Source organism: Eulemur rufifrons, chromosome 2 (genome assembly GCF_041146395.1).
Source record: "Eulemur rufifrons isolate Redbay chromosome 2, OSU_ERuf_1, whole genome shotgun sequence".
Taxonomy (NCBI): domain Eukaryota; kingdom Metazoa; phylum Chordata; class Mammalia; order Primates; family Lemuridae; genus Eulemur; species Eulemur rufifrons.
This window is the reverse complement of record NC_090984.1, coordinates 21910256-21979226: the sequence shown is the minus strand read 5'-3', so window position 1 is coordinate 21979226 and position 68971 is coordinate 21910256. Positions and strand designations below refer to the sequence as shown.

General features: G+C 46.3%; 2 pseudogenes; both read right to left on the bottom strand.

The window, feature by feature from the left end:
- Positions 1–26415: 26415 nt before the first annotated feature.
- Positions 26416–27623, bottom strand: LOC138374446 (ADP/ATP translocase 2 pseudogene; annotated as a pseudogene).
- Positions 27624–27713: 90 nt separating this feature from the next.
- On the bottom strand, positions 27714–33976 carry LOC138397703 (small ribosomal subunit protein eS24-like; annotated as a pseudogene).
- Between the last annotated feature and the right edge of the window lie 34995 nt (positions 33977–68971).

Below are 68971 nucleotides of genomic sequence, written 5' to 3'. Positions count from 1 at the left end.
ACAACTTAATACTGAGAGTTCAAACAGTCCAACAAAAACATGGGCAATATATATATATATATATTTTTTTTTTGAGATGAGCTCTTGCTCTGTCACCCAGGCTGTAGTGCGGTGGCATGATCACAGCTCACTGTAGCCTTGAATTCCTGGGCTTAAGAGATCCTCCTGCCTCAGTAGCTAGGACTACAGGCATGTCCCACCATGCCCCCAAATGGGTAAAAGATTTAAACAGACATTTCACTAAAGAAGATACGCAGATGGCAGAGAAGTATATTAAGAAATGCTCTGTCATAAGTCATTTTGGAAATGCAAATTAAAACCACAAAAAGATACCACTATGTCCCCCAATAGAATGGTTGACACGTTGAAAACTAATCATACCAAATGTTGGTGAGGGTGTGGAGAAGCTGAAACACTGCTGGGGGAAATGTAAAACAATGTAACCGCTTTGGGACAGAGTAGGGAAGTGTTTGTGTGCCTTTCTTTAATAGTTAATCAGCACCTACCATATGACCTAACCATTCCACTGCTAGGTATTTACCCAAGAGAAAGGAAAGCGTTCGTCCACACAAAGACATGCACATCAGTGTTCATAGCAGCTTTATTTATAATGGCCCCAAACTGGATACAACCAAGTGGTCCATCAACAAGTGGGTGGACACACACTCGGTGGTATGTCCACACAATGGAATACCACTCAGCAATAAAAAGGAATGAACTACTGTATCACTATAGTTATACACACAGTGTAGACGAATCTCAAAAGCAATTATGCTAAGTAAAAGAAGCCAGACAAAAAAGAATATCCCATAGGATTCCATTTACATAAAATTCTAGAACATGCAAACTCATCTGCGGTGATAGAAAGTAGACCAGTGGTTGCCTGGGAGCAGGGTCAGGGGAGAGTTAATAAATGAACAGAGGAGCACAAGGGCAGTTTTGAGAGTGGTGGGTATGATCACCAGCTCGAGTGTGGTGATATTACACATAGATGTCAGACTTAAGAAAGTGTACACTTCAAATATATTCAGTTTATTGTATGTTAATTATGCCTCAGTCGGTCAATTTTAAGAAGGATGCGTATCTTTGATTGGATCGTGGTCATAACGACGCAACTCTAACTCAAATTTTGGAGAGATTTGACTTGAGGCTGAGTATTTCATGATGTTAAGAAATTATTGCTAATTTTGCTAGTTGTGAAAATGTAAGAAAATGTATCTTATTTACTTAAAAAAAAAATGTGAGGAGGGGTTGAGAGGGCTCCAAAGCAGGCTCCATAAACAGCCCTGGAGGTGGCTCCCACCGCACGCCAGCCAGGGTGGCCGAGGTTGTCTAGGTCGTTTCCATCCACCCCCCTCTTTCTTGCCTCCTGGCAGAGCCTCCATTTGTTTGCATGTCCCACCCCCTCCAAGGGCTCAGGAAAACCACTCCATCCTATAATACTAGCTCAAAGGGTAAATCCTGGTTGGTCTAGGCTAATCCTCTTTGCAGAGATTGGTTTAAGAGTTGACGTGTGAGCCAATGAGATTTGACAAAAGGATGGAGAGGGAGACTGTCTTGGTGCTTTCCTGCCACTGTAACTAAATACCTTTCAACTGGGTAATTTATAAACAGCACAAATTTATAGCTCACAGTTTTGAAGACTGGAAGTCCAAGATCAAGGCACAAGCAGATTTGGTGTCTGATGAGAGTCTGGCTCTGCTTCCAAGATGGGACCTTGTTGCTGTGTCCGCTGGAGGGGACCAACGTTGTGTCCTCACGTGGCAGAAAGCGGAAGGGCAAGAGACAGAAAGGCCAGCTGGTTCCCTCCGGCCGTTTTGTGAGGCACTGATCCCATCTGTGAGGGCAGAGCCCTCACGGCCCAATGGCCTCCTAAAGACCCCAACTCTCAAAACTTGCATTGGGAGTTAAGTTTCAACATGAACTTTGGAGGTAACACAACACTTGAACCACAGCAGATACTTTTGGGGAAAAGTTTTGGTCAAATATATTTTTTGGTCAAATACGTTATTTGCACATGTTTTCTGCCAGTCTTTAGCTTGCTTTTTCAGTTTTTTCATGGTACCTTTTAATGAGCAGCTTAAGACTCTTTTGAAGCCTCTACCGTGTGTCTCGTACCTTTTGTGTCTGACTTAAGAAAACTTTGCCTTCTTCAGTGTCTGGAAGTGTTATCCTATAGCTTTTTCCTAGAGGCTTTTTAAATGCTTGAATAGTTTTTCTGTGATCTAGTGAATGAATTTTGTTCCTTTGGAGACTGACATTCCTATTTTGTCTTTCATTTTATTTTTCTTTAGTTTTAAAGGGTTCAACGATAGGGAAAGTTTATGAACTCACACAGCAGGAAGCAGGAGGCGAGGGCAGCTCCAGAACCAGCTGTGTCTGAGCGGCAGCGCCAGGGGCTCACGCTCCCTGCCTTTCCTGTCTGCCACGCTTAGCAGCGTGGCCTGTCCTCAGAGCTCTGCTTATTGTCTCCGGACAGTTGCCACAGCTTCAGGCTTCGTATCCAGAAACAACAAAGTCCAGTATGAGCGGGTATATAAGGAATGCCTACAAATCAATAATAAGACCGATAATGTGATTTTTAGAAATAGGCAAAAGTCTTGAACAGAACTTTATAAAAGAAGCTACTTAAATGGACAATAAATACATTAAAAGATGCTCAATATCATGAGTCACCAGGAAAATGCAAATGAAAACCACGAGGAGATGCCCCTATGTGCCTACCAGAATGATTAAAATGAATGACTATTAGGGCTGTCCGGAAAGGACCCAGCCGTTGTATCTATGTATCCATTATAGCCACAAAATGGCAAGGCGCCATTTTGGCAAGGCTACAGAACAACTGGAACACTCATACACTGCTGCTTTGAGTGTAAAATTGCACAACCACTCTGGAGGCCTGTTTAGTAGCTTTGAATAAAGTTAAACATACACCTACCTTATGACCCAGCAATTCTGCTCCTATAGCAGGGCTCCGGAAAGTATCCAGCCACGGATATAATGGATACATAGAAACAATGGCTGGATACTTTCCGGACAGCCCTAATATATCTGAGAGCAATGAGGGCATATATGTCCACAAAAAGACTTACACAAGAATGTTCACAGCAACTTTATTCATAATAGCCAAAAATGAAAAGCAATCAGAATGTCCATCATCAGAAGAATAAACAAAGTGTGCTCTGTTCACATAATGGCATGCTACTTAGCCAGTAACAAGAACAAACTCCTATTGATACACACGATAACATGGATGAATCTCAGACATGTTATGTTTAGTAAAGGAAGCCAGACGCAGAGTTCATACTATATAATATCATTTTTATGAAGTTAAGACCAGGCAAAACACATTGATTTAGAATAATGGTTAGCTCTGGTTTGAACGAATATTGACTGAACAAAAGCAGAAAGGAACTTTCTTCGGGTGTGATGGAAATGTTCTATACCTTGATCTGAGTGTCAGTTACATGGGTGTACACAAATGATAAAAGGTATGAAGCTATACACTCAAGATCTGTGATTTTTCTCTGTGTAAATCATGCCTCAGTAAAGTACTACAGTCACACATCACTTACAGATGGAGATACAGTCTGAGAAATGCGTAGTTAAGTGATTTCGTTGCTGTGCAAACATCAGCGTGTACTTACACAACCCTAGATGGTACACCTGCTACATACCTAGGTTATATGGTGGCCTTTGCTCCTAGGCTGCAAACCTGTACAGCGTGTTACCGTACTGAACGGTATAAAGGCACAGTAACACAACAGTAAGTATTTGTGCAATAGCCATTTTTACTCTCCAGTGTAATCTTACGAGACCACCGTCAAATATGCAGTCATGGACTCACACGTCGTTGTGGGGTGTGTGACTGTATATGATTTTTTTAAAAAGACCATTCAACAGAGAAGCCAATTTATTAGAATTTTAGAAATAGTTTAGCAAAGTTTCCAGGTATAAGTTCAATATCCAATATATAAAAGTCTAATGAATTAATAAAAATCATCAACAATTAGAAAAGGCAGTTTAAAAATTTTACAATAGCAATGAAAAATTTAAGGTAGTTGAGAATAAATCTAACAAAAGATGTGCAAAAGTTTTATGTACAAAATTATAACATCTTATTGAAAGACAATAAGAAAACCAAGCAGAGAGCAACACCATGATTATGGATGGAAAGACTCAATACTATAAAGCTATTTTTTTCTCTCCAAATTGATCTATAGCTTTATTGCTGTTTCCATCAAATTATAACAGAATTTTTTACACATTTTACCAAAAAACAATTAGTACCCAGTTTCTATAGATCAATGAAGACAAATAATCCAATAGGAAAATGTTTACAAACATGAACAAGGCCAGGCGTGGTGGCTCACACCTGTAATCCTTGTACTCTGGGAGGGCGAGGTGGGAGGATCTCTTGAGCTCAGGAGTTCGAGACCAGCCTGAGCAAGAGCAAAACCCCGTATCTACTAAAAATAGAAAAATTAGCTAAATGTGGTGGCATATGCCTGTAGTCCCAGCTACTCGGGAGGCTGAGGCAGGAGGATCGCTTGAGCCCAGGAGTTTGAGGTTGCTGTGAGCTAGGCTGACGCCACGGCACTCACTCTAGCCCGGGCAACAGAGTGAGACTCTGTCTCAAAAAAAAAAAAAAAAAAGAAAGGACAGGCATTTCACAGAAGAGAAAACACAAGTGACCCATTAAATATATGAAAATATACTCAACCTCATTAGTAAAAAAGGAAATGTAAATAAAACCACAAGTTACTATTTCATGCTCACTAGTGTGGAAAAAATTAGAGGATTGACAAAATGCTGGTGAAATGGAACTCTTAAGCTTCAGTGGACTGGAGATTAGCACACTTACATTGGGGAAGAATTTTGCATTATTTGGTAAAAGTGAACACTGATGTACCCTGCGACCCAGCACTTCTACTCCTGGAGACGTGGACAGAATTTTGACAGAGCACTGTTTATAAGAGCAAAAAAGGGAAACAGCTCAAATGTCCACTGCAGGAGAGTAAATAAATGACCTGTGGTTCAGTCACACAATAGGATACTATAATGTAGTGAAATAGAAAACTATAGCTCCAAACTGTATTTTCCAAAGATGGCACCTCAATACTTCCTATCCTTTATGCTCTTCTCACCTTTTGAGACACAATGACATGAATGACATGAATATCAGATCTTCTGTTACAGTCCCATAGGACCCTGAGGCTCTGTTCTTTGTTGGGTTTTTTTTTTTTTTTTTTTTGGCCTATTTTTTCTATGTTCAGTTTCAGTCTATTTTTTCCTCTGTTGTTCAGACTGAGTAATTTCTATTCTATGTTTCAGTTCACGGATTCTTTCTTCTGCCCTCTTCCATTCTGCTGTTGGGCATATCCACTGATTTTTAAAATTTTACTCGTACTTTTCAGTTCTAAAATTTCCAACTGGTAGTGTACATGTTAATTAGCTTGATTTAGACCTTCCACAATATCTATATACATCTCAAAACATCATATTGTGCACCATAAACATACAATTTTTGTCAATAAACAATAATAAAATTTCCATTTGGTTCTTCCTGTCTTCTATTTCTTTGCTGAGACTTTCTATTTTTTAATTTGTTCCAAGTGTGTTAGCAACTGCACATTGAAGCATTTTATGAAAGCCGCTTTAAAATCTTCATCAGAAGGCCGGGCATGGTGGCTCACGCCTGTAATCCTAGCACTCTGGGAGGCCGAGGCAGGAGGATAGCTCGAGGTCAGGAGTTCGAGACCAACCTGAGCAAGAGTGAGACCCCGTCTCTACTAAAAATAGAAAGAAATGATCTGGACAGCTAAAAATATATAGAAAAAATTAGCCGGGCATGGTGGCGCATGCCTCTAGTCCCAGCTACTCGGGAGGCTGAGGCAGGAGGATTGCTTGAGCCTAGGAGTTTGAGGTTGCTGTGAGCTAGGCTGACGCCACGGCACTCACTCTAGCCCGGGCAACAGAGCGAGACTCTGTGGCCAAAAATAAATAAATAAATAAATAAAATCTTCATCAGATGATTCTAACATCTCTGTCATCATGGTGTTGGCATTTATTCATTGTCTTTTTTCATTCGGTGTGAGGTCTTCCTGGTTCTCAGTATGACGAGCGATTTTCCATTGAAACCCAGACATTCTGGATATCATGAGACTCTGATCTTATTGAAACCTTCTATTTTAGCTGCTTCCTGTGACACTGTCCCAGCAGCGGCGGGGGGTGCTGCCTCGTTCCTGCGAGGTGCAGGTGGAACTCCAGTTCCCCACTGAGCGTCCTCACTTTGGGAGGGTGGGAGTTCTGGCTCCCCCCAGCGCCCACTGGCTGGGAGGGGTAGGAGTGTCTCCTTACTGCTGCCCACGTGGCCGCCACTTACGCCATTTCATTTAGGAAAGTAGTAACTTCTGGAGCAGAGAGAGGGGATATGATTTGGGGGGAGATACAGGAGGTTTCAAAGGAACTGGGAATGTTTTATTTTTTGGCTGAATAGTAGGTATAAAGGTGTTAATTTTGTTATTATTTAAACTGTACATATATGTATACAAAGCATACTCTTGTTTATGTGCTATATTACAGAGTTTTTATTTCTTTTTATAAATTTTTTTTTCCTTTGTGAGGAGGGGTGCTCAGTTGCCTTGTTTGTTTTTGTTGAGACAGAGTCTTGCTCTGTTGCCCTGGGTAGAGTGCCGTGGGGTCATTGTAGCTCACTGCAGCCTCACACTCCTGGGCGATCCTCCTGCCTCAGCCTCGCGGGTAGCTGGGACTACAGGCGTGAGCCACCGTGCCTGGCCTCAGAATCTTTAAAAAAATGGAAAAACCCAACCACAACAAAGTAGAAATATGGCCTCTGTACTTAGACTATAGCATAGCTGAGCGCGTGAGATGTAACAATATCTGCCATCTGTAGTATTAAGCATTATCTATGGAAGCTCAGGTTCAAAGAGTTTAAGTCACTTGCCCAGATTATAGAGTAGTATGTGGCGGAGATGAGACCGGAGCCCAGGCCCGTCTGCAGAGCCCGTATCCTTCAACCCCACAGCACCCTGAGCGAGGTTGAGACCACTGAACATCAGGCATCGTAATCATTTCATGCCACGCACCAGCCACAACTGATAAAGCCTGACAGAGGACACTGGACTCCAACAGGACAGGAAATGTCTCTTGGGAGAACTTTCTGGGCGAGGTGAACACAAGTGTTGGCTGTACCCAGGTTGTGACCTGGAGTGGGTCAGGATCCACCCAAGTGAGCAGGGCTCGGGACTAGCCGGTCAGGCAAGAGCTGCGGCTGAGGCCCAGCCGGCCATACAGTGGGGCTGGGAGGCAGAATGGGGGCAAGGGAAGCCAGAGATGGGGACCATGAGAGACATGTCGCCTCTTGTTTCAGAGTGAGGGGTCCCACTGCAGGGCAGGCGCAGCTGGACCTGGAGGGAGAAGAGTGTCTGAAGGAGGAGAATACCAGACATCAGTCCAGGCAGGGGCCAGAACCCAGGGCCACAGAGAGTGTGGCCTGCCCTGTCCCGTTGCTTTCTCTGTGCCATAGAAGAGGAAGGTCACAAGAAGCCAAGTGATCATGTGCTGAAGTGTATCAGCCACAAATTGTGGCCCTCTTGGGGAACCATAGGCCCTGCCCTACACAACAGGGTGGGTGGCAAAGACAGACCTGACTGTCCACAAGGACAAAGAAGGGGCAGAGCCACCCATCAGGAGCCCACGTGGTCACTGTCCATGAGAATGGTGGCTAAGGGCAACAAGATGGGGTTTTCCAGGGAGGACCGTCAACTCCTACTATAAGGCCACAGGCTGGGATGGGAATCCTTACTGGACCGCAGCTCAAAGTCAAGCTCGGAGTATTTGTGCACCCCAGACTCAGGCTGAGTCCCTCGCAGCTGAGAGCCTGCCCAGGATGAAGGGAGCACAGCCAGGCACATCTGGGTACCCGTTTGGACATCGAACATGGGAGGGCAGGAGCAAACCAGAAAAAGTGACCAGGACGGCCAGAGGCCCACACCTTCCCCTTCAGAGCTCTGAAAGGGCGGCTCCCCCAGCCCCAGTGCATCCTGGAGGTGGGCAGGGGCCCCTCCAGTTCGCAGCTGGTAGCCACCTGTAACCCGGTCTGGCTGTGCAAGTTGGGCCAAATACATCGTCCCTTCGGCACTTGAATAATTATGAAATATTCCTCTTTTTCTCTCATAATACTTCTTGTCTTAAAGTCTACGTTTCTAATATTAGTGTGTCCATATCAGCTTTCTTTGAATTAGTGCTTACATGATATATTGCTTTGTCATCTTTCACTTTCACCTTTTTATGTCCTCCTAAAGTGTGCTTTTGCAAATAGCAGGGTTGGATTTTGTCTTTTATCTAGTCTGACAATATTTGCCTTTTAACTGGCATAGTTATACTACGCACATTGGTTGTAATTACTGATAGGGATGTGTTACCTTGCTGTTTGTTTTCTACTTATCTTTTATTCCCTCACCCTTCCTTTTTTAATTTTTCTTTGGATGAATCAAGTGTTTTTAACAAATGATTTCATTTTGCTCTACTATTAGCTTTTTTTTTTTTTTTTTTTTTTGAGACAGAGTCTCGCTTTGTTGCCCGGGCTAGAGTGAGTGCCGTGGCGTCAGCCTAGCTCACAGCAACCTCAAACTCCTGGGCTCAAGCAATCCTTCTGCCTCAGCCTCCCGAGTAGCTGGGACTACAGGCATGCGCCACCATGCCCAGCTAATTTTTTCTATATATATATTTTAGTTGTCCAGATAATTTCTTTCTATTTTTAATAGAGACAGGGTCTCACTCTTGCTCAGGCTGGTCTCCCAGAGTGCTAGGATTACAGGCGTGAGCCACCGCGCCCGGCCTTTTTTTTTTTTTTTGAGACACAGTCTCACTCTGTCATGTCACCTGGGCTAGAGTGTAGTGGCGTCAGCCTAGCTCTCTGCGACCTCGAACTCCTGTGCTCAAGCAATCCTCCTGCCTCAGCCTCCCGAGTAGTGAGGACTACAGGCTCCTGCCACCACGCCCGGCTAATTTTTTCTATTTTTAGTAGAGACAGGGTCTCGTTCTCGCTCAGGCTGGTCTCGAACTCCTCAGCTCAAGAGATCCTCTGGCCTCGGCCTCCCAGAATGCTAGGATTACAGGCGTGAGCCACCTCGCCTGGCCTACTATTAGCTTTTTAATTGCATCTTCTTTTAAAATCATTTTAGTGGTCATCTTAGAGATTACAGTATGCATCCTTGATTTATTTCCATCTAAATTGGTACTTGAACAATGCAGTAATCTTGTAACAGTTAACTCCATTTAGTCCCCTCCCTTCTTTGGAGCTATTGTTGTTATATATTTACTTTTATGTGAAAAAGCTTATGAGATATCATTGTTGGCTTAAGCAGCCGATATCCGTTTACAATTGGGCGCGTTCTCTCTCTGCCTGTGCTCTTTGCTGCTTCCTGCCGCGCCATCAGTGATCACTTTCCTTCAGCCTAAGAACTCTCTCAAGTATTTCCTGTAGTGCAGATGTGCACTATTAACAAACCAGATTCTTTCCGCTTTTGTCCATCTGAAAACATGTTTCTTTTGATTTTTCTTTTGTTTTTTTTTTTTTTTTTTTTTTTTTGAGACAAGCTCTCATTCTGTTGCCCAGGGTAGAGTGCAGTGGCATCATCATAGCTCACTGCAACCTCAAACTCCTGGGCTCAAGCGATCCTCCTGCCTCAGCCTCCTGAGTAGCTGGGACTACAGGTGCACACAAGTAAGCCTAGCTAATTTTTCTATTTTTTTAGAGATAGGCTCTCCTTTTCGCTCAGGCTGGTCTTGAACTCCTGACCTCAAGCAATCCTGCCTCCACCTCCCACAGTGCGAGGATTACAGGCCTCAGCCACTGCCCCAGGCTGCCTTCACTTTTTGAAGTGGGCATAGAATTGTAGACTAGCAGGTTTTTTCTTTTAGAACTTTAAAGATGTCATTTCATTGTCTTCTGGCTTCCACAGTCAGCCATCAACTGTATTGTGGATTTTCTTTCTCTCTCTCTTTAATATGGTTGCATTTAAGGTTTTCTACTTTGTCTTTGATTCTCAGCCATTTAACTATGATGAGCCTAAGTGTAGTTTTCTTTATACTTATTATGCTTGGAGCTCATTGATATTCTTGAATCTGTGGCTTAATGCCTGTCATCATATTTGGAAAATTCTCAGCCATTATTCCTTCAAGTGTTGCTTCTGTCCTATTCTCATTCTTCTTACGCAATTCCAAACACATATGTTAGAACTTTTGAGCATGTCCCACACGTCTCTGATGCTCAGTTCTATTTTTTCCTCTACTATTTTTTCACTCTATGCTTCAATTTGAATAATTTCTATTGACCGGTCTTTAAATTCACCAATCCTGCTTTCTGCTATATATTATACATTCTACTGTTAAACCCAACCAGTGAGTTTTTAATTTCAAATATTGTATTTTGTAGTCTAAATGTCAGTGTTTTCATTTTTATACATTAAAATTTTCTGTTTAAATATTCAATCTTTCGCCTGTTTTGTGCATCTTTTGTTCTGTTCTCTTTAGCACAATAATCTTACTTATTTTTAAACCCTTGTTTACTAAATTCAATATCTGGATCATCTGTGGGTCTGTTTCTCTTATCTCATTTATCTTTCAATTATGTGTCACTTTGTTTTGCTTCTTCACATATCTAGCAATTCTTGATTGTGGTTGCTCCATTTTAGAATCTCTGAATCATATTATCTTCCCCTAAAGAGTGTTAGAGTGTTAGGTTTGGTTCTGGTAAGCATTTAGATCACCAGTGGGTCACCTGTGTCTGTAAGGCTTGGTTTTAGGCTTTTGTAGGGTGGGGCATTTAGTTTTGCCCTTTCTCCTGGAAGATAGCCTGCACTCCTGGGGTGTAGTTAGCCTTTCTGGAATCCTAACTGAAGGCCTGGGGTATTCACAAAGCTCTCTCCCTTCTGCCTGGGCCTGAATTCTAAGGTCCCCCAGCACTGTTTGGCCTCTGAAGTCTGTGCCCAGCTCTCCAGCTTCTCAAAGGCTCTTGTGTGCTGGACCTTTCCCCTGAATATGTATAGCCAAAGAACCAAGTAGAATTTTAATACAGCTTTTTGTATCCTATACTCCAAATCCAGTTGCAGATATCTATTTTCTTGGCCCAATGAGATTGTCCTCTCCTGCGAGGTCCACCTCCCTGCACCTCAGTTTGGAAAATGGCCTCATGGAGAAAGCAGGATAAATGTGGGGTTCACCTCATGTCCTTCTCCAGCGATCACAGCCCTGCATGGGGTGCTGTCCGACGACTGCAAGCTGTTGTTGGATATATTTCACCCAGCATTTATGGTTGCTCACCATGGAAGGTAAATCTAAAACCAATGACTCTGCCATGGCTGGACTGAGAAGTTTCTTCCTAAGGGGCCTGAGCGGCTAAGGCTAAGTTGAAAGGGTGTGTATCAGAGAGGCCGTGAAGCTGTCTGGACTCTGAGATCATGCCCAGCGAGTTCAAAGATAAGGAAATGGAAATAATGAGTTTGTGGGAGCTAGGAGGAAGAGAAAAGCTGAACAAATGGGGTGGGGTGGGGGTGGTGAGAGAGGGGAGTAGATGCTGAGGGAGCTCAGGAAGTACCATAGGACCATCCACCGTGCCCTATTGTCCTGACCCCACAGTGCCCTAGGACACCCAGCGCCACACGCCAGCTCCAGGGCCCATGCCTGGATAAGGGTGGGATCTTCCTCTTAGAGTGCTGGCAGGGTCTGTCTCCCTTACTGACCGTGGTCCTCCAGACTCAGGGGGCCTGAGTGAGCTGCTGATTTGACATCCAAAAGGACTCAACCTCCTACCTCACCAACGGGTGCAGAAACCAAGGCACAGGGAAATTAGGTCACCTTCGGAGGGCCACACAGTATTAAGTTGTAGAGCCAGAATGAGCACCAGAGCCTGGGCCCTTAACCACTGGGCTCTTCTACCTCCTTTAAACAAGTACAGCGCCAGTCCCTTCTCGTGGAAGAGCACCTCCTAGACTCCTCGCCCCCGGGGGCTTCCTCTGAGCTCAGGTGGCCTGTTCCCCCTTCATCCTAGAAAGGCATGAGCTAACGTGGGCCTGCACATGGAAGGGAAGGCCCTGAGCAGGCAGCAGAAGGTCTGGTTATGGTCCTGGTTCTGTTGATTATTTGTTAGGCAACCCCAGGCAAGTCACTATCCTTCTCTGAGGCTCAGTTTCCCCCAGTACTTGTGAGGATATTGTGAGTTTCTGATGAACCCATGTGGGCAACAGCCCTGGGGGCTCCAGGTGCCCAGCAGTGCAGGGCCTGCCATTGACAGTGCACTGTTGGTTCCACAAGAGCATGGCAGGTAGCCAAAGGCCCCTTGCTTGCAGCAGGGAGAGCAGACTGGCTGGGCAGAGGCAGGGGCATGGAGGGCCAAGCCTCAGGGCTCCAGTGGGCAACAGGGGTCTCTGTAGGTGCTGGGATAGGGAGTAAGGAAGCAAGAGCAGCCTCAGGCCTGGGTCTCCCAGCCAGAGGGGCTGTGGGGGAGACCTGGGAGGAGGATGGGGCAGCTGTCTTGGAACTAACCTTCACCCAAAGGGAGCCAGTATCCCATGTCTACCAGGAGCACTTTATGTTTATTTACATATTTTTGCATATCATTTGTCATTTGGGTGGGGCCTCATTTTATGTCAAATTCACAGTCTCTACTTTTTCCTCCCTATTTGGGTGCAGGGAGAGGAGGACCTTCAGCTATGACCCTCTTGGGGAATTTCATTTAACTCTCAGGTTACCATCAGGGTCCAGTAGACCCAGTTTTAATTTTTAAGTTTCTTTTCTGAGCAGTTCTAACTATTTGTAAGGATCGATATTTTATGACTTTTATTTTTTCACAAAGGTCTTCCAAAAACCAAAGAGAAACTTTTACTTATTTTTTTAAAAAATAGAATTAAGATTTATTCTGTCTTATAATTACCATATGAATCCACTGGACCGTTTATAAATCTAAAATATCTTATGGGACCATCATGATTTTATTTTTCCTATATCTTTAAACATTTTGCTATTTCATTCTCCCAGGAACTACTTTCATCATTACTCATCAATTATTCCCAACCATGCTTTTAAAAACAGACTAAAATAGTAAGAAAACAGAAGAATGACGGAATCACCTTCTGAAAGGGTGACTCAGTAGTGACATGAGTCATTACTAGTTCACCATTCTTCTGTTTTCTTACTGCTTTGTCCAAAGCATGAGACCATCTTTCGAGAAAGTATAAAAGAAGCCTGGATATATCATCTCTGTATTTTTTTTTTTAGTTTTACTGCACATAGTTAAGAATTCAGAATTTTTTAGTTTCCTGCAAAGAGGAAAGAGAAGAAAACTGATAGAGAAGTCGCTGCCCGGTTATTCGAGGAGCCAGTAGACGAAAGTGACAGATCTAGACTATAAAGATGACAGTAAAATCAAAGCAAAAATAGAAGCAAAGTCACAGACTATGAGTCTTCAGATGATGATATTGTAGATGAATTTGCTCAAATTCAAGGATTGTCTCTATTTTCCTAGGGAGGTGGGGGAGAGCCAGAGAGGGATGGCTCCTTGCCTAGGGTCACCCAGCTCTTGCTGTGTCCTGTTGCACAGAGAACCGTGACTGAGCCCGCCTTTCCTGTGGTATGCACTAGGTGCTGCCCTGCAGGAAGGGACAGGCTGGACCTGAGTGCCAGCTCTCGGCCCGGCCCACCTGCCACCTGTCCTCTCGAAGCTGTGGTTTTCCTTTGGGCGGTGACTCAGTGCCCGTGGCCCACACTGCATGCCATCCTCCCTTGCCCTGAGCCTCACTGACCGCCCTGTGCAAGAGGCAGCTGTGGTTTCCCCTGAAGCAGCAACCACAAACTGCCGAGCCTGCCCCACCTCTCAGCGCCCCAGCCCCAACCTCAGGGCCTCCACTCAAAGAGAGCTGGGAGGCTTCCTAGTCTGCGGCACTTGGTGCTCACAGCGAGCGTGGCCTCCACAGTGGGGGTGTGGAAGAGATTATTATCCCCATGGAACAGATGATGAAAGCGGGGCCAACATGTTCTAGGGGCTGCATTCTTTCATTCACTTATTCATTCAACAAGCATCCTTAACAGCCCGCTAAAACCCATGATGGTAGACACGGAGACAGACGTGCAGACGCTCCTCAGGGAAGGCCGTGCCCCCACTGTGGAGTGCGGTGGGCTCTCAGCCCCTCTGGGGATCGTCTCAGCTGCGGAAATTTGCCACTATGCCCGCCTCTGCTCAGCCTCTATCCAGGACTAATCCGGCTGGGGCATAAAGGCCCAACTGTTTCAGCCCAACGCAGCACTGCCAGGTCATTCCCTGTCACAGGTCCTTCGGTGTCCCCAGAGAGGCAGCCGAGGCTGGGGTTGGCCGGCCTTGCAGCCCCGCTTCTCCCTCTGCTCACTCCTGCTCCTTTGCCCCCCTTCTACAGGCACTTGCTGCCGGAGCTGTCCCTACTAAACATCCTGCGACCAACTCCGAGTCGGAGTCCGCTTCCCAGAGAGCCCACCCTGCGGCACTCGGCTTTGGAAGAGCCGCCAGCCTTGTGGCACAGCGGCATGTAGACAACCTGGGTGGGAGAGAGTAGGCCCAGGGTGACACAGCCACCAGCAGCTGGGTGGGCACAGAGTTCAGCACTGGGGAGCAGCATCGAGGCGAGAGCCCAAGCGCCTGAAAAGCACAGCCCGTCCCCCTGGGCTGGGAGGAAGGGCAGGGTCCCACCTGGCTGCCGTGATTTTCTCAGACGCGGTCTGCTCCCGTAAGCGGCCCCTACCAGGCTGGACTCCTCCCAGCTTTCCTCCCCCAGCACATACTGTGGTTGCGGATCTAGGTGCCTCCTACCTCCCGAGCGCCGTATGGCCAGCCGGAGCAGCTGCAGAGCCCCGGAGCTGCCCAAGGGACCTGTTCTGGGTCCGGAGGGTCCTTAGGTCGGGCCGAGGAATCCCAGGATCCCCCGGGAGAGGAGCTGAGCTGGGCTCCAAACCACAAAGAGAAACACGTCCAAGAGAGCAACCTATGTCCACCTGCTGCAGGGCTGGGCGGCGTCGCCATGCTACGGCCCGGACTGTGCTTGTGGGCCTCTGGTTATGAGGAACTCATAACCCCACGCCCCTTCCAACCAGAGGTCCCAGGGCTGGTGACTTAGATAAGTAGCAAGGTCTTCCTTCCCCCCACCCCCACCCCACCACCTCCCTGGGCAAGGCCCACGGACCTCCTCTGGCCTCAGGAGCTACAGGGTCTTCTTTTGTCCAAAACTGGTTTGCAGCATCGGGGAGCCATACTTTTGGCCCCTATTCTTCTAAATCACTGTGGAATCTCAGGAAAGTTCCTCTGCCAGGGGCCTCAGTTCTCCATCTGTCCAGTAAGGGAGAGAGGAGGAGGGCCGGTCTTTCAGCTTCCTGCCTGCCCTGGAGTGTATGACTCAGTGATATATTGCCACCTGTCCCCTGCTATCCCGCCTTCTCCCCTCCAGCTTGCCAGCACCAGTGACTTCCACTGCCACTGCCCTGATCTTCCACCTCTCCTGGGCTGATGAGAAATGAAGATGGTTAGAAGCAGGCAAGGCCGCCACCTGACACAGAGGACTGCCTGGAGGAGGAGCCAGGCACTAACAGCAAGGCAGCAGCTGTAACGAGCCAGCGTCCTAGCAGCTCCTAGAAATCATGTTGGGAAAATGCTGGCCTGGTGAGGGGTGGGAGTGAAGGGTCCAGGGTGGGGAAGAGCCAGTTCAAGGTTGTGCTTGAACATTGGACTAGAGGGGTTACTCGCTTGCAGAAGAGAAGGCAGAACAAGCGCTGTCCACGCTGGACAGCTTCGTTCTGAGCCAGGGTGACTCATCACAGACAATGTCTGCTCAAAGTGGTCATTATCAGAGGCTGCACAATGCCCCACCTGCACAGGAGGGCAGTGGGAAGGGACAGAAATGGATGGGGCTCAGGCTGTAGCTTTGAGTCTGGTCCAGGATGGAGGGAAACTGTGTCAGAGAGTTTAATCAGGCCACAGCTGCACCACGTCTGCCCTGAGACAGGATTTCTGTAGCACTGGGGGGGGGGGGGGGGGGGATGGCAACCAGCCACCAATGTCCTCTGGGCCAGGCCCAACTGGTATTCACCTGTATACATTATTAGGAGAGTTGGTGGCAAGGGTTTGGGGCTCAGTCTATGACCAGGATCACTGTCTAGGACCAGAGCCAGGACTCATTCTGCGAGCAGGATCAGGGCTCAGTGTGTGACCAGGATGAAGGCCCAGCCTGTAGCTCACAGTCAGCATCACCCTCCAGGTGGGGCTCAGAGCCAGGGAGGCTGTGGAAAGGGTCTGACGGCAAGGTGGGGTCGGCGTGAGGAGAGAGGAGATGGCGCAGCATGGGGGCCAAGAAGTCCCTGGGCCTGTGGCCAGCTGAGTGCAAACAGGACAGGGAGTCAGGACGCCAGCTCTGCTACACCAGTTAGGTGATTTTGGAGGGTTACTTCCCTTTTGGGGGCCTCTGTTATCATGAGTGTAAAATGAAAATATTTACTTCTGTCCTGCCTGATAGCAACCATATAACCAATGTGCAACTTCATATCTCACAAAGCACTGTAAAAGAAAATGGGTGAGCTGTCTATCTGGGGCTTCTAAATGTCGTTAGGCCCTGAGGAAGGTTGACTTTGGAGGCTACAGACTTTGGAGTCAGAGAGCTTGACCTTTTAATTACTGACTTTCTATTACAGATTAACTTCTTTCCTTACTTTCTGGTTCCCAGCTCAGACCAGATGGCTCCTGAGATAAAAGACCCCTTGACTATTACATTCCAAATTTGGAATGTTAAATATACTCTTCCCGGAAGGAAGCACTGCCCATAACCAATCAAAGTGCGGTAGCTATGCACTAACCTTCTATGGAAATTGTTGAACTCCTATAAAACTTCCCCAGACTTTGCTTACATAAACGTCCCTCAAACCTCTCTGCTTCAGAGCACTGACACCATCTCTGGAGTCTGTGTCCTCCCGCGTGGCCATGCTCAAACTTTGTGCTCAAATAAACTCCATATTTGATCACATTGCCTGAATCTTGTTACTCAAGGTTGACAGCACCAAGATCCCTCATCAATACCGGCCTCCCAGGGCTACTCACAAGGGTGCACTTTATGAAACACCTGAAAAACTGGGCGTGGTTATCTGCTCACTTTTCAAAGAGAAATTGTTTCAGAGGACAGGAAAATCTCAAAAGAAAGACTCGGTTATTGTTATCATGGCTTCTCCTCATAAGTCTTCAAGTCAATTTTTGTTTCCCAAAGTAATGCAAAGTGTTTACAGAATCAAAGTGTACCAGTGAATTAGAATTAAAATAGCATACTTCCCACCTCACTTCAGCCTACTCGCCAAAAGCAACCATTTCTACTCATTTAGTTGTTACTTCTAGTTTTGACTTCCTAAATAAAGCATTTATTGCTACCATTGCTGTCTCCCAAGAGGTCCAATTTAGATACCGTCTCTTGACACTCCTATCGTGACAGATGAGGTTCACTAACATCCTTTCCCCTGTCCTTTCAATACCATAACACCACATTTCTTTGTTACATTCGCAATCAGTAAATAGTGTTCACACCTGAACCAACTAATATACTATGACCAGCTTTCCTTTCTTTTTCAACATTTTCCCCCCTGCAGAGTTGATCATTGTCTCATTTTTTCATTTGCTTATTTTCTTTGACCCATGGTTAAATCTCCCCATCTTCTGCAAAAGCCTGGCAAGATAATTCTCAGTACATTTTCACTATCAGTTCCAGTTCCTTAAAAAAGTTTTTTTTTTTCCTCTGAGACACCCCTTCTGCATCCCTCGGTTCTCCTGCCTCCATCTGAACTGGTAGCTCTCTAGATCAGCTACACAGTCTTCATCCTGGGACTTCCCTTTGCCAGAAGAAACTTCATTTCTTCTCTTTCCTCTGTGGATCTCTGGTTTTCCTGGATTTCACTTCTTCTTTTTGGTTTATGCCCTTCTATGGGTGGAGCGCATCCTCCAGCAGCTTCCTGAGAAAGTATTCATGGAAGATAATTTCTTTAACATTGTGTATCTGAAAAAGTCTATATTCTACCCTCACACTAGATTGATACTTTGGCTGGGTATGTAATTTTCAGCTGAAAATAAATTTCCCTCAGCATCTTTAAGGCATTGCTTCATGGACTTCCGGCTTCCAGTGTTGCTATTGAGAGGTCCGATGCTGATCTGATTTTCGATCCTTTGTATAAGATCTGACGTTACTCTCTGGAATCTTATAGGATCTTCTCTCCATTTTTTAACACCCTTATTGAGATATAATTCACATACTGCATAATTCACTTATTTCAACTGTACAATTCAATGGTTTTTGGTGTATTCACAGAGTTGTACGACTATCATCACCATCATTTTTAGAATATATCATCACCCCTAAAAGAAATCCTGTATTTATTACCAGTGACTCTGCACTTCCTCTCAACTCACCTTGACCTAGGCAACCACTAATCTACTGTATCTCTCTCTATAGATTTGCCTATTCTGGACATTCATATAAATGAAATAATACAATATGTGATCTTTTGTGACTGGCCACTTTCATTTAGCAGAAGTTTTTCAAGGTTAATTCATGTTGTATAATTTATCAGAACTTCATTCCATTTTATGGCTGAACAGTAATGAATTATATGGATATACCACATTTTGATTATTCATTGAAATGTTGATGGACATTTCGGTGTTTCAACTTTTTGGCTATTGAACATTCTTGTACAAGTTTTTGTATAGACACATGCTTTCATTTCTCTTGGGTATATACCAAGGAACAAAATTGCTGGCTTATAGGTAACTCTATTTTAACCTTTTGAGGAATAGTCAGATTGCTTTTCAAAGCAAGTGTACCATTCTGCATTTCCACCAACAATGTACGAAGGTTTCAATTTCTTCACATCCTAGTCAACACTTGTTATTATCTGTCTTTTTTATTATAGCTATCCTAGTGGATGTGTAGTGGTATCTCTTTGTGGTTTTGATTTGTATTTTCCTAACAGTGAATGATACTGAGCATGTTTTCATGTCCTTATTGGCCATTTGTATATCTTCTTTGGAAAAATGTATAGCCATACCTTTACCCACTTTTAAATTGGGTTATTTGTCTTTTTATTATTGGGTTGTAAGAGTTCTTTATGTAGTTTAGACACAAGTTCCTTATTGATACATGATTTTTGCAAGTACATACTCCTATTCTATGGGTTATCTTTTCACTTTCTTGATAGTGTCTGGTATAGGTTGAATTGTGTCCCCAAAAAAGATATATTGAAGTACTAATCCCCTAGTACTTCAAAATGTGAACTTATTTGGAAATAGAATTGTTGCAAATGCAATTATTTAAGGTAAGATCAAACTGGAGGAGAGTGAGTCTTAATCCAATATGATTAATGTCCTTATAAGATGATATGAAGTAAAGGCACACATGGAGAACACTATGTGATGACAGAAACAGAGACTGGAATTATGCAACTGCAAGCTAAGGAACACCAAGATTGACAGCCAACACCAGAAGCTAGAAAGAGGCAAAAAAAGGATTCTCCCACAGGTTTCAGAAGGAACGTGGCTTGCCAGCACCAATACAGTGTCCTTTGAAGCAAAAGTGTTTTTAATTGTGATTAAATCCAATACATCTATGTTTTTTGTTGTTGTTGTTGTTGATTGTGCTTTTGGTATTATATCTGAGAATCCTTTACAAAATTCAAGGTCGTAAAGGATTATCCTATATTTTTTTCTAAAAGTTTTGTATTTCTAGCTGTTACATTTAAGTCTTTGATCCATTTTAAGTTAATTTTTGTAGATAGTGAGAAAAAAATGATTGAACTTCATTCTTTACACGTGGATATTCAGTTGTCCCAGAACCATTTGTTGAAAAGACTACTCTTTCCCAATTGGATGATTTTGGCACCCTTGTTGAAAATCAGTTGACCATACATGTATATGTTTATTTCTGGACTACCAATTCTATCCCATTGATCTATACAGTATGTCCATTTGTGTGGCAGTACTACATCGTCTTGATTACTGTTGCTCTGTGGTAAGTTTTGAAATCAGGAAATGTGAGTCCTCCAACTATGCTTTTTCAAGATTACTTGGCTATTCTGGATTCCTTGAATTTTCATATGTATTTTATTAATAGAATCTTTTTGTCAATATTTGCAAAGAAGACAGCTGAGATTTTGATAAAGTTTGCCTTAAATCTGTAGATCAGTTTGTGGACTATTGCTATCTTACTATTAAATCTTTTAATCCATAAAAATGGAATGTCTTTCCATTTATTTAGATCATCTTTAATTTCTTTAAACAATGTTTTATTAATAGTTTTCAGAGTACCAGTTTTGTACTTTAAAAAATTTATTAAGCATTTTATTCTTTTTGATGCTATTGTAAATAGAATTGTTTTCTGAATTTTATTTTTATATTGTTCATTGCTAACATATAGAAATATGGTTGACTTTTGTATACAGATATACTCTCAAAACTGGTTAGATTTATTTATTATTGGTTTCCTTAGGATTTCCTGTATACAAGATAATGTCCTCTGCAAATAGAGATAGTTTTACTTCTTCCATTCCAATTTTAATAAAATTTGAAATGGATTTTAATTGCCCTGGCTATTATCTCCAGCACAATGTTGAATAGAAGTGGTGAGAATGGGCATCCTTGTGTGGTTCCCAATCTTAGGAAGGAAGTTTAAATTTTTTACTGTTAAGTATGAAGTTAGTGGTGGGTTTTTCACAGATGACCCTTAACATTTTAAACAAGTTCCCCTCTATTTCTAGTTTTCTGAGTGCTTTTATCATGAAAGAGTGTTGGATTTTGTCAAATGCTTTTTCTGCATCATTGAGATGATCCTATGATTTTCTTCCTTTAATCTATTAGTATGGTGTATTACCTTGATTGATTTTCATAAATTCAGCCAACCTTGCATTCTTGGAAAAATCCCATTTGGTAATGATATATAATCTTTTTTTTTTTTTTTTTTTTTGAGACAAGGTCTTGCTCTGTCACCCAGGCTAGAGTACAGTGGCACAAACATAGCTCACTACAACCTCAAACTCTTGGGTTCAAGCAATCCTCCTACCTCAGCCTCCCGAGTAGCTAGGACTACGAGCATGTGCCACCACACCCAGCTAATTTTTTAATTTTTTGTAGAAACAGAGTCTGTCTATGTTTCCCAGGCTGGTTTTAAACTCCTGGTCTCAAGCAATCCTCCAGCCTCATTCTCCCTAAGTGTTAGGATTACAGGTCTGAGCCACTGTGCTCAGCCTCGGTTTGATAGTATTTTGTTAAAGATTTTTATATCTATATTGAAAGAAATGTTGGTCTGTAGTTTTGGTTTTTGTTTTTCTTGTGGTGTCTGCCCGGTTTTTGTATCAGGGTAATAACTGGCCTCATAGCCTCATAGAATGGGTTGCAAAGTGTTCCCTCCTCTTCTAATTTTTGGAAGAATTTATGAAGAATTGGTGCTAATTCACCAGTGAAACCATCTGTGCCTGGCCTTTTCTTCGTGAGAAGCTTTTTGATTATGTGTATTGATCTTGCATAGTTGACCTTAGTGATCCTGCCACACTTGCTTATTAGTTCTACTAGTTTTTAAGTACATTCCATGGAATTATCTACATGCATGTCTTCTGCAATTAAAAACAGTTTTAAGTATTACTTTCCAATCTGCGTGCCTTTAATTTCTTCTTTCCCTTGCTGCACTGACCAGAACCTCCAGTACAATGTTCAATGGAAGGGGAGAGAGAATATTCTTGCCTCTTCCCTGCTCTGAGCGGGAAAGCATTCAGTCTGCACCATTACGTAACGAGTTAGCTGTAATTTTTGGTAAATGTTCCGTTGTGATGTCCCCTCTTTCATTGCTGATTTTGCAATTTGTGTATTCTCTCTTTTTTTCCTTGGTCAGACCAGTTAAAGCTTTATTAATTTTGTTGATCTTTTTAAAGAACCAACTTTTGGCTTTGCTGATGTTCTCTATTGCTTTTTCCCCCATTTTGTTGATTTCTGCTCTTATGTCTATTATTCACTCCCTCCTTACACTGGCTTTGATTTGCTTTTCCTTTTTGAACTACTTAAGATGAAAACTTAGATTATTGACATTTGACTCTTTTCCTATTCTAATATAAGCATTTAAAATTATAAATTTCTCGGCCAGGCGCAGTGGCTCACGCCTGTAATCCTAGCACTCTGGAGGGGGGAAGATCACTCGAGGTCAGGAGTTCAAAACCAGCCTGAGCAAGAGCAAGACCCCATCTCTACTAAAAATAGAAAGAAATGATCTGGACAGCTAAAAATATATATATAGAAAAAAACTAGCCGGGCATGGTGGCACATGCCTGTAGTCCCAGCTACTTGGGAGGCTGAGGCAGAAGGATCGCTTGAGCCCAGGAGTTTGAGGTTGCTGTGAGCTTGATGCCATGGCACCCTAGCCCGGGCAATAGAGTGAGACTCTGTCTCATAAAAAAAAAATACAAAAAAAACAGATAAAATTATAAATTTCCCTCTAAGCGTTGCTTTAATGATATAACGCAATAAATTTTGATACACTGTGTTTCAATTTTCATTCAGTTCCACTCATTATCTAATTTCCATTGTGTTTTCATTTTGACCCATAGGTATTTAGAAGTTCCTGGTTTAGTTTCCAAATATTTGAAGGTTTCTCAATTTTCTTCTCTGATTGATTTCTAATTTAATTTTGTTGTATAGAAAGAACATATTTTGTATGATTTCAATTTATTTTTTTAAAGACATGGAGTATCGCTCTGTCACACAGGTGAGAGTGCAGTGGCACAATCGTAGTTCACTGCAACCTCCAACTCCTGAGCTCAAGAGATCCTCCTGCCTCAGCCTCCCCAGTAGCTGGGACTACAGGTGCACACCACCACGCTCCACTATTTTTTATTCTTTGTAGAGAAGGCATCTCACTCTGTTGCCCAGGCTGGTCTCAAATTCTTGGCTTCAAGTGATCCTCCTGTCTCCACCTCCCAGAGTGCTGGGATTACATACACGTATGAGCCATCTTGTGTAACCTAACCATATTTTAAAAGTTATTTTCTTAGTAGTTGATTAAGAATTAAAATTCTAACATCACTATGTGCTTTTATACTGACTTAATTCTGGTAAAATATAGCAACTTTGCTCCAATACAGCTTCATTTCCTCTCCCCTCTTTTGTACTACCAATTTCATACATGGTACATTTATATATGTTATAAACCTAACAATATTATGGTATAACTATTGTTTTATATAATTCTAGGCTTTTTAGAAGCAACTGAGTGACTCAAGCCAATTGCAAACGAACAAATGTTGTATGATTCCAATTATATGAGGTTCCTACAGTAGTTAAACTCATAGAAACAGAGAGTAAAATGGTGATCATCAGGGTCTGGGTGGAGAGGAGAACAGGGAGTTAGTATTTAATGGATAAAGAATTTCAGTTGGGGAAGATGAAAAGTTCTGGAGATGGATGGCAGTGATGGGTGAATAACAATGGGAATGTACCTAATGCCACAGAATTGTACACCTAAACATGATTAAAATGGTACATTTGAAAATTACAATTAAATACATCTCAAAAAAAATGAAGAGAAGAAAAAAGAAAAATATAATTACAGTCTTCTTTATTTACCCAATTGTTTACCCTTTACAATGCTGTTCATTTTTTCCTGTGGATTTCAGTTACCATCTACTGTCTTCATCTTTCAGCCTGAAGAACTTCCTTTAATATTTCTCATAGGATGGGACTGCTAGCAAAGGGTTCTTGGGTTTTTTTAACCTATGAATGCCTTTGTTTTGACTTCATTTTGAAGAATAATGGTTCTGGATATAGACTTTTGGTTGCCAGGTGGTTTTTGTTTTGTTTTGTTTTGTTTTGTTGTTTTGTTTTCTCCTGGCACTCTGAATGTGTGATCTTGCTGCCTCTGGGTGTCTTTGTTTCTGGAAAGTCACCTGTTATTTGTATTATTGTTTCCTTACAGCTGATGAGTCATTTTCCCTTCCTGCTTTCAAGATTTTCTACTTTCAGCAATTTGACAATGATATATCTTAGCGTGGATTTCTGTTTTTCCTTCTTGGGGTTTCTTGACCTTCTTGGATTTGTATATTAATGCATAAATTTGGGAAGGTTTTCAGCCACTATTTCTTCAAACATTGTTTTCTGTCCATTTCTCTCACTATTCTCCTTCAGGGAGTTCCATTACATGTTCTATTACATGCCTGATGTTGTCTCACAGGACTCTGAAATTCTGTTTATTTTTTTTCAATCATTTTTTTTTTCCCTGTTCTTCAGATTGGATTTTTTTTTTTTCAGACAGAGTCTGGCTCTGCTGTCCAGGCTAGAGTGGCGTCATTATAGTTCACTGCAGCCTCAAACTCCTGGGCTCAAGAGATCTTCCTGCCTCAGTCTCCCAAGTAGCTGGGACTACAGACATGTGCCACTGTGCCCAGCCAATTTTTCTTTTCTTTTTTTTTTTTTTTTTTTTTTTCAGTAGAGACAGGGTCTTGCTCTTGCTCAGACTGGTCTCCAACTCCTCAGCTCAAGTGATCCTCCCACCCCGGCCTCCCAGGGTGCTAGGATTATAGATGTGAGCCACCGCACCTGACCCAGATTGGATAATTTTTATTGACCTATTTTTAAATTCATTGTTTCTTTTGGTATGTCAAATCTGCAGTTTAGCCTTTACATTAAATTTTTAAATTTCAGTTATTATACTATTGATTTTCCATTTCATTTTTTAAGGTTCTGTTTCTTTATTGAGATTCTCTATTTGTAGAATTATCACCGTATTTTCCTTTAATTCTTTGGACATACCTACAATAGCAGCTTTAGTTTTTGTTTGCTAAATCCAATGTCAGTATCCAATCAGTCAGTTCCAACAACTTTCTTCCTCAGTAGGGGTCACACTTCCTTGTTTTTTTGCATATCTCATAATTTTTTATTGATAATACTTTATAAAAGTCTGGGTTATAATTCTGTTTTTCTAAGGTTTTTTTGTGGTTTGGGGGGTTGTTTGTTTGTTTGTTTTTGTAACTTGCCTGGACTTAAACCACAGATACTGTCTCCCCTGTGGCATAAATCCACTGATGTCTCTGCTTGGGGTCTTCTCTTCTCCTTCTTCTTTCTCTTCTTCTTCCTCTTCCTCCTCCTCTTCCTCTTCCTCCTCCTCCTCTTCCTCCTCCTCCCCTTCCTCCTCTTCCCCTTCCTTCTCCTCCCCTTCCTCCTTCCTCCTCCTCCCCTTCCTCCTCCTCCTCCTCCTCTTCTTCTTCTTCTTCCTCCTCTTCTTCTTCCTCTTGTTCTTCCTCCTCTTCTTCTTCTTCCTCTTCTTCTTCTATTTTCATTTTTTATCCTAGCTTCCTGGGATTGCTCCTGAGCCTGCACGGCTTAGAGGTCAGCCAATGACTTGAGCAGCGGGTGTTCTCAAATACCTTGAATTTATAAAGTGTCCACTCTGCCAGTTGATCTGTGTGTGGGTTGCAGAACTTATTCAAAGTTCACCCAGTTCTCAAGACTGCCTTGGCTTTTACTTTTCACTAGGGCTCTCAAGGATTTCCCTTTTCCACGTGTGTACTTTCCTGGTCGGCCAGCCATGCCTGCAGAGCTGATCTGGCCTTTCTGTGGCTCTTTAATTTCCAGGCTCTCCCCATTGCATTTCTGCCTGGTCTGCTGTTCCAACCAGGCTAGCAAAGCTACAGGTTTTGCACATTTGTTTCCAACTTTTACTGATGCTGCTGCTGGCTTAAGTTTTCAGCTTCTACTTCAATTTAAGTATAGACCCTTTTGTGAATATAATTCTGGTTTTCATGGCCAGCCTCGTCCTGGCTACGTTATCATTCTCAGTGACCAAGCTGGGAGATGATGGGAGCAGCTGAAGACAAGAAGGCTGTAAAATTCCATGAATGTTTACTCAAAGTTCTGGCAATTTTTAGGAATAAATGCTTCTCAATTTGTTGTTTGTCTTTGGTTAAATTCTAGAAGCCTGAAAAGGTGGTTGTGATTTCATCTAATTTGATTTTGGGGTCTCTCTCTGCAGAGCAGCTGTAAGCCAAGACAGGCACTTCCTAAGAACGCCCCAACAGGGAGGAGAGTTAGGTTCAGGTGCGTTAATCAGGTGAGACACAAAGCAGGCAGCACAAGACACATGAAGTAACAGAAGCATTTTATCACTCACAGATCCATGAGAGAACAGGGGCACCCACAAGAGCTGACAGAAAATCCAGAGACAGCAGGGTGCTCAAGTAGCCGGTGGGGAACAAGAAAGAGGGGGGTACTTATGGACAGAGGCCTTTATTGGGATCCAGGGTGTAACCCAAGCAGGTTTCTTTTTTTTTTTTTTTCTTCACAAAACATTTTTTTTTTTTTTTTGTATTTCAGATGTTTTTATTTCTTCAAATTTGTTATTCATCAGGAGTGACTGAAATAAAAAATATAATCGAGTCCCATCATGATCATGGAAATGGCTTTAAGAGAAAACTGGTCAGATGAATATTATTGCTTCCCATTTTCAACCAGTAAATAGTTGCCATTGATAAATAGACAGCCACGAGTCTGTCAAGAATGTTCAAGATATGTTATATGATACAACATGCCTGTTCACAGGGAGAAACTAGGAAATAACTTATGTGTACTTCTTGATTTCATCATACAAGACAAGCACAAAAGCGCCACCCATGCCTCTGAGAACATTGGACCATGCACCCTTGAAAAACGCTTTGCCTCCTTCATCACGAGCGATCTTCCTCCAGCAGTCAACCGTGCCCGTGTACATGATGTCAGTTCCTTTGCGCCCAGACTGCATCATCATACGGCGACGAACGGTGTCAAACGGGTAGGAAGTCAATCCAGCAACGGCAGTGACAGACTGTGCGATCATCCAACTGATGATGATGTGAGTATTCTTGGGATCTGGAAGCATTCCCTTTGCAGTGTCATAGATACCAAAGTAGGCAGCACGGTAGATGATAATACCCTGCACAGACACGTTAAAGCCTTGGTACAGGCCCCTAATCCCATCAGATTTGTAGATCTTAACCAGGCAGTCACCGAGGCCTCTGAATTCCCTTTCGGCTCCAGCTTTACCCACATCAGCTGCTAGACGGGTACGGGCAAAATCAAGAGGGTACACAAAACACAAGGATGTGGCCCCAGCGGCACCACCTGATGCCAGATTCCCTGCAAAGTAGCGCCAAAACTGGGTCCTCTTGTCCACACCACCCAGGAAGATCTGCTTGTATTTATCTTTGAAGGCAAAGTTGAGAGCCTGGGTGGGGAAGTATCTGATGACATTGGCCAGGTTACCACGCCAGAAGGACAGGACTCCCTGCTCCTTGGGGATACGGACCACGCAGTCTATAATGCCCTTGTATTGCTTATCTGCAGTGATTTGCTTGCTGGCATGTTGCACCTGCAGCAGCAGCTTGACCCACTCGATGGGCGCTACCGCGGTCTTGGAGATGGCCGCGGCCACTCCACCTGCCAGGAAGTCCTTGATGAAGGACACAGCGGCATCTGTCATGTTGAAACGAAAGAGGGGGGCAGGCGACTGCGGGACAAGACTGGGCCGAGAACCGGCTTTGACTCCCGGGCTGTGGGCACAAAACATTTTTAAGTTTATTCATCTTCTTCTGAAAAATCCACACAGTGGCTGCAGATGACATCACTGCAGAATCTACTCCTTCGGCTTTTTGTCAGCACCAACGTTGGCCTTTGCCATCCCTCTGACTTTCTTCATTCTGTTCTTGTGTTCCTTTCACTGCTTTCCTGATGTCTTTTGCCTCTCACACAGGCCTTGCCTTGCAAGGCTATGTTTGGGTTCATTTTTCTGTGCATAACCCAAGGAATCATAAACCGTGCCAAAGCCAGTTGTCTTGCCACCACCAAAGTGAGTTCTGAATCCAAATACAAAGATGACATCTGGTATGGTCTTGTACATTTTGGCTAGTTTTTCCCTAATTTCTGTCTTTGGTACTGTTGCCTTCCCAGGGTGAAGGACATCGATGACCATTTGTTTCCTCCAAAGTAATCAGTTCATCATGAACTTCCTGGTCTGGTAGGTACTGTGTCGTTCAAGATGGCGGTCAACCCTCAAGCGGCTAGGGAGGAAAAGAACCAAGCAGGTTTCTTGGCGGGTTTAGAGCAAGCAGGCAGTGCTGTGGGGCAGGCTGACTAAGAGGTGGTCACAGTGGCATGTCTGTGCAGTCCGTACAAGGTGTCGGGTCAGTGGGGTGAGTCAAGTAGGTTGTATCTAGCTGTCCTACAGGGCAGTGGTCACCTGGAAGCAATTGCATAAAATAGATATCTAGACTGACCACACTGAGGAACTGGTAGTGATCGTCACAGGTGACTGAACCCTGCTTTTGGAATGAGAAAGTTCAACTTGCATTCAGAATGGATGCTGAGGGAATATAAAATTATAAGAATTTACTACAGTTGTTTCTTGAAAAATGTGTCCAGTTTTATATTTATTTTGGAAGAGAGTATTGAGAGCATTTGCCAACCTCTTCATGCCACCACCGCCCAAGTTCCCCCTTCCTGTCATTGACTTTTGAGACTTCTTTATATATTCTGGATACTACTCCTCTTGTCAGATGTGAGCGTTGCCAATATTTTCTCCCAGGCTGTGGTTTGCCTTTTCATCTACTTAACAGTATGTTTTGAGAGCAAAATTTTAAAACTTTTATGAACTATAATTTATTGATTTTTCACTTTTATGGATTGTGCTTTTGGTGTAATATATAAAAAATCTTTGCCTGACCCAATGTCACAAAGATTTTTCTACTATTTTTTCTTTTAGAAGGTTTACAATTTTACATTTCTGTCTATGATCCTTTTGAATACTTTTTTTAAATTGTTTTACTTAATAAATTTAATTAAATTTTTTTTCTTTTTTTTTGTTTTAAAGATAAAAGTCTGTCTTTCTGTTTTTTAAATTTTTGTTTCATACTTTATTGTATTCCACTAATGCCTTTAAAGCTTTTGAATTACTTTTAAAACAATATGTGAATTATGGGTCGAAGTTCTTTTTATTTATTTATTTATTTTTTTTTTTGAGACAGTCTGACTCTGTTGCCCCGGCTAGAGTGCCATGATATCAGCCTAGCTCACAGCAACCTCAAATTCCTGGGCTCAAGCAATCTTTCTGCCTCAGCCTCCCGAGTAGCTGGGACTACAGGCATGTGCCACCATGCCTGGCTAATTTTTTCTATATATTTTTAGCTATCCAGATAATTTCTTTCGACCTAAATTTCTTTTTAAATGAATGTTCAATTGTGCCAGCACAAGGCCGGGCGAGGTGGCTCACGCCTGTAATCCTAGCACTCTGGGAGGCCAAGGCAGGAGGATAGCTCGAGGTCAGGAGTTCGAGACCAGCCTGAGCAAGAGTGAGACCCCCATCTCTACTAAAAATAGAAAGAAATTATCTGGACAAGTAAAAAAATATATATAGAAAAAATTAGCCAGGCATGGTGGCACATGCCTGTAGTCCCAGCTACTCGGGAGGCTGAGGCGGTAGGATCGCTTAAGCCCAGGAGTTTGAGGTTGCTGTGAGCTAGGCTGACGCCACGGCACTCACTCTAGCCCGGGCAACAAAGCGAGACTCTGCCTCAAAAAAAAAAAAAAAAAAAAATTTCTCCATTGAATTGCCTTGTCAAAAATTGATTGACCATGTATGTGTGATTCTAATTCTGTACTCACAATTCTGTTCCATTGATATATGTGTCTATCCTTTTGCCAATATGATATTGTCTTAAATACTGTACCTCTATAGTAAATCTAGAAATCGAGTAGTGTGAGTCTTCCAACTTTATTCTTTTTTTTTCAAAGTTGTTTTGCAGTCAAATGCTCTACCACTGAACTATACCCCCTCTTCAAAGTTGTTTTGGATATTCAAGTAGCTTTGTATTTCCATAAGTATTTTAGAATCAGCCTGTTGATCTTGTGAAAAAGCCTGCAAGGATCTGATTGGTATTTCATTAAATCTATTGATCACATTGGGGGGAATTGGCCACTTAAAAATATTGATTTTTCTAATTTATAAAATTTTATGTAGATCTTTTTTAGTTTCTCTCATTGATGTTTTGTTGTTTTCAGCATACTGATCTTGCACGTTTTGTTAGATTTGTACAAAATATGAATCTGTTTTTCATGGTATTGTTGTAAATGATCCTATTTTTTAAATTTCTGTTTTATTTGTATGTTGCCAATATATAGGAATACAATTGATTTTTCTATGTTGACCTTGTATCCTGTAACTTTGCTAAACTCCCTCATTCACTATAGTAGTAGCTTCTTTGTAGATTCTTTGCAATTTTCTACATAGAAATTATGGAATCTGCTAAGAAAGATGTTTATTTCTTCGTGTCCAATCTGTAAGCCTTTTATTTATTTTTCTTGACTTATTGCACTGGTTAGAACCTCCAGTAAAATGCTGAATGGCAGTGGCAAGATTGGACATTCTTACTTATTCCTGAACTTAGAGTGAAAGCATTCAGTTTTTTACCATAAAATATGATAGCAGATGTAGAGTTTTTGTGAATGTCATTGAGTTGAGGAAATTTCTTTTAATTCTTAGTTTGCTGAGTTTTTTTTTTTTTTTTTTTTTTTTTTTTTAGAGACTGGGTCTCACTCTTGCTCAGGCTGGTCTTGAACTCCTGAGTTCAAACAATCCTCCCAAGTCGGCCTCCCAGAGTGCTAGGATTACAGGTTTGAGCCACCACGCCTGGCCTAACTGAGAAGTTTTTATCATGAATAAACATTGAATTTCTTCCATGTCTCTTAACTTCTCTTTTATATTTCACCTTTTTATCATTCTTTGCAGAATTCTTGTTAATTTCTTAAGCTTTATATTTCAATTTACTATACTCTCTTCTATTTTACTATTCTGCTTTTTTATTTTTTCTTTTGAGGTTTTTAATTTTAATAATTACAGTTTCATTTCTAGAAGTTTTATCTGGTTCATTTTCAAATATTCATAGTTAATTTTATTAGTTGCTTTGTCATCATATTTTCAGTATCCTTTTTCACTTCTTTAAACATATTAAAATATTTATTTTCTATTCTGTGTCTCATCATTCCATGTTATGCAGTATTTGTGAGTATCATCTTGTTATTTGTTGTTTCTACTGACTCATGCTCCTTGCGGTTTGTTTCCTCATGAGTTTATTGATTTTTTATTATGAGCTCATGTTGCTTGGAATTCTTTGTGGGAATTTTTGAATCTGTGTTTAATATATTATATATTCTTCCAGAAAGGATTTTTGTTTGCTTCTGCCAGGAACCTAGCGATACTTCCAAATCACAACTACGTAATATTTTTTTTCTGCTTACAGTTTTTCTAATCACACAGGGCTTCCTTCTATGTGAATGTTGGCTTATGTTAGGCATTTTACTGGATTTTTTTTTTTTTTTTTTTTTTTGAAACAGAGTCTCACTCTGTCACCCTGGGTAGAGTGCAGTGGCATCATCGTAGCTCACTGCAACCTCAAGCTCCTAGGCTCAAGCAATCCTCCTGCCTTACCTCCCTCCTAGAGGGCTAGGATTACAGGCATGAGCCACTGCGCCCAGCCTTACTGGACTTCTGTTTACCCTGTGTTCCTACTCTGGCCACAGCTAGATGGATGTGGGAAAGCCTTCTGTGGCTGAGTTTTTTTCTTCCCCCTGTTTCTCTCCTAGGGAGTTGACTCTCAAGAAGTCCCAAATTTAGGGGAGGGGAGGGGTCTTTGATAACCTACCTCCCAGGACCAGACTTCAGCCCTTTTTTCCTCTTCCCTGTTTCATTTAGGTTCCCCTAAAAGCGAAGCTTCTGGAAAGGCTTGTTAATTTGGGAGGGGGTTCCAAGGAGCAGGAGTGAGGGATGGAGAGAATGAAACAAAGAAAGAGGAAAAGCCAGTACAAGGTGACCTTATCAAGGGAACCTCTGGCAGGTGCTTGATTCTCCTAAGATCTTCTGAGGTGCCTTATGAAATGGAAGGTGAAAAGGAGAAGCATTTATTATTTGTTTGTGTCACCCACTGGGCAAGAGTGGCCCCACAGACACTAACTCCTCTGAACTTAGGGTTTGCACATGGGGGCGTTCCAAGGAATTCCCAAGAGTATCCCATGCTGTGGGGTCAGAGAGACTCAGGAAGGAGAAGTAGGCTCCACGTGCCCAAGACAAGGTGGCACCTGCATGAGGCTGGCCGAAGCCACATGAAACTCATCCCCTCAGCAATGACTGGAACCAGAGTGGGGACCAAGAAGACTGAAGTGGTGCCCAGGAGGCGCCGGATGCTCCGGCCATTTCCAGCCCAGGCCCTCAGAAAGATGGGCCCCAGTGCAGGCTTCCCCCATGAGATCGTGCTCTCTGGATACTCTGGCTCTGACCGAGTCCCTTATTTAACTCCGGCCCATCTGTGCTTTCTCATACACAGTTCACTATTTCATTCAGCATTTCTAGGAAGTGACTTCTCTACTCTACTAGTCTACATATTTCCAGATACAGGAATAAGTGGCCATTCTTTTCAAAATGCCTATACGTATACTTTAATATTCGTTTCATTATTATTTGCTGAGTATTGGATTCAAGCATCTCTTCCTGCAGTTCCCATAACTCACCTGTGTGTCTTAGTTTGAAAACCAGGCCAGTCAATGACAGTCACATCAGCAGCAACTACCAGGTTTTGAACACCTGTTATGTCCCAGGCATTTGCTGTGGCTTCATAGGCATTACAGCAGTAAATCCTCAACTCCATCCTAGGATAGTCACTCTGGTTCCCCTTTGACAGATGAGGGAAAGGAAACTGTCCTAGGAAGGTTGCCCGAGGCACATAGTATTTAAGTTGTCGAGCCAGGGTTCAGCTCTGAGCTTCCCCACCTTCACCGTACAGCGGCCTTTCTGTGGGAAAGGCTTCTCTTCTCCGCTAGTCCTTCCTCCAAAACACACACCTGACTATAGGAGCACTGAAGCTCCAGGGTCCCTTGACAGCTGATTGGGGTGGGCAAGCTGAGCTCAGGGAGCCAGTTGGCACACATGGAGCTTTCCTAGCCCCCAGGAAGCCTGCAAGGGCCCCGATAGGCCTTACAGCCAGTGCCTGCAAATCCCAATGCCACAGGCAAATCATGAACCCACCACCCCTGCAGACTGGTGACTGTCCCTGCTGGAGCTCTGTGGAAATGGGTGGAAACCCAGGCCCAGGGAGGCAGCCCAGCCTGGGGGCTACCCGGTGAGCATCCACTCTCCTTGGCTGATACAGGCAAGGCAAAATGCAAGCTGCAGGCTGGGAGCTGGGCATTCAGGAGTAGGACTCTTTCTGGTTAAAATGTGTGGGTGTGGGGGCTGGGAGAGATCACCGAGAGACTCGGGACACTCGAGCATCACTGGGATAATCCTTTGGCTTGAGTTTCTGTGAGCGTGCGTATACTTTGAACATCACAATCTTATTGTCAGTGTGGGCAAGGACCTTGGGGACAGTGGGGTATTAAGACCAACAGGTTGTTTTACACATCAGTAAGTTGAGGTCCAGAGACGGGCAGCCTAGTGAAGGAGCCTGGTTTGAGCGCAGGCCTTCTTGCCCACAGCGCAGTGCCGAGTCCCTCTCCCGCACTACCTTGGTGCGCATGCGTGTCAGCGGGGTGTCTTGCACATGACCGTGTGTGCAAATGTGTTTACGCCCTGGGGTGCATGCAGTCTGTGTCCCATGAGTGAAGGCACAAGGTGTGCGTATATGGGGGTTGGGGATTATATCACCAGACAAAGCGGACTGCAACAAGGGGACACATATCTCTCTTTGGGGCCCAACTCATGTTTGGAGAAGACAGGAGTTTTCTCATGCACAGGCATGAAGGGAGAAAAGTGACCCCAGATTTACTGACCCCATGGCTGTACTGACTTTTGTCCTGAGCCATGTGGAAGCTGACGGTGCCCAGGGTCTTGGTAGCATCATTGTCCTTGGCCATGCAGCCACTCGCAACAGTGGCTATCACCCTTCCTGTGTGCTGGGGCAGCTCTGCTAACGTCCCTAAGGCCCTGCGGGATGGTCAGAAATGTCTGTCCTTGCCCCAGTACCTCCTAGTCTTCTCTGACTTCTCTGTCTCCAGACCCCATGCCCTGTCACTTCAGGAGAAGGAACTTGTCTCTCTACCTGGATCTGCGCCCTCAGAGGCCAGAATCGCTTCTCTTGTGGTTCCCACAGACCTGGCACTTTGTCCAGGATGGGTTGGTAACTGTGTGGAGGGGAAGCTGCTGGGGCACAAGGCACGCCTCTTCCCCAGGTGTCTCAGCTTCAGTGTTGACCCCACGTCTGCGAGTGACGTCACTGTCCACGTAGCTCTGCAAGACTGCAAACTGGGAGGCAACCACTGCTGACTCTCAATCAATCCAGTGATCGGAGATAGAACAAGTGAGTCCTGACTGTCCTCCTGTAATAACGCAGAAAGCCATGGGACACTGCTGGGGTCGCGCCAAAGGACACAGGAGCCAACCCGAATACGCTCCCACTAGCCAAAGGCAGGATTATTTGAGCATCAGTAACTGCAATGGATTGACTCCCATCACACATATTTAAATCCACTGATTCATAGACAGTTTTAAAAATAACTCATTTGTCACCTTAGGGGGATGCTAGGCAACGAATCGATAAAGGGAAAGTGTTAAATATTTATTCCGTATATGATCTCTCCCTCGGGGCCACTAAATAATCAATGAGGGGAAGTTTCCCGTTGCAGAAGTATGCAGGCTAACACAAGAAGAAATAATGCAGTTAAAACATCTCCATTTTGCAACTTCTCATTAATCTAGGCAATGACCCTCAATGGCTGCAAATGTCACAAAAGGAGACACGACCAGAAATTAGGTGCCTCCCGATGGAAACACACATCACCAGCCCGGAAGTAGTCTTGAAAAGATAGTGGGACCTGAATTTGTTCAAGCCTCTATACTGAAAGTTTATAGAAAATACAGACGAGAGAATAACATATTAAATGGTACCACAGGGATGCAAATGCAGCCAAATTTGGACTGTGGGAGACTACGAGGATGGACGGCTCAATTTCTTTAACAAAACAGCCTTACCAGAGAAAAAAGGGGGTGGGGGGAACTGACATATTTAAGATCTATCCACCACACTCTATGCATAGACCTTATTTGGATATCAGTTCAAACAACTGTTAAAAAAGAAAATGAAGAAATAGGAAACACTGGCTGGATAGTAGTTTCTATTGATGAGATTGATTTTTTTGTATGCTAAAGTATTATTTTTTTAAACAAATTCCTTATCTTTTAGAACTATATACCAAAATATTTACAGATGAAATAATATGATGTCTTGAGTTAGCTTCAAATAATCCAGGGGCCAAGGTGGGAAGTTCACTTGAGGCCAGGAATTCCAGACAAGCTTGGGCAACGTAGCAAGACCCCATCTTCACAAAAAATTTAAAAATAGCTGGGCGTGGCTGGGCGTGTTGGCTCATGCCTGTAATTCCAGCACTCTAGGAGGCCGAGGTGGGAGGATTGCTTGAGGTCAGGAGTTCAAGACCAGCCTGAGCAAGAGTGAGACCCCATCTCTACTAAAAATAGAAAAAAATTAGCTGGACAACTAAAAATAGAAAAAAAAATTACTGGCATGGTGGTACACACCTGTAGTCCCAGCTACTCAGGAGGCTGAGGCAGGAGGATCACTTGAGCCCAGGAGTTCAAGGCTACAGTGAGCTATGATAGCACCATTACACTCTAGCCTGGTGACAGAGTGAGACCTTGTCTCTTAAAAAAAAAAAAAAAAAGGCAAGGCCTGGTGGCTTATGCCTGTAATCCCAGCACTTTGGGAGGCCGAGGCTGGAGGATCATTGGAGGCCAGAAGTTCAAACCCAGCCTGGGCAACACAGCCAGCCTCAGTTTCTACAAAAACATTAAAAATTAGCCCAGTGCAGGGGCACGTGCCTGTAGTGCCAGTTGCTCAGGAAGCTGAGGCAGAAGTGTCACCTGAGCCTAGGAGTTCAAGGTTACAGTGAGCTATGATTGTGCCACTGCTCCCAGTCTAGGCAACAGAGCAACACTCTGTCTCTAAAAGGAATAAAAATAAAAATAAAATAATAATCAGGGGTTAAGGGAGGAGTGGGTGAGTGGATAGGTGAAACAAGACTGGCCATCTGACACATCGGTACCCAGAGGTTCGTTATACTATTCTCTCTACTTTTGTATATGTCTGAGATTTTCCATAACAAAAGGGGTTTTAATGCCTCTGCGTTAGTCTGTTACTGCTACAATGTGGCTGCATAAAAAATGACCCCCAGCACTCAGAAACTTCTCTACCATGGGAAAAGAAACTAAACTACCAAGCTGACTTGGCCATCTGACATCAGCCAGCTTCAGTCATGGGCCACCCTGGTGCTGGCACAAAGGACACATAAGAGGAGTAGCCACAGTCAGAGAAATAGAGGCTGTGCTTGGGCCCAACAAACGGCGTAGGCTCCCGCTAGCCGAGGCCCGAGTTACCTACTGTTGGCAACGAACGTCCAACCTGCCAGCAAGAGGCGAACACCGAATTCCCCACGGAGCACCATTCCTCGAGGATGCCAATTGCCTCCTTGGGGGCAAGTTAGCTGTTTTAGGCCCCTTCTATCCTGCAAAGACCAGTGATTCATTATCATAGGATGATGTCTATTCCAAATAGCATCTTAACGAAATAATCCCAGCCTGTAAGATATATATTCATTTCAATCCCTAGACTCAAGTCACTCCAAAAAGATTACGGGAAGCACCATTGACTCTTGTTTTCCTACGGCGATCCACGCCAACATCCTGCTAGGAGCTACTGCTAAGGTCCTAGGCTACTACTCTCCCCTCTGTAAAGCAATCCCCAGGGACTCTTCCCCCGCGCTCTCACTAGCAGTCTGTCCCTGAACGTAAAGCACCTTGCGCTCTCCTGACTGCCTTCAGCATGTCGCTGGATTGCAAGCTTTGCTATCTGCCAAATGATGGTTGAGGTTATAAAAGCCTGTTAAATCCCATTATAGAATGCTTATTTGTGCTGTGTAAAACAACAGCTCAGATGCTTAAAGTAATAATCATCTATTGTCAGGCCTGTGGGTCTGTGGGTCAGGTGTACCTTGACTGATCTAGGCTGGACTCCAAGCTGCAGGCTCCAAGGTGCAGGCTGAGTTCAGGTCTATTCTAGGAGTCTCTCATTCTCCTGGGACCCGTGCCTAGCCAGGGCACATGGCCTGTCCCTGGGCACTCACTCCTGGACCCAGGCTGAAGGGGCAGCAGCCATCTGGGGCGTGATCTTATCCTGGCAGATTACTGCAGCACCGAGGGCGTGTCCAACTGACTTGAAAACTCCTCATGCCAGGTTCACAAATTTCCTATTGGCAGAATCAAGTCATATGGCCAAATGTGAAGTCAAAAGGTAGGAAAGTAGTCTCTGTTCACCACGGCAGGGGTGTGGATGGATAATTCCAATACCGGGGAGCAAAGATTTGGACCAATAATTCAATCCATCACAGTCTTTTCAGACCCACACCACTGCGTTGGTTCAAGCCCCAGTATTTCTCAACAGGACAGAAGGAATATCCTGCTAGGAGACCCCCCTGCCTCTAGAATGGCCTCTCCAAACTTTGCTGCAGCCAGAGTAATTTTTTTTTTTTTTTACTAGTGCTTCTCTAGTTTTTTGTTTGTTTTTTTTTTAGTGTATGTGTGGGTGTGTGTGATAAAAAATGCATAACATAAGGCCAGGTGTGGAGGTTCATGCCTATAATCCTAGCACTTTGAGAGGCTGAGGTGGGAGGATTGCTTGTGGCCAGGAGTTTGAAACCAGCTGGGGCAACATAGCAAGACCCTGTCTCTATAAAAAGTAGAAAAATTAGCCGGGCAACGTGGTACATGCGTGTAGTCCCAACTACTTGGGAGGCTGAGGCAGGAGGATCACTTGAGCTCAGGAATTTGAGGTTGCAGTAAGCTATGATGACACCACTGCACTCTAGCCCAGGCAATAGAGCAAGGCCCTGTCTCAGGAAAAAAAAAAAAGTCATAACAAAACTTACCATCATAACCATTTCTAAGGGTGTCCAGTAGTGTTAAGCATTAATATAGTCACATTGTTGTGTAACAAAGGGTCCAGAACTTTTATCTTACAAAACTGAAACTCCGCACCCATTAAACAACTCCCCATTCCCCTGCAAGTGGCAATCACTCTTCTAGTTTCTGTTTCTATGAATTTGACTACTCTATTTTTTTTTTGTTTTTTTGCTTATCCGTTATGTCTGTATAGCAGGATCTACAAAATCATTTATTTATTTATTTTTATTATCTTTTTTAAAAAATTTATTATTTCAGAATATTACAGGAGTGCAAATATTTTGGTTACATAAATTGCTTTTGTACCATTTGAGTCAAAGTTATAAGTGTGCCCATTCCCCACGTACTGTGCATTGTACCCATTAGGTGTGAAGTCACCCATCTCCTCCCCTCCCATGGACTACTCTAGATACCTTACATAAGTTGAATCCCACAGTATTTTGGGGGACTGGCTTATTTCACTTAGTAAAATGTTCTCAAGGTTTATCCATGTGTCAGAATTTCCTTCCTTTTTAAGGCTGAATAATTCCCTTGTATGTGTACACTATGTATTCTTTACCCATTCATCTGTCGACGGACCCTTGGGTTGCTTCCTACCTCTTGGCTACAGTAAATATCCCTGCTGTGAACATGGTTTACAGATATCTGTTGGAGATCTTGTTTTCAATTCTTTTGGATATGTACTAGAAGTGGGATGGCTGGACCGTATGATAGTTCTATTTTTAGATTTCTGAGGAACTGCCATACTGTTTTTCATAGTAGCTGCACCGTTTCACATTCCCACCAACCGTGCAGAAGGGTTCCAGTTCTTCTACCTTCTTGCCAATACTAGTTATTTTGATAGTAACCATCTAATGGGTATCAGTTTTTTTAAAGAAACTTTTTATTTTGAGATAGTTGTAGATTCATGTACAGTTATAAGAAATAACAGACAGATCCCATGTATCCTACACCTGGTTTCCCCTGAGTTTTCCCCGGCGGTAACATCTTGCAATCGTACAATATCTACAACCAGGAAATCGGTTTTGATACAATCCATAGATCTCGTCCAGATTTCAGTTTACATGTTCAGAGTAACCTCTTGAAAAAGCACATCTGATCATATCAGTTACCTGCTTAAAACCTTTCCAAGGATGTTCATTGCCTCGTTCTTTGAATTAGTAAAGAGTTAGAAACAACCCAAATGTTGAGCAGCGGAGGAATGGTTTAACAGATTCCATGACATTCAGACAATAGGGACACCGTGCAGCCAGGAAACCAGTGCAGCAGCTGGAGGTGGACTGACATGTGCTGGTGCCCACGACCCACGCTTCCCTACTGACAAGAGCACAGTGCAGAGTGGTGAGTGCCTTTTTGGTATAAAGACATAGACTATAGAGCAGGTAAAATTACTATATTGGCTGCCGTAGTGGTCTTTGGAGAGAAACAAACTGTAGGCTGAGATTCTCGGGTGGGATAGAAACAATTCGCTCTACCCGTTTTGAAGTAGTTCTCAAAGTTTTTGGTTTCAGGACCCCTCTACACTCCCCAGAATTACTGAAGACCCCAAAACAGTTTTGTTAATGAGGATTATTAGAAATTAAAACTAAACCCAGGTGCAGTGGCTCATGCCTGTAATCCTAGCACTCTGGGAGGCCGAGGCGGGTGGATCCTTTGAGCTCAGGAGTTCGAGACCAGCCTGAGCAAGAGCGCGACCCCGTCTCTACTAAAAATAGAAAGAAAATTAGCTGAACAACTAAAAATATATAGAAAAAAATAGCCAGGCATAGTGGCACATGCCTGTAATCCCAGCTATTTGGGAGGCTGAGGCAGAAGGATCGCTTGAGCCCAGGAGTTTGAGGTTGCTGTGAGTTAGGCTGACGCCACAGCACTCTAGCCCGGGCAACAGAGTGCGACTCTGTCTCAAAAAAAAAAAAAAAAAAAAAAATCCTAGCTACCTGGGAGGCTGAGGCAAGAGGATTGCCTGAGCCCAGGAGTTTGAATCCAGCCTGAGCAACATAGTGAGATCCTGTCTCTAAAAAAGTTTAAAAAATTTTAAGAAAAAAAATCTTGAGAAAATTTAAAAATATTTGTATATTAATTCATTTTAAAATAACATTAATAAACCACTTATATATTAATATAAATGACTTTTATAAAAAGTAACTATTTTGCCAAAACAAAAAAAATTGATGAGAGAAATGGCCTTGCTTTACATTTTTGCAAAGCTTTTTTTTTTTTTTTTTTTTTTGAGACAGAGTCTCACTTTGTTGCCCAGGCTAGAGTGAGTGCCGTGGCGTCAGCCTAGCTCACAGCAACCTCAAACTCCTGAGCTCAAGGGATCCTCCTGTCTCAGCCTCCCGAGTAGCTGGGACTACAGGCATGCACCACCATGCCCGGCTAATTTTTTCTATATATATTTTTAGCTGTCCATATAATTTCTTTCTATTTTTAGTAGAGATGGGGTCTCGCTCTTGCTCAGGCTGGTCTCGAACTCCTGAGCTCAAACGATCCGCCCACCTCGGCCTCCCAGAGTGCTAGGATTACAGGCGTGAGCCACCGCGCCCGGCCTTGCAAAGCTTTTTAATGTCTGACTTAATAGAAAACATCTTCATGCTCATATATATTTCTGTATTTAATCTATTGCAACATATTGTTTTGGTTGAAGTATGTGAAGAAAATTCATTGTCACTAAGATATGTAGTAAGACAAAGGATAAGTATTTTAATGGCCTTTTGTACGTATTCTTCTTTGACAGCATGTCAAAACTCAACAAGTAGCAGTTTCTTAATGGTTGCACTGCAGAATCTGAAACCATAGCAATGACATATTTATACTCTGTTACATTAAAACCTATTGTTCTGTCTTGCATTTTATTTTATTTATTTATTTATTTATTTATTTTTTGAGACAGAGCCTTGCTCTATTGCCTGGGCTAGAATTCAGTGGCATCATCATAGCTTACTGAAACCTTAAACTCCTGGGCTCAAGGAATCCTCCCGCCTCAGCCTGCCAAAGTGCAAGGATTACAGGTGTAAGCTACCATCCCTGTCTTGCACTTTAAATGAATCTTTTATGTGTGCATGATTTTGTAACATCATGCATTTGTCATTTAGAGGGTACTGATTGAGTTATGCAGATCTTCCAAAACTTGATGAATTTCATTATGCAATTTTTCTTTTCCCTTTTTTAGAGACAGGGTCATGCTCTGTCTCCCAGGCTGGAGTGCAGTGGCAAAATCATAGCTCACTGGAACTCCTGGGCTCAATGGATCCTCCTGCCTCAGCCTCCTGAGAAGCTAGGGCTACAGTTATATGCCACCACACCCCACTATTTTTTTTTTTTTTTTTTGAGACAGAGTCTCGCTTTGTTGCCCGGGCTAGAGTGAGTGCCATGGCGTCAGCCTAGCTCACAGCAACCTCAAACTCCTGGGCTCAAGCAATCCTCCTGCCTCAGCTTCCCGAGTAGCTGGGAATACAGGCATGCACCACCATGCCTGGCTAATTTTTTCTATATATTTTTAGTTGTCCAGCTAATTTCTTTCTATTTTTAGTAGAGACGGGGGTCTCACTCTTGCTCAGGCTGGTCTCAAACTCTTGACCTCAAGCGATCCTCCTGCCTTGGCCTCCCAGAGTGCTAGGATTACAGGTGTGAGCCACCACACCCGGCCACACACCCCACTATTTAAAAAATTTTTTATAGGGACAGTGTCTCTCTGTGTTGCCCAGGTTGGTCTCGAACTCCTGGCCTCAAGTGATCTTCCCACCACAGCCTCCCAAAGTGCTGGGATTACAGGTATGAGCCATTGCACCTGGCTTCATTATGCAATACTGAAAAATCATAGTTGTTAATACTACTACTATTATCATCAGAAAAGTGTTTAAGTACTAAGAAGCTTGTCAAGTTCACGGTGATGGATACAGATTTTCCAAAATTCTAACTTTTGCTTGAAAGTTCAAATTTTATCATTCTCAACAACTACTGTCAGTTGTCTTTCACGGTATGACAGGCTTACTTCATTCATAGTTAAGAAAATGTCTGCTAAATACCAGTCTAAATAACTATACTTTGTCAGTCTTTCTTTTTTTTTTTTTTTTTTTTTTTTTTTTGAGACAGAGTCTCACTCTGTTGCCCAGGCTAGAGTGAGTGCCGTGGCGTCAGCCTAGCTCACAGCAACCTCAAACTCCTGAGCTCAAGCGATCCTCCTGTCTCAGCCTCCCGAGTAGCTGGGACTACAGGCATGCACCACCATGCCCGGCTAATTTTTTCTATATATATTTTTAGCTGTCCATATAATTTCTTTCTATTTTTAGTAGAGATGGGGTCTCGCTCTTGCTCAGGCTGGTCTCGAACTCCTGAGCTCAAACGATCCGCCCACCTCGGCCTCCCAGAGTGCTAGGATTACAGGCGTGAGCCACCGCGCCCGGCCAGTCTTTCTTTTAAGTAAAAACAGTGTTCAATGAAAAAACAGCTAATTTGGCCGGCAGCTCACACAATCACACGAGCACTTTTCCTTAAGACAAACATCATGCTCTGGTAACCAGCAGAAGTGCTTTATGCATACTTCTTCTTTTGTCACACAAAATGTTCAAATGACAAAGGCATATACTACTCATAGATTGAGAGTTAATACGATTAATGTTTTTTTCTGCCCCATCAAGATCATTCATAAGTAAAATGTCTTTACATTGCAAATACATGGCAGTGAAGAATACAATGACTACTAGCACAGTTTGGTGTGTCAGGGAGGAAAACCTTTTTCTCTACCCTCTTAGCTCCCTTGATTGGAGGTCTACAGATTAAACTAACAAAAGACAGATTAATAGGAGAAGAGGCACACTACTTTTATTAATATTTACGTGCACAGGAGTTCACAGAAAAGAACTGAAACTCGAAGAAGTGACGAGACATGGGACTTATATACCACTTTAACAAAGGAAAGAGGGTTTGGGCTTCCAGGGTGATACATCGTGGGGAAGCGGGTAGGAAATATATGGGAGAACTAATGGAAGATAAGGGTTATTTTAGTGAGGTCTGGTAATGCAAACTCATCTTGGTTTTCACAAAGGGAAATTTATGCCCTGCTTTTGGCAAATAAGAGGAGGGCAGAGAACTCTTCCCACATCTGTTGATTTTCAATTGCTTTCAGCTCAAAATAATCATTCTGCTATAGTGGCTTATTTTGGGGTGCCATGTTGTGATCCCCTTCAGGGGCTGCTGCCTTAGTTTGTGCTAAAGGAGTACAATTTCACTTACCATTGCTTTTGAGCAGTCACATGGTAACACAGTGAAAGCAGCATATAATGTCTTAGTATTACTATGAAAATAGTTTTGACCTTGCAGATCTCCTGTAAGTGTCTTGGTGACCTCCAGGGTCCATGGACCATACTTGGACAACACTGCTTTTCTGTACTCTATTACTTGTTTATTTCAACCAACAAGTAAGTAAGTTTCAAGCATCCCTCCTGGCTGCCCACTGCCGAGTGTAAAGTGCAAGCGCCTTGGCCTAAGGTTCAAAGCCCTAAGTGACTGGCGTGTGGCTCCTTGCCTCCTGCGCATCCTCACCCCAATCCTCGCGCCGGCCACACTATAGAAGTCACCGGGGATCCCCAGTACGGAATGGGAGGCACTGGCATGCATTTCTGCCCTTCTGTCCAGCTCCACTTTCTCTTAGCATTCTTTTTTTTTTTTTGAGACAGAGTCTCACTCTGTTGCCCCGGCTAGAGTGAGTGCCGTGGCATCAGCCTAGCTCACAGCAACCTCAAACTCCTGGGCTCAAGCGATCCTCCTGTCTCAGCCTCCCGAGTAGCTGGGACTACAGGCATGCACCACCATGCCCGGCTAATTTTTTCTATATATATTTTTAGCTGTCCATATAATTTCTTTCTATTTTTAGTAGAGATGGGGTCTCGCTCTTGCTCAGGCTGGTCTCGAACTCCTGAGCTCAAACGATCCGCCCACCTCGGCCTCCCAGAGTGCTAGGATTACAGGCGTGAGCCACCGCGCCCGGCCTCTCTTAGCATTCTTTAAGCCCAAGTCCCACAGTCACCTCCGCTGACTCCCCAGGACAAGGCTGGTGCTATGGTGACCGGTGAATGACTGTGAATGCGCAGGTGGGGTGGGGTGACGTGCAGCTAACCAAGCATCCTCCTAGGGCGTAGTTTGCCATAGGATCTCTGTGTCAAAGCTAAAAATTTGTGCAGGAGGAATGGGGGCAGGTGCCGGGGACAGGGGAATCCTGTGAGGAACTCTGGAGTTCAGCACAGATGGCCACGCCTGCCTTTTTGGTGCCAAGGTCCTGGCTCACTCTATGCTTGAGGGCAGGGGTGTCCTTAGGGCAGGGATGGTCCTTGTGAGGGGCCACTGGGGACCCTAGCGGGGCAGGCCTAGGGCTCCTAGATAAAATATAGAAAGCTCACTTAAAATTGGATTTAAGATAAACAACAAATAATTTTTAGTATAAGTGTACCCCAAATATTGTATGGGACATACTTATCCCCCCCAAAAAATATTCAATGTTTATCTGAAATTCCGATTTAACTGGGAGTCCTGTATTTTTGTTTGCTAAATCTGGCAACCCCAGGCAGGCCATGCCTACTGAGCCGCAAGCAAAGCAGCCCCTTTTCACACACCTTGCCACCTGCCTGGCTTTCCCAGACCTAGTCCCTGCTACCTTCACAGAAGCTTGCAGGGCTATCTGAAATGACACAGTTGCAAAGCCACCCAGAGCCAGGGAACAGAGGCAAACCGTGGGCTGGGCTGGACGCTGGGAATTAGGCTGTGCTTTTGTATAGCTAACTCCTCCCGCAGAAGGGGGCTCTCTCTTACAGCTTACGCCTCCTGGGGGTGCCTATGGGGACACATCCCCTTTCCTCAATCCACTTCTCCCCAAGCCCCCCTCCCCGCCACCTACTCCTCTCTCTGACCTTCCTGGGTTGGTGTCTCTGCAAGCCCTGCCCCCAGGACTGGCTGCCACTCCCCACAGAGACTGAAACCCAGCTGCAGCCCTGCAGAGGCCCCTGGGTGCCTGGCATTCCCCCGGTGGGTGGGCTCTGCCCCAGGTGGGGGATGATGACCAGTTCTCTCTCCCAGCCGTGGGCTCACGACCAGCCACAGCTGCCCCGAATTTTCTCCTTTCAAAGACCTGAGGGCAACTCTTCTTCCCTGTGGGAGGATTCCTCCCCAGAGTGGGGTGCATATCCTTCAGCTAGCTCAAGCCCCTCCTTCTCCTCCATTCACAGGACTTGACCTTCTTCTCTGGTGGGAGAACAGCCCCCACCTTATCACGCCAAAGGCACCTTTCCCTCCTTCCAGGCTGGTGTTCCCAGCTTCCCCCAGCAACCGAAATGCCTCCTGCTGAACCAACTGGTCCAATGGCTCAAATCTGCCCCCTCTGCCCCTCTGGTTTCCCCTCTGGGAAGGGGTCACAGGGGAAGAGCTTTGGATGAGGCACCCCTGACTATGGGCCAGTCCCTTGGAGCGGGTGGGTAGTGACAGGCTTGGGATCCAGGTTGACCCAACCCCCGGCTACGAAGTCAGAGCCATAAACACTCTCACTGCTGGGCACTGGTCTGGTGACCAGCACCAGCGCGGGTTTGCTCCCTGGTGACAGGGAGGGGTGTATTCCCAGGGAGGGTAACAGGAGAGCTGGGCTTTGCCTGAGGCCGTATGGTTTTTGTTGCCGGGTGTGGGGAATTGGGCAGAGGCTGCAGGGCCCTCCCTTCCAGCCCGGCCCTTTCGATTCACAGATGAAGAAGCTGATGCCCAGAAGAGGCAACTTGCCCAAGATTGCACAGTGATCTAGTCAAGCCTAGAACCCAGGGCTCTGGGCTCTCTCTTCAGGACGAGTGGCTTCATGGCCATGTGGCAGATTCTTCTCCTGCTCCTGCAGGGACAATGTGGGGCTTCTTGATGAATCTTGCGCAGGAAATAACTCTCGGGACTAATTCAAGCATGTCTCCCTCTTTGCTTACTTGGTGTGACCCTGGCCTGTGCCCCAGTTGCCACTGCTTGGATTTGCAAGATCAGTGCTCACAGACTGGCTGGACGAGTCCCGGCTGGATGCTTTCTGGTTTACACAGGATAAGCACCCACAGCCATAGGTATGGGCACCCTCATCTGAGTGGCACAAGACTGCCACTGCCCCTGTCATTTGTAGGGCCTGGAAGAAGAGTACCTATGGAGGCCCCAACCTGCGCCTGGCTCCCCGCTCTTCTATGGCAGATGACATATTTCAACAATGACCTCACAATACATCCCAATCCCTATACTTTTCTTACAATGTACTTGGACACTTTTCCCATGGAGGGTCTACGGGACTAATTTGGGCAGGTTTGTGACTACAGCAGAAATGATGCTGCTGTGTGACTTCTGTGACAGGGTCAGGAAAGATGACGTAGCCTCTGCGTGACTCTCGTGGGTACTGTTGCTGTGGGCCCAGCTGCCAGGCCACAAGAAAGCCCGGGCCACACGGGCGCCAGCGTAGGTGCAGGTGCTCTGCCTGCAGCCAGCGTCTGAGTGGGGGACTTCAGAATTGTCTTTACCTCTAGTCGCTATCTGATACCAACCACATAAGGGACCCCAAAAGAGAATTTCCCAGCTGAGCTAGTCAACCCCCAGAATCATGAGGCAGAGTAATGAAATGATTGTTGTTTTTCTAGAGACAGATTGTTGTTTTTCTATGTTGCCCAGGCTGGAGTGCAGTGAATTTTCACAGGTGCCGCCATAGCTCACTGCAGCCTTCAAATCCTGGGCTCAAGCGATCCTCCTGCCTCAGCTTCCAGAGTAGCTGGGACTACAGGTGCACAACCCCGTGCCCAGCTACATCCATCGTCTCTTGATCCTCACCCAGCCCTGCCCTACTGGGCTTACTATCTTCATTGCCCACATGAGAACACTGAGATCACAGAGAGTAAGTGACATCCCGGGTCACGGGCATGGCATCAGAAGCCAAGGCCAGGCCCTCTCCATTATACCACACTGCTTCAAAGGCTCTCCTTGGCTCAAAGACACTTGATTGAGTATTTCTTAGGACTGTAGCCTCCTTACATCTGTTTAAAAACAACATCAAAGTTAAATCAGCTTTAGCCTAAATGGGGAGCCCCAGGGAACCTGAAATAGGAGAGCCTGGCCTTGAACCTGGGGGATGAGGCCAGAGCTCAGAGGGCTGAAGGCGTCCAGCTGTCCAGCTGCCGTCCAGTCAGAAGCCCATTCCTACTGGAGGTCACCAAACCAAGCCCGGGAAGCCTCATCTATCTCTTTCGTCCCCATCAAAGGATCTCTTTATCAGGGGCCCAGTCTTTAAACAACCCCCTCTCCCCCCTACCGCCGTCCACACCAGGACTCTCTTTTAAAACAGTTTGGCCTTGAGAGAGGCGATCTGCTCCTTATCTCTGTTTTGTTCTGTGTTGGCTTCCTGGCGGGTTATTAGGAAGCCTTTGCTTTCTCTGTCTCTCGTTATCTCCCTGCTGGGTTTCAAAGCTGCCCTCTCAGCTCCTCGCAGCCTGAGCTGTGTCTCCACCCGCAGAGACCCAGAGCTGGAGGGGGAGGAGCGGGGACTGGGCTCTGCCAGAGGCTGCGCTTGCAGCCAGGCCTCCTGAGCACCCATTCCTGGAACCTGCCAGGGAGCCCTTTCCTGCCTCAGCTCTCCTCAGGGCTGGCTGGGTGTCACTTTGACTTCTCCAGGGACACAGAACGTCATGTCGGAGGGCCTTATGGAGCCAAGATCTGGGGGTTCACTTTTTTTTTTATTAGGGAAACCAGGCTGGGCCTGGTGGCTCACGCCTATAATCTACCAGCACTTTGAGAGACCGAAGTGGGAGGACTGCTTGAGGTCAGGAGTTCAAGACCAGCTTGGGCAACATAGTGAGACTCTGTCTCTACAAAAAATAAAAAAACTTAGCCGGGTGTCTTGGCACACACCTGTAGTCCCCTCGGAAGGCTGACGCAGGAGGATTGCTTGAGCCCAAGAGTTTGAGTTTGCTGTGAGCTATGATGACACCACTGCACTCTAGCCCAGGCAACAGAGCAAGATTCTGTCTCCAAAAAAAAAAAAAAATTAGGGAAACCAACAACACTGGCTTCTCACTTCACCTTTGTATGTTTATTTGTTTGCCAACTACAATACACAAAGCAACTTCTATTTCTAAAAAAAAAAAAAAAAAAAAGACATTTAACTCCTAATGAGTGGGAAGGTTATGATGTCAGATTAAAATGATTGTGTTCCCTAATTTCCAGCCCCACCCACTGCCAGGAAAGGACAGTTGGCAACCTCACATGACCCCCAAAGGCCTGGGAAAGCCTGTCTGGGCTGCATCAGCCCCTGGACACATATTAAGACTCAGATCTGGGTGATAGACACACTTATAACTTTTTTTTTATTTTTTGAGACAGATTCTCACTCTGTTCCCCGAGCTAGAGTGCCGTGGTGTCAGCCTAGCTCAGAGCAACCTCAAACTCCTGGGCTCAAGCAATCCTTCTGCCTCAGCCTCCCGACTAGCTGGGACTACAGGCATGCGCCACCATGCCCAGCTAATTTTTTCTCTATATATTTTTAGTTTGTCCATATAATTTCTTTCTATTTTTAGTAGAGACAGGGTCTCGCTCTTGCTCAGGCTGGTCTCGAACTCCTGAGCTCAAACGGTCCACCCGCCTCGGCCTCCCAGAGTGCTAGGATTACAAGTGTGAGCCACCGTGCCCGGCCAGACACACTTATAACTTTGACTCAAACTGTACAAAAGTGATTTATGTAACCAAAATGTTTGTACCCCCATAATACTCAGAAGTTTTTTTAAAAAGACCCAGATCTAAGGAAAGGAGGCTCCTGGAATCCACAGAGCTGCCAGGTCCTTGCACACCATGCTGCCCCTCCCCTTCCCCTGGCACACTCGTACTCACACTCATCCTTCACACTCAGCCGAGGCATCTCCTCCTTCTAGCAGGGCTGGCTTCATGGGAGTGAGAGCTGTGGGGTCTCACAAAACCCTGTGCTCAAAAGGGCCCCGTGCTTGGTTTAATGCTCTGCTCTTGCCATCTTGAAACCTGAAATCTGAGTAAGGGGCCTTGCATTTTCATTTTCCACTGGGCCACACAAATAATGTGGCAGGTACTGCCTCCATAACATCTTTGTAATGTTAGCCCTCAACCTAAGCTGAATCTGGTGCCTCCCCTGGGCTCACACAGCCCCTGCACTCACTGCCCTCCCTACCAGCCCTGACCACACTGAACTGTGAGACTTTACTCACTTAGCTCTCTCCCCTCTAGACTCTGGGCCCCTTGAGGGCTGGGGCAGAGTCTACTTACACCTGCACAGAACTTAGCACATAGCAGGTACTCACTAAATACGTGTTAAAGTGAACAGTCCAGATGGGGGAAGGCCTGGCCCAGCTTCCTACATGATTCTGCCAGAGCTGGACTCTAAACCATTTCTCTTGCTTTGGGGCCAAAACAATCCTCCCCGCCCTCTCACTCTCCTGACCAGTGGCCAAAGGCCAAAACCAACCCAGACCAAAGCCAAATATAAATTTGTTTTTCTGACCTAGGACCCAAATTAATATATTTTGTTTTCCCCAAAGGTACTCTGCCATTCTCTAGAACAGTTCAAGCCGACTAACCCAGAAATCCTAACACCCAAGGAGGACTGGGGGCCCTGCTGGGTCACAAGGGGCTCAAACTGAGTCCAGAGGCAAGAACCAGTGAGCTGTGGGCAGTCCACACCCTTTTGTGTGTGTGTGTGTGTGTGTGTGTGTGTGTGTGGGAGGGGGGTGGAGTGGGGAATGCTGAGGCTGGATTTTACAGGGCCAGAAAAGGAACGGTAGGGCTTACACCAGTTCTGCCACATCTACCATGCAACCCCTTACAGCCTTTCATTCATTTGTTTATTCCTCCATTCAAGCAGGAAATGCGATGGTGAAGAAGACAGTTAAGGTTCCAATCTTTTTGATGTTTATGTTCCAGTCCTCTGGAATAAAGCAGAGTCCATCAGTAAGACGCAGGGAGGGGTGCGGGGGCATGCATGGGCACAAGCCAAAGGTGCCCACCTGGCTCCCTGTGCTGAGAAGACTCCACAGAAGCACCCTCTGGGATTTTGCTGTCGGTAATGGCAGCCCCCTCCTTGGCTCTGGGACCCAGGCCCAAGTCCAGAAGCTGGTTAAGGCCAGTGGTTGCTGTAAGTACGTAGCAGGCAACACTGTGCTGTGTTCTGAACTGCCACCTCCCCCGCAGGGGCCCAAGGCTCCTCACTTCTCTTCTCCCTCGGCTGAGTTGTCACCCGGCAGGCTCTGAACCCCATCTGACCAGTTGCTATTGGAGGCCGGACCCACAACCACCAGGAGGTGTGTGAGGTCCGAGAGGCCACCACCCCCAACAAATGCTTCCACAGCACCCTCTGGGGTGTGTCCAGCACCAGAAGGAAAAGGTGCGGGTCTGCCTGCTAGAAGTCTGGGCTCCACTGTGGGCACCCGGGAAAGAGTCGTCAAAGAAACCAATGGCCAGGCCTGCGCAGACTCTAACTTCTGGACAATCTGGAGTTTGGACACAGGTATCAGTGCTTGGCTGTTCAGAAAAGGGAGCATTCAGGAAACTGGGGAGAGGTGAAAATAAAACGTTTCCATTCTCTAAATTAAAAAATGGAAAAAAACGTTTTGTGACCCAGTCCCAAGCCAGGAACAAGTCCTACAGACCGATTTTTCAAACGGCCCCAATCACTGACAACGTTACTTCTGTGCCCTGAGAGCCAGCCAATCAGCAACGGTCTTACTCCGGCGGCACGTCTGAAAGCTAGCCAATCCCTAAACGCCAAGGCTGATAGCCAATCCGCAGACAGTCCCGCTGCTGAAAATCAGCCAATTGCTGAACGCCGCGGTTTCCATCCCTGTGTAAGATCAGCTGTGGGGTTGCTGGGAGTCTGCGGTGTTTTGGTAAGGGAAGTTCACCTTATTTCCTGCCAATATTTTGAATCCAGCTTTATTGTCTCCGATATGCACCCTGGAGGAGGAGGACTTGCACCCCAAACGCTTCCCAGAGGCCGTGGGACTGCGCACCTCCCACACACACGCAGGCTGGGGCCGGCTCCTCGGGGCCCCTGCCCACAGCCGTCCCACTCGTTTCAGGGCCTTCTGGCTACTTCTCTAAAACCCTGTCCTCTTCTTTCTCCCGTGGTGTCCTGAGAACCGGGGAGGAAGGCTGTGGCTAAGGAGACTGGACGGAGGGGGTTTCTCCACAGTCTTCTGTGGGGCCCACAGGCGAGCGGGAGAGGCTCAGTCTAAGGGAGATCCACCGAGGGGGAGACACAGCCCTGCTCTCCAAGTGCCAGTCTGAGACAGACACTGATTGGTGGGGGCACATTCCATGACATCACATCTGATTGGGGTGACATGGTCTGATGGGGAGGCAGGACACCTAAGAGTACCCAGAAAAACAAGTGGAGATCGCAGACCACATCGGGTCAGGTGTATCTTTTGGGGCAATTACTAAGTACTGAGGTGGGATGGGGATGGTCATGGGGGGGTAGTCAGGAAGTAAAGCTTGAGCACCGAGTGCCTCTCCCAGCCATGCCACATTACTCCCCAGCACCTTGGGTTGGAAAAGGACAACATGGTTCACCCCTCTCTGTCTTCTCCTAGTCCTGTTCCCCAATGTCCTACAGGCCAAGCCTCTGATGAGGTGAGCCCAAGGCAGGAGATCCTTGCAGAAGAGAGCTCCTGTGGGCTTCTTGGGAGAGGAGGCTTAGGTTGGCCTAGAAGATGGGCCACTTCAAGTGGCTGGAGCAGTCAGCAGAATTAGTCTGCTGTGAGGATTCTAGATCCTCTGCCTGCCTTGCCCTGCTGCGCCTCCCCACGAACATCTGTCTCCACACCTCCCCTGCCCGTCAGAGCCTCAGTTTTCTCTTTGTGCAGTGGATGCAGCACCCACCCATGCCCCCTCCCAGCAGTCTGGCTACAGGTGCTCTGTCTTTGGCCTCCCCACCTCCACCCTCACCCCATGCAAACCTCAAGGAAGCATGGCATTTTACCTGTCTTTGCCTGATGGCTCCTCTCTCAGTTTGGAGCCAGCCAGGAACTCTTGGGTCCTGGTTCCAAGGAGCTCTAGTCCTGCCTGCTTAGGAGGACGAGGTTCCTCAGTCCTTCTTAGGTCAGGCAGGGACTAGGCTGAGGCAAGCAAGGTGCCTAGGGCAAAAGAACTTTAAGAAGGCCCTCTCCCGAGTTGGGAGGATGGCTTGAGCTCAGGGGTTCGAGACCAGCCTGAGCAAAAGCAAGACTGCATCTCTACTAAAAAAAAAAAAAATAGAAAAAATTAGCCAGGTGTGGTGGTGCATACCTGTGGTCCCAGCTACTTGGGAGGCTGAGGCAGGAGGATCACTTGAGCCCAGGAATTTGAGGTTCTTGTGAGCTAAGCTGACACCATGGTAGTCTAGCCCAGGCAGCAGAGTAAGACTCTGTCAATAACTAACTGACTAAATAAATAACAGTGCTACATAATCATACTGTGAAAGTAAACACTATTGAAGTGAATAAAAAGGTAGACATTCTCAACAGAAAAAAATAAAAAAAAAAAGGAGGCCCTCTCTCTCAGTGCACTTGTAGGTGGGGCCCTGTGGGTAAGTGCCTCCTCAAGTTGTGCCCCCTAGTTGCCTCACTTGCCCCACCCCACCCCTCAGCTGAGCCCTGACCCCGCTTGGGTGTGTTCTGGCCTCTGAAGTCTGAAATCTCATCAAATAATGCCCTAAAAGCTTTTGGTCCCAGAGTCCTTGGGCTGGTCTGGGCAGCCGGGTGCCTGTCCTCCTCACCTCCTGCCCTGGGCCCTGAGCCCTGTTGGGAGGGGAAGCTAGAAGAGGTGAGATCTGAGGTGGGTGGGACCGTGAGGTCATTATAAGGATGGGGGACCCCCACCCCCAGGAACTGAAAACCATGTCAAAGGGACCTTAGAGTGGTCTGCCTGCAGGGGGAACCAAGCAGGCTAGGCTGTGACTGGGACCAAATGTTGATTCAAAACCCAGAACCCTGAGCTGAACTTGACCCAACCATGGCCTACCTGTTAGGTCCGGAGTTGAGAGGGAGACACACAAAGCCCCAGGTGTAGCAAAATGCTGTTTATTTGAACATCTGGGTGCAGATGGGTGGAGTCCGAAAAGAGGATCCACGCGAGGAAGGGGAGAGCCTTGGGTGTTATAGAGGGTTTTCCGGGGGCAGTGAGCAACTGGGCCAGAGCAGCCACTGTAACGAATTCTTATCAAACAGCTGGTTCCTGGGACCCCTGTGTCGGTCACATCCTGCAGCTCCAGCATCATCCTTATCAGGAGGGATAAGGAATGCAAGTTCCCTTCTTGTATTCCATTCCTATATCTCCCTAGGGGTCTGGCAAAGGCTACGTACCTAATGCTACCCTGGGAATTACCTGGCTCTTCCACGATTGGTCTGAATGGCTCTGGGAAATGCCAGGCTTATGTAGCAGCTTTAAACCCCAGGTTTCTGATAGGAATTAGCTGTGAAAGGGGACAGTGTTCCTGCTTTATGGGCTATTACGAACACCACGAGAGACAGGGCGGTAAAGGACCCCCACCTATGTATGTTGGGAGTGGGGGTTGTGAACTAGAATAAAAAAATCTAAGCCCCCCCATCAGCTGACTGAATGGACCCCCTCTTGCCAAGTGGACCCCAGAAATATCCTAAAGCTGAGTTACTGACCATGAGAAGGGAGGTCAGACATGCCAACTCATGCCCCCCTCCCTTCTTGGAGGTATCTTTATAATTTACTAAAAGGCCTAAGGCTGTGCAAGAGAAAGCTTAAAGCACACCTGCAGGTCATCAATTTACTTCACAGATCACTTGAGTCTGAGTGTATGTCCTGTATATGTCCGATGACTTGTCTCTGATTAATAGACTTCCTTATCTTAACTTAAACATTCCCAGCCTTTAGACAAAGCTTCATTTCTTTAACCAATTACAAACAAAAGAATCTTTAAACTCACCTGTAACCTATAATGCCCCCCTTAGAGATGTCCTCAATGTACGCCTTCCATGTGTTGATTTATGACTTTATATGTAATTCTTGTCCCTCTGAAATGTATAAAACCAAACTGTAACCCAAACATGGCGACACCACTTGCTCAAGGCTTCTTGGGCCTGGCTCTCCTGGCCATGGTTGCACATGTTCAGCTCAGAATAAACCTCTTTAAATTATTTTACAGAGTTTGGGTTCTTTTCCATTGACAGGGCAGTAAGGGTGTCTCCCTCATCTCTGTGCCCAGGCCTCAGCACCTGGTGGGGCACTGGGGTGACCTCCCCCCATCTTGGCCATCCCAGCGTGTCCTGGGTCCTCTCTGCCCACCCCTTTGCTCTCTGCAGACAGCTTTGTCTCGCCTGAGCCCTCAGGCGTCCCCCCTGCTTTCAAAACTCTTCTTGATCCTGGAGCCTCCTGCTGGGATATTTTTCTAATTTGGTCTTGGGGAGACCCAGATGGGGAGACCCACCTCTGGTGAGTTGCCTTGAGCAGAGATGGCCACTGTCCAAGAGATCCCTGGTGGGGGAGAGCTGGGTTTGGGTGTGAGTGTCAGGTGGGACATAGGAGGCAGCACAGCAGAACCCATGAAACGACAGAAGCAGTCTGCTCCTCACAGAGCCACGAGAGGAGAGGGGTGCCCGCAGCGCCAGGGGGGAGTCCAGAGACAGCAGAGTGCGCAAGCAGCAGGTGGAGAATGAGAGAGGACCTTTATGGGGTCCAGGGAGTTAACCAAGCAGGTTTCCCGCAGGGAGTTCTAATTGGTGGGTTTAGAGCAAGCAGGGTCACGCAGTGACTGACAGGGGTCACCGTGGCACATCCGCACAGTCCGTGTGGGGGTGGAGTCAGCGGAATCAGCCAGGCGGGCTGTGTCTAGCTGTCCCATGGCGGGTGGTCACCAGGAGGCGGTTGTACGAGGCAGGTACCTGGATGCTCATGGTGAGGAGCTGGGAGGAGGGAACACGGGGGACTGTCAAGGGTGGCTGCGCCCCGCTGCTGGTGTGAGAGTCAACAGAACAGTGCAGGACTTCACTGCCTTCCCTCTGTGCCCGGGTCACGGTCTGTGGTCCTCGGGGAGTGTTTTCCTGAGTCTAGGTGAAGGAGGGTGTGCCCCTGCTCACTGGCCTCTTCTGGCGGTTGGGTGGTGTTGGAGGGTCTATAAGCCCATGAGGGTGGGATGGGGGTAAACCAAGTGCAGGGGGAGCATCCTCCTATGTCTGGGGGGTGCCGACTGGAGCTGGGATGTGTGTTTGTGGGGAGGTGCTTCCCAGTTATTCCAGCCTGGGCCTGTGAACTAAAATAAAATTTTAAGGCTCACCGCCCCCCACCGGCTGACTAAATGGACCGTGGCCAAAGGAATATCCTAAAACTAAATTGCCTGCCAGGAGGAAGGAGGTCAGACATGCCTTATCATGGGCCCCTCCCTTCTTGGGGACATCCTTTGTAACCCATTAACAGGCCTAAGGGTGTGTGAGACAGACCTACAGGTCCTCAATTTACACAACAAATTCCTCCCTTCTTAGGGACATCCTTTGTAACCTATTAACAGATCTAAGAGTGTGCAAGACAGACCTACAGTTCCTCAATTTACACAACAAATATATGTCTGGTGGCTTATCGCTGATAAACAGCTCCTTATGTTAGAACATTACAAGCCTTTAGACAAAGCTTCATGTCTTTAACCAATTACAAGTCAAAGAATCTTTAAACCCACCTACAACCTATAAGCCCCGCCCCCTTCGAGATGGCCCACCTTTTCCGGCCAAACCAATGTATGCCTCCCACGTATTGATTTACGACTTTACCTGTAGCCCCTGTCTCCCTGAAATGTATAAAACCAAACTGTAACCCAACCACAGGGAGTCCACTTGCTCAAGTCTTCTTGGCCGTGGCTCTGGGTCATGGTCCTCAAATTTGGCTCAGAGTAAATCTCTTTAAAATTATTTTACAGAGTTTGGCTGTTTTTTTTTTTTCCATTGACAGGTCCCTGCATCCCATTCCCCGCACGTCCAGGAGGCCCACATTCACCGGACCCACCCTTGCCCTGGCAGGCGGGGCATTGCTTTCAGGAGGTGTTCCTCACTTTCCTTTGGGAAAGGAGAAAACAAAGACAGCATGGCTGTCTCCTCCCACCTCCCCCAGGACTGGGGAAGCCCCAGTAGGATGGAGACTCAGCTTCCACCCAACACTTAGGAGACTTCTGATTGGCAGACCTCTAGCCTTCGCTTGCATCCTTCCAGTGATGGGGAGCTCACTGCTCCTCCGAGAGTTATTAGGTGATTAGTAAAAACAGAATAGACTTTGGAGGTGGGGCTGAGAGGCAGTGGCCTGGGGAAGCTGGAAGGACTTGCTCATAAGCCAGAACTGGTAGAACAGATGTCACACCATTGACCCCCTCACCTGTGACTGTCTGGGGCGAGTCAGCTAATGGGGTAAGTTCCAGGGAGGCAGATTTCAGCTCAACAGGAAGAAGGACTTCCTCTCGGCAGAGCTAGGGGCCAGTGATGAGGCATCTGGGGGAGCCAATGAGTCCTCTGTCATTGGGGCATTACAGATAGACAGTAGCCCATGGTCAGGGCTCCCAGGGCTTCTGGAAGGTCCCCAACTGGAGGGATAGGATCTTACCTACTCTAGAAGGATGGCCAGGGAGAGTGTCCCTTCCACAATCTCAGCTGGCCTGTCTGCGAGGGCTGGTGGGACGGGGAAGTGGAGCCTGGGTGTTCCTCGCACATTCCCCCTCAGGAACAGGCCTCCCCTCTGGGCTCCAGCGGTCTGCCCTTGGCTTCATCCCTCAGCCCTTCCTCTGTCTCAGCCCATTGCCTGGCTCAGCTCATTGTCACAGCCAGATGAAGGCAGGACTAGAGGTCTACAGGCCATCTGTGCCCAGCATGAGACCGGGACACCCCCTCAGACATGTCACGGCTGGGCCTTGCCTCCCTCTAGCGCCTCTTGGACCCAGGTGAGTGAGGGTAGCCCTGACGTGCTGCTGGGGTGTCTGATGTCTGACAAACAGGCCTCCCCCTCCCCAGGGAGAACTGCGTCATAACCAGGCTCAGGAAGGCTGAGGCTGCTGTCACAGACGGGGGGCGGATAGGGAACTGGGGTCTGGTGACACTGCACAGAGGTGGATCTTCCTGAGTCCCAGGACCCTATAGGTCTGCCTACTGTGGGTGTGAGGCCACAGGGGCCTAATCAAATGAGATACAAATCACCCTTGCTGCGCGCCAGCCAGTCCTGGTCCCTCCTCCCCCTTCACCTGCCTGATGGCCCAGGGAAGCCAGGTCTGAACAGTTCCAGAGTGGGCAGGGAGCTGGGTCAGGCTCCTGCCCCCAGGAGATGTTCCTTCCTTCTCGCAGCCTCAGTTTCCTCACGTTAACCATCTTTATGAGCTTGTCTCAGGTGAACTGAGGTCTAGGAGGCTGTCCTGCCGGGCCTGGGGGTGCAGGTGATGTGGGGGTGGGGAGGTCTCAGAGGCCAGAGTGTAGCAGAGGTAAAGGCCTGAAAAAGGGCAAAACGTATTACAAGTTGTCTCTTTAAACTCTCCGCCCACTCTTTCTGGGAATTAAAACCTGCATTCCTGCCCCAGGCCAGTAAGCAGAGGGGAAGAAGGGTGTTCCTTGTTCCTTGTTTTCTAGTATCTTAAACTGCAGGGGATGGCTCAACTGAGTCCTCTGAGCAAAGGCCACGGGATCGTCTTCACCACCCAGGACCACCAACCATAGTTAAACAGCAATAGCCCGAAGCCAAAACCCCCCCTTAAAAGCTCTGTATTTCTGCTTAAATGGGATGATGGCTCTTTAAGATGAGAGGCTGCCCTCCTCCTCATTTACCAGCAAATTCATAAGCTTTTCTTTCTTTTTCCTCAAACCATTTATCCTCATTCTTCATTCAGCCTCAGGGACAAGTACCAAACTTTTGGAAACAAGAGAAAGGAGAAAGCAGTCTCAGCCCTGGGGCCTGACACCAGACATGTGGCAGTCAGCCACCAGCCCAAAGGTAACAGATTCTATTTTAATAAAATCGAATGAAGTCTATCTGCCTTTTATTCTCACCGTGTGCTGGTAATTCTAAATAACGTCAGTGATAAAATACTCCTCTCTGAAAAAGTCTTTTATTGGCCAAAGTTCTGAACGATTGCTATAATTACTGTTGAATTTTAATAATATATAAAATAAGCTTCAAATTAGCACCTTTATTGCTTATTCTCTAATAAACATTGTGTTCTACACGAAAGTCAATTCAGAGAGTTCCCTGTTGCACACATGCAGACTGAACCGCAGGCACGCGTTTCATTTGTGACGCCTAACCAGTCTCTCCTTCCCTCTAGTTGCAATTCTCATCTTCGGTTCCTGTGGCACATATGCCCAAGTTGAAACAATGGAGTCTAAATACACAATGATAGCACAGTGATTATAAAGACAAAGAAACAGAACATGAGTTCCTTGAATTCTTTCACTCTATGTGGCAGCTTGGAGGTTTTATTTGGGTTTAAAATTTAAAATACAGGCCGGGCGCGGTGGCTCACGCCTGTAATCCTAGCACTCTGAGAGGCCGAGGCGGGTGGATCGCTCAAGGTCAGGAGTTTGAGACCAGCCTGAGCAAGAGCGAGACCCTGTCTCTACTAAAAATAGAAAGAAATTATCTGGCCAACTAAAAGTTTATATAGAAAAAATTAGCTGGGCCTGGTGGCACATGCCTGAAGTCCCAGCTACTGGGGAGGCTGAGGCAGGAGGATCACTTAAGCCCAGGAGTTTGAGGTTGCTGTGAGCTAGGCTGATGCCACAGCACTCACTGTAGCCCAGGCAACAGAGCAAGACTCTGTCTCAAAAAAAAAAAAAAAAAAAAAAAAAATTAAAATAGTTGAATAGTGCAAAGTAGGAGGTATAATTTTTTGGTTTGATAAATGCAAGTTTTAGTTCATTCTTGTCTTAGTCTGTTCCTGCTGCTATAACAAAATTACCTTAGACTGGGTAATTCATAAGCAACAGGAATTTATTGCTCACAGTTCTGGAGGCTGGGAAGCCCAAGATCAAGGCGCCAGCAGATTCGGTGCCTGCTGCGGGCTCGCTCTCTGCTTCATAGATGGCACCTTCCCACTGCATCTTCACATGGCAGAAGGGACGAACAAACACTGTGTCCTTACATGGTGAGGGACAAACAAGCTCCCTCAAGCCCTTTCATAAAGGCACTAGTCCCATTGATGAGGGCAGAGCTCATGATCTAATCACCTCCCAAAGGCCCCACCTCCTCACACCATTAACTTGGGCATTAGGTTTCAACATATGAATTTTGGGGGGGGACAAATGAATTTGGGGGATACATTCAGACCACAGCAATTATGAAATATGTTTGTTTCATTTCTTGATATTTGCTGTGTAACCATGTAGAGGAGGGAAGTATTAAAGAATGTTCTACTATGAGAGTCAAATGTGCTGCGTATGCCATTGGCTTTTTACCCTGATCCCATGGGGATGGCTGGGAAAGTGGTCAGCCTCCCTGGTCGGAGGGATGGACTGGGCTGGACCTCCAATCCTGGGCTTCCCAGCCTAACCGCAGTCTCCCCCACCCCCACCCCAGCTCAATCCATCTAGGGACGAGGTTCCCCAGGGGTAGCCTGCAGCCACCCGCTTGCACTGGGTGGGAGGGGTAGGGGAGGTGGAATGGCTCTAGCTTAGCCCTGAGCAAACTCTGATAAGGAGCAGAGGCCCCAAGTATGCCAGGTGCCCTCCAGCCTGATCCTGCCCTCGTCCGTCCTACCCTGCCCTCCCCACTGTACTGATAGGAGGGGTGCAAAATATACCTCTGTGGCATAAGGATTAGTTTCAGCTGAAGATGTTTGAGAATCAACAGATGCAGCAAGAGGCTTTTTTTCTGAACTACTCTTATCTTCCGAAAGCAGAGCCTTCCAAAAGAATTCAAATGTCATAAATCCCCTCCCTGGAGTTTGGGAGTTTCCCAACCAGGGAAGATTGATTCATTTTATGAGACTAGAAGAGAAATTACACCAAGATAAGAAGTCACTTAAACAAACATTGTCACAAACTATCATATCTCCCATCTATTCTAAGGGCCCATTTATCTTTCCTGAAAGTCATTTGTTTTCCCAAAAGTGCCCTTTCTCTCCATTCCTTCCCCATTAAGATGTTGTATCAGCCCTAAATTCGAAACCACTTTTTTGAACCACATTTTCTGTGAGCTCCTGCTTTTGTTTATGAATAAAATTTGTCTTTTTGCCTGTTAGTATTTTGGTAGTTTAATTCACAGGCCCCCAAGCACTGAACCTAAGTGTGTAGAGGAAGTTTTTCCTCTCAACATGATTATAATAAAAATAATAGTAGGTAACCTTTATTAAGCATGTACTGTATGCCAGGCCCTCTTCTAAACCTTTATATGTATGTTATCTAATCTAGTCTTCCCAACAACTTTTTGAGGTGAGTACTATTACTTAAAAAATGCAAAAATTGTGGCATAAAGAGGTTAAATGACTTGCCCAAGGCACAGAGAATAAGTGGTAGAACTGGAATTTGAAGCTGGTCATTCCCAGAATTTAAAGCGTTGAGTTTGGACTAGGCCACCGGTGCTGTGAGTCTTGTTTCTGGCTCTGCCCCCACTGGCTATGTAACATTGGGCCTCAGTTTCCCTGTCTTCAAAGTGGGGTGGTAAGATCCCTCCTGGCTCTGATAGTCCTCAACCACAAGGCGCTGGGGCTGGCAAGAAGGACACTAACTTGAGTGTGGTCTGTCTACACGGTCAGCAGAGGGAAGTCGTGCTATGAGAAGCCTTGGCTACACAGCGAGGGGCTCTGGACTGAAGGCCCAAGACTACCCAGCTCTGGCTGTTCTGCCCAGCTCAGCCGCTGCCTTGCTATGGGCCCTTGGGCCAGTTGCCTGCCCTCTCTGACAGTGCCTTCCTGTCCCATGTACTCGGTCCTCAGGCTATAGCATCAGAGGGGAGGACAGCAACTACATAGAGTGTACTCACAGTGACAGTGCAGAGGATATGACTGCGTCAATTGTGACTCTCAAGTTCCAGTGATACAGTGACCACGGCATCTTATCAGCATCAACATGTGAGGGCTGCCTAATGTGGATATTTATCAGAATGGTAGCTAGATTCAAGGGGGTTGTGCAGCCAGCATGTGTGCTAATCCTATCAAGATGAACGCTTAAAGTTTAGCTGATTTGCATATAGCCAACCATAGTGAAGAAATGGATGGCAATATCTCTAGGGAACCTGGGGTATAATTTGTAATATATAAATATAATATATATAATATTTTATCATTCATATGTAATATATAACACATATATATGTATATCAATATCATATATAATATGTCTTTGTCTTGGCTTCCTGGCACAGAGTTCCTAAAACCCTGAGAATTTCCTGAGTGATAGAAGTGTCTTTTGTTATTCATAATGAGCCCCTTTATTATACCTGAGTTTATGCTAAGGAGGTAACCCAGCCTATACATGTGATTGGACAGTGAGAACAGGGAAGGGGCCTGGAAATTGGGTTATAAAAACTCTTGAGGAGGCCGGGCGCGGTGGCTCACGCCTGTAATCCTAGCACTCTGGGAGGCCGAGGTGGGTGGATCGTTTGAGCTCAGGAGTTTGAGACCAGCCTGAGCAAGAGCGAGACCCCATCTCTACTAAAAATAGAAAGAAATTATATAGACAGCTAAATATATATAGAAAAAATTAGCCGGGCATGGTGGCGCATGCCTGTAGTCCCAGCTACTCGGGAGGCTGAGGCAGTAGGATCGCTTGAGCCCAGGAGTTTGAGGTTGCTGTGAGCTAGGCTGATGCCACGGCACTCACTCTAGCCTGGGCAACAGAGTGAGACTCTGTCTCAAAAAAAAAAAAAAAAAACTCTTGAGGATGACATGGTGGGTCACGCCTGTAAATCCTACCATCCTGAGAGGCCGAGGCAGGAGGATCACTTGAGGTCATGAGTTCAAGACCAGCCTGAGCAAGAGCAAGACCCCATCTCTAGTAAAATTAGAAAAATTAGCCAGGTGTGGTGGTGCACACCTGTAGTCCCAGCTACTCAGGAGGCTGAGGTAGGAGGATTGCTTGAGCCCAGGAGTTTGAGGTTGCAGTGAGCTATGATGATGCCATTGCACTATAGCTAGGACAACAGAGCAAAACTGTTTCAAAAAAAAAAAAAAAACTCTTGAAACGAGATCGTTGACATTCCAGGTTGGTGAACACTTCAAAGCGCTGGGGGAGGTGCCCTCACACCCCCTCCCCACATACCTTGCCCCATGTATCTCTCCCATTTGGTTTTCCTTTATATCCTTTATAATAAACCTGTAAATATATGTAGCATTTTCTTGAGTTCTGTGAGTCATTCTAGCAAATTATGGAACCAGAGGCAGAGTTTGTAGGAACCTCTGACTTGTCAGCCCTGCAGAAGTGTGGGTAGCCCGAGCACCCCATTTGTACTAGCATCTCAAGTTGGGGGAAGTCTTGTGGGACTGAGCCCTTTAACTTGTGGTGTCTTATGCTAACTTCAGATAGATAGCACCAGAAATGAATTGTTGGACACCCAGCTGGTATCAGAGAATTGACCGTTAATGTAGGAAAAACTCCTCATAGGAAACAATTGCAAAAAGATAGGCCCTGTCTTTGTTTGGGCAACTGTAACACAATACCTTAGACTGGGAATTTATTTATTGCTCACACTTCTGGAGCCTGGGAAGTCCAAGATCAGGGCACCAGCAGGTTCGGGGTCTGGTGAGAACCCGTTCTGTGTCCTCACATGATAGAAGGGGTGAATTAGCTTCCTTGGGCTTCTTTTATAATCCCATTTAAGAGGGCTTTGCCCTCATGACTTAATCACCTCCTAAAGGCCCCCACCTCTTAATACTATTGCTTTGGAGATTAAGTTTTAACATACAGATTTGGGGGGTGCACACATTCAGACCATAGTAGGTCCCCACCGCAGAGTATAAGAACTCTGATCCTACCCCATGGTACTTGCTCCCATGTTAGGGTGCGTGCTGTCCCTCAGCAACCCTAAAGTTTGAAATAAAAGGCAGGTCCAGGCCGGGCGCGGTGGCTCACGCCTGTAATCCTAGCACTCTGGAAGGCCGAGGCGGGAGGATCGCTCAAGGTCAGGAGTTCGAGATCAGCCTGAGCAAGAGCGAGACCCCCGTCTCCACTAAAAATAGAAAGAAATTATCTGGACAACTAAAAAAATATATATAGAAAAAATTAGCTGGGCATGGTGGTGCATGCCTGTAGTCCCAGCTACTTGAGAGGCTGAGGTAGGAGGATTGCTTGAGCCCAGGAGTTTGAGGTTGCTGTGAGCTAGGCTGACACCACGGCACTCTAGTCAGGGCAACAGCGCGAGACTCTGTCTCAAAAAAAAAAAAAAAAAAAGGCAGGTCCATGGCAGGAGGCTCTAAGTATTGCTATGAAGAGAATTTCAAACCAGATCTGATGCAGAAGAACATTCTAGGAAGCCACTACCATTGGAGAGAGAGAGAGAGAAAGACTCTATAGGAGCAAGGAAAATCACCACAGCATCCACCTAGAGCTTAAGGTACAAAGGCCCTTTAAGTTCTGCCCCAAAGGAACACATAGTGTGGTATATGCATTAATAGAAATTTTACTGTAAATAGGTGGAATGATTTTATATTGAGTATTTTTATGCTGACTAATCCTATCACATGAATAATTTGGAAATGCTACCCATCTTAGAAAGAGAAGCTGGCGCAGGGCTAAGGTGCTAATACTGTATCAGGGAGGTGCAAGCCCAGTGAGAGAGAAGAAACAGGAGTAAGGCCAGGGCAGGTGGAATGCAACGTGGCTGACGCGGTACTGTGCCGGCCACGGCTTCCAGCAAGCCTGGGTGACACGGCAGGTGGCTCAACAGGCATGTGGCTCTGCGTGGGGTCGTGTCCAGGGGCTTGCAAGGAGGAGCCACACCTTGGAGAGTCCAGGGAGAGAGGAAGGAGGGAGAATTTATCTGCCAGCTCATTCCCGCCCCTTACTTTGCATTGGTCCGATTTCACCCAGGTGGGGGAGCTGACTCATGGTACACTTGGGTTTCTTCACCAAACTCCTCAGTGGCCAGGCCCTGCCCTGCGATGTGGTATTTATCCAATTCTAAGAGCGGAGGAGTGGCCTGGCACTGGTCTTATGCAATCAAGAGAAATAAAGTAGATCGCTGAGGGACTCTGAGCAGGCACCCAAGGTTTGCATCCCCAGTATTTGGGGCCCCAAAATTTGGGGTTTCCAAAAATTACTTTGAAGTCAATAGAATCAGTGGAATGAGTTCACTACAGGTGAAGCTACAGTTTCTTCATCTGTGAAATGAAGATGAAGTTGGCTGAGGATGACCTTCCCCCAACATCACCCCCATCCCCCACCGCCACTTTTGACTGTTTCCAGGGAGAAAGGCCAACAGGGGCCCAGCACAGCTCACTCACCTGCCACCTGCTGTCTGGGACACCTCCACAAGCCTCTCTCTCATAGCCCAGCCAGGGCCCAAGAGTTCCATCCACGCTCCCTAGTACCTCATACTGTGCACCAGGACACACAAGTGAATCGGACCCTCTCTCTACTATTTGATCGCTAGTAATAATAGCCACCCTGTTACCATCTTTTACTGAGCACCAGCTTTCTGTTGCACATATACACATCAACATGCACACGTGCACCTTGTTTAATACTTACCACAACCTTGAAGATATGTATCACTTTCCCATTTTACAGATGGAGAAACTGAGGCTCGGGTATGCTCTGGGATTTGCTCAAGATCACCAAGGAGTGTGCAGGGCCTAGTTTAGACTCAAACAGTCTATGGTTGGAATTTCTGTGAGGAAAGCAATTGAAGAACATGCTAGAGGAGGCCCAGTGTCCTGTAATCAGGTGGGTTTCGTCAATTTTCTATAAAGTGGTTGTGTCTAGTAGAGCTGCACACACTTCAGGGCAAGGTTGCTGGGCTGCTGCCTGTCTGGATAAGTGTGTGTGCACGTGAGTGCTTACCTGGAACAGGGAGGCTCCCCTTCCCTTTCCACAGTGCAGCACAGTCCTGGGGCCGTGGGCTGAGCCTGGGCTTTCAACAGTGGAATTATCTGAACAGAGCTTGAGGGCACACAGAGTCAGGGCTGAACTTATGTCAACAGGCTGTGGGGTCCTCTGTCCTTTGCCCTCTCGTCTTTTGCCTCTCCTCCCTGGACGGATGCTGGCCCAGAGCATCTAGCCACTCCTGAGAACTCGAACCTATACCACCCTGTTCCGGGGCCAGCACGGTGTGAGAAGTGCCCCTTCCAAATTCTCTTTATCAGGAAGTCGATGCCTGGGACATCACGGTCATTCACCTCAGGAGAACAAACAATCTTGATAAGTGGAAATATTTTTTAAGCCCCAAAACTGCTGTTCTAAATTTGCTAAAACTGGGTCAGTAATTTGGCTTCAATCCCCAGGACAAATATCATATGGATTAAACTTTTACAGTTGCGGGTGTTCTCCAGACCAACGAATGCAGCCAATTACATGTTGTGCAGATGAGTAGGGAATTGGGTGTTTGAAAATGTTATCTTTCTTTCACCTGTTGAGAGACAGAAGATAAATTTTTCAAAAAGAGAAAAGCAGCACCATGCAAATACAAAATGAAAGAGCCAGTGCAGATGGTTGATGATGAATGTTCCATACAAGGCTGTATTTTTTATTTGCCAAGTGTTTGCCGAGTTGCAATGCTTCGTGCTTCCCCAAAGTGGAGGAGATTTCCCTCAGAGGAGGGGGATTTGTGATTCCCCTCAGGACCCGGGTGTTGCTGATGTGGGGACTGGAGTTCCTCAGGGAGGGTCCTCTCCCTTGGATGCCACATACAGTCCGTGCAGCCGGAGCAGCCCACAAACGGGGCCCTGCACAAAGAGGGGCCCAAGCTTGGTTTAATGCACTGGGATAAATTGGCACCTTGAAATCCTTCATAATTTTATCTTTGAATTTGTGTTTTGTAAGTGAAGTCCAATGGGGTCATGGGGCACGTGCTGAGAGTTTGGAGCCTTGGCTCACAGTGTGGTCCTGCCTCTTGCCACCTCCTTGTTTCCCCAGATGAGTCCTGGCTGCCTGCTCCCTCCCCCTCTGGTGCCCTGGCCCCACCTGGTCCTTCTCCCCACCCCCACCCTGCAACACTACCACCCTGGGCTCCCTGGAGGGCCTGGGGGTGGGGGAGGCGCCAGGGTCAAGGGTACATACCCCACCGTGTCAGGGTGGGACAGATGGTGGCGGTCCAGCCCCAAGCTGACAGCACTATGGCATGTTCAGTGGGGCGACGTGGGGAGGGTGCACCTCTCTCCCGTCTGGGAACCTAGGGCATCCTGGCTTGGAGGCTGGGACGTGGGCTGGGCCTGTGGGAAGGGAAGATGCCCGACTCTGCTTCCTGGGGAGTCTGTCTGGTGGCTGACAGGAGGGAGAACCTGGTGGTCAGCAGGCCCCACAAGTGCCCTCCCCAACTGTGAGTGTCCACTCTTGCCCTGTGACTGTCCCCGTGCTAGACGAAGTGAGACATTAAACAGGAAATTAAAAAAGAAAATATCTTGACAGGTTGAGAGACAGATCACAGAAGAAAAGGAAAAGATTTTCCCCTGCTTTTTGAACGAGGGACCCTGCAATTTCATTTTGTCCTGGGCCCTACAAATGACGTGGCCAATCCTGCCTGCAGTGCTGGGCTGCAGCCAGCCAGCTCTCGCTAGCTCAGTTCTGCATTCAGTGATGTCATGTTGGTAGCTCGAAAGGGCCACGGTGAGGGTGCTAACAGCACAGAAGTTGGGCAAATGCTACAAAACAGAACTTTTTTTTAGAGTTGGTTGTTAAACATTTACCAGCATGCCATTGTACAGAGCACTCAGTCAAAGTTGGAAACTTCTTTCCCTTGTTAATTTAATTGGTTAAATAGGGCAGGCCCACACTTCTAGGAGAACAGTGCAGAGCCATGGAAGGAAGGCTCAGGAAGAACACAGGTTACTAAGCACTGATCCAAACCATTTCAGGGATGAGGGAACAAGCTCAGAGAGGAAATGCGACTCACCCAAAACCACACAGCAGGCCAGCTTCTAGCTGACATTTGGACCCAAAGTCCTAGCTCTTCCCACAGCAAGAGGAGAGGCTCTGTAGGCCATATGTCCCTATTCCTGCACAGTGCCTAGCTCAGGATTCTGAACTTCAGGAATAAGCTCGGGGCTCAGGAGGAGTAGGCAGGGGGGAGCTGGGGAAGGACCCAGAAGTCCCAACCCTGCACTCTTGTCCTCTTCCAGTGACTGCATGCCTGAGGCAGAACCTAGATGAATGGGAAGCAGGACTGAACTATCAAAGATACAAATATTTACCAAGCCCAGGGGCCTCCCGACAAGCTTGTGAGTTGAGGGGAGCAAGTACACAGGGCCCCTCTCTCTGAGGCCGTCTAATGCAAGTGTGGGAGAAGCCCCTTGAAGAGTCTCCGTGACTCCAGCCTCTTTGTCACATTGGTATATGAGCCCCTGACACCCTCAAATATGTAAAGCCCAGTCACAAAGCACCTTCTCAGCTGTGGGTAGAGTGGGAGCTGATCCCCATTTTACAGATGAGTAAACTGAGGCCCACAGAGGGAAGATAACAAGCCCAAAGTCAGAGAGCTGGGAAACAGGAGAGTCTGAAGTAGAAGACAGAACTAGAAACCCTGCCCCAAAACCAGTCTCCCTCCAGGGCCCCCTGCTCCAGAACTTCCCTTGACCCTGGCTGGCCTGGACAAAGTTGATGTTCCTTGACTGACCATTTTCTCTGGCCAGGCCTCCCATACTCCACCTACTCCACCTTCCTACAGCTTCCTGGCTGCTCTCTTCCCAGGTAAGAAGAACCTCCCCTTTCTCCTCACCTCCCAGCTCAGGGAGCCCACCTCCTGCCTCCTCTAGCTCAGGCCTGGCATCTCCTCCAGGAGTCCCTCCTGGGCTGCTCCTATTCACAGGGCTCATGCCCTGTCAGGAGTGCGTGAGGGACCAGGGGTCTGGGTCCTAGTCACAGCTGTCACCAACCTGCAGAGTGACCTGGGGCTCCCTCATCTGCACTCAGCCTGCCCGCCTGCCTCACCAGGGAATTGACAGTCAGGATGAGAAAACCCTGTCGGGGGGCACAGGTCACAGCTGCTGGGGTTCTTGCCGGCATCGGCATGGCTCCAAGCTTGGGCTCCATCCAGACCCACTGTCATCCAGCCACACTGTCTTGTTCTTGCTCTCCCCTGGGGGTGGGAGGCCAGAGTCTGGTGGGAGAGCTCAGCTGGGGTGGGTGCTGAGAGCGTGGGGACCCCTGCTCTCCCCAACTGGTGCCAGGGAGCCGGGCCTGGGGTTGGGGCTGGAAAGAGCCAGGGCTGGGAGGAGCTGCCCCAAGCGCTGTTTGGAGGCCACCTCCAGTGAGCCCCAGCCCTAAGCAGTTCTGCCCCTCCACCCTCCACCCTCCTCCGCCCTCCAGGGTGTGAACAACTTTCCTAATCAAGAACAAACTCTCCCTCCGTGCCAGCAAAATTAGGAAGAGCCCCCTGGAAATGCTGCTTTTGTCCACTGAAGCAGACTTCTGGGGGGTCCAAAGAAGGGCTCCCCAGGGTGCCTCACATCCGAGACTGTCATAGCAACGCCTCTGATGAAACCGCGCTCCCGGTGGTGCAGAGGAGAAAACGGCCCCAGGAAGATGCGGGGACTTGCCCCCAACGCGGTGGGGACGCTGGAGGTTCAGATAGGAGGACGCTTGTCCTGAAGCCGAACAGGCATAGCAAGCTCCGGGTTTTTACTGTTTGAACGTTATTTTGAACTACTTTGGGCGCTCTCACGGAGACGGTGGGCGCTCAGGCCCTTTCAGAGTCACCCTTGGCTCGGCCACTGCTCTGGGTCTCAGAACCTCTAAGGCGGAAAGGGGACCAGTACG